Source organism: Oncorhynchus clarkii, chromosome 8, assembly GCF_045791955.1.
Source record: "Oncorhynchus clarkii lewisi isolate Uvic-CL-2024 chromosome 8, UVic_Ocla_1.0, whole genome shotgun sequence".
In the NCBI taxonomy this organism is placed as follows: Eukaryota; Metazoa; Chordata; class Actinopteri; order Salmoniformes; family Salmonidae; genus Oncorhynchus; species Oncorhynchus clarkii.
Window position 1 is genome coordinate 36476151 of NC_092154.1, and position 72089 is coordinate 36548239.

General features: G+C 42.5%; 3 protein-coding genes across 5 annotated transcripts in view; all 3 read right to left on the reverse strand.

Moving 5' to 3' along the window:
• The window catches only part of LOC139415658 (ena/VASP-like protein), a 65138-nt gene extending 64474 nt beyond the window's left edge, over window positions 1-664 (reverse strand). The window contains exon 1 of one of the 2 annotated variants that reach the window (XM_071163776.1): window positions 255-664. In XM_071163776.1, coding sequence (XP_071019877.1) covers window positions 255-259 — 5 coding nt within the window. In that variant the 5' untranslated portion in view covers window positions 260-664. The remainder of the gene's footprint in view (window positions 1-254) is intronic. The other variant, XM_071163777.1, reaches the window with a different exon arrangement.
• A 1612-nt stretch (window positions 665-2276) lies between these two features.
• On the reverse strand, window positions 2277-9213 carry LOC139415352 (echinoderm microtubule-associated protein-like 1). 2 transcript variants are annotated; one of them, XM_071163430.1, is made up of 7 exons: window positions 9011-9213; window positions 5691-5876; window positions 3978-4119; window positions 3686-3805; window positions 3308-3336; window positions 3051-3077; window positions 2277-2609 (listed from the first exon to the last, which is right to left on the reverse strand). In XM_071163430.1, the coding sequence occupies exons 1-7, from the start codon at window positions 9147-9149 to the stop codon at window positions 2317-2319; spliced, it is 936 nt and encodes a 311-aa protein (XP_071019531.1). In that variant the 5' UTR covers window positions 9150-9213; the 3' UTR covers window positions 2277-2316. The 2 variants fall into 2 exon arrangements, with proteins under 2 accessions (XP_071019531.1, XP_071019529.1); XM_071163428.1 differs by having other exon boundaries at window positions 3978-4122.
• A 15464-nt stretch (window positions 9214-24677) lies between these two features.
• LOC139415353 (bromo adjacent homology domain-containing 1 protein-like) lies at window positions 24678-57256 on the reverse strand. The gene is made up of 7 exons (XM_071163431.1): window positions 57168-57256; window positions 52534-54306; window positions 37998-38356; window positions 35206-35365; window positions 30533-30612; window positions 30272-30363; window positions 24678-28419 (listed from the first exon to the last, which is right to left on the reverse strand). Exons 2-7 carry the CDS (start codon window positions 54284-54286, stop codon window positions 28230-28232), a joined length of 2634 nt encoding a protein of 877 aa, XP_071019532.1. The 5' UTR covers window positions 54287-54306; window positions 57168-57256; the 3' UTR covers window positions 24678-28229.
• Window positions 57257-72089: the final 14833 nt, after the last annotated feature.

The window sequence follows — 72089 nt, forward strand, 5'->3', positions numbered from 1 at the left end:
CCTAAAAACGCACATTTTATAATAAAAACCGGGGTATAATAACGGCATACATGTTGCCTCGACAGCACGAATAAAACGGTATACTATTAATTGGGTATTTTCGTCTTATCCGACAACAGGCTTTCCCTTGAAATCCAATAAAATGCGTCCTCGAATCTCATCCAGCCGTGCAGCCGCAGCCTGTGTGAGTCGTTCATTGTGCGTTAATAACGCGAACCGTCTGAATCAAAAAGCAAGCGCATGCTTTTGCTTACCTCATCTTCCTCTCCTCTCCACCGTAGTGATAAATGAAGAACGACCTGTAGCCTATTGTCGTTTTCCCTTCCCGGACGATTCTCTCAGTCCAGAATATAGGCGATGCGAATGTTCTACGATTTATTATCTAGCTATTAATAATAGCCTAGGCGCCGATTGTACGAAGCCTGCCGCGGATGTGCAGCGCAAGCAGATGCTGGAAAGGCGACAGCGTGGGGAAAATGCTACACACGGATGCCACAGTTTTTAGTCTCTTTTATTTAAAGCGAATCTCTCTCTAGTCCCTTTCGAGGTGGTGCCGGTGATGTCGGTGCCATCGTTCAGATCGCCACGGAGAGCTGTCCTGACGAGAGACTGGTCGGTCTGGCTGACAGCGGCTTCTGAGGTGCCATCTTCCCTTCCTCCAGCACTGGGAGCGTGGACGCGCGGGAGGGATAGGGAGAGAGAGTGAGTGTGTATATGGGAGGGATAGGGGTAGAGAGAGAGAGAGTGTGTATATGGGAGGGATAGGGGTAGAGAGAGAGAGAGAGAGAGTGTATATGGGGGGGATAGGGGTAGAGAGAGAGAGTGTATACACATATCCCATGTACACACTCTCTCTCTATCCCTTCCTCCTGCGTGTCCACGCTCCCAGTACATGTATATATGTATATATATATATATGTATAGTCACTATATATATATATTTATATATATATATATATTTATATATATATATATATATGTATAGTCACTATATATATATATATATATATATATATATATATGTATATATATATATATATATGTATAGTCACTATATATATATATATATATATATATGTATATATATATATATGTTTCAGCTACTGTAAGTTAAAAATAAAAAAAATCCTCTCCAAACCAATGATATGCAATGGCCGGGTCCAAAATATCTTGCGGGTTCTATTTTGAAGTGTGACCACTAAGTCTGTGACCATGCCAACACCACCAGGTAATATTGTACCAGGTCTTAATGAAATAGTAGGCCTCCATGATGATAGGAATTGGATCTCCCTGTCATATCCATCCCGTTTGAGCCCATGTCAGTCGTCTACACGACAGGTGTGATGGCCAGCTGTTTGCCTGTTCCTCTCTGACAGGTAGGCCTAAACAGATGGGGTTGTAAGGTTAAACACAAGTCGAGTCCTTTAGTCGTGTGGGTGATGCGGTTTTGGGGCCAGGACACCTGACACCTGTATGCAGGCAAAGTGCGGGGCCAAGGACAACATCAGTGGGACGATGACTGACTCAACTACTGTAAACTAGCCTACCTAATTTAATGTTTTCACTGAGTGTTTGGTCGCATAAATCTAGCATTCTGATCCTCGTGTATGCCTAGGCTTACAGTTTCTGCGAGTTGGACGTATATCCACAAGAGGGTGCTGCTCACACACACACACACACACACACACACACACACACACACACACACACACACACACACACACACACACACACACACACACACACACACACACACACACACACACACTACAACTCAAAACACCATGGAAATATCTTGGAAATATCTTGTAATAATACTGTTCATTGTTATGACATTATTACATTGATATTATTACATAGACAGTAGTCGAAGTAGGTGATGACTGAAATGTTTAATGGCTGTCAACAGAGACAAGACAAATACACTCATAAACCAAATAAGAGAATTCACTCATACATCCCCAAAGTCAGGGAGATGATTCATATTTTACTGAAATAAAACTACAAAGCACACACACAAAATGGAGACATTAAAACAGAAAGGATCAGGAGAAAAAAAACACAGGCTTTCAGTTGACAGACAGAAATATGTAAGAAATTAAACAGGGGAAAAAGATAAGAGGACTATGGTCACGGATGGTGCTAGGAAAAGCAACAAAACAAACAAACTCACTATTCCCTTTACTGCTGGTGAAACTAAACACCTCAAAACCAAAACGGTGTAAGTATCAGTCAATCTCAAACATTACTGAAGACAACCTCTACTTCTAAATGGTTAGGAGCAACCTCTACCTCCTCCTACCCTACCCTATTGCCTTAGTAACAGATTTGGAAGTACTGGCTTGGTGATTTGAGGGGGCTTTTGTAATTGGACATTTCCATGGAAGAATACATATTCTGATTGGTGCTTTTCTGCAGGGGGAGGGTGAAGGCGGGGGGTGTTTTGCATGTCTCGGGCTTAGTTCGGTCTGAGGTGGGGGGGCCTCCTTTGGTCTGAGGAGGGGTGGGGGTTCTGGTGGGTCTAGAGTTGGGGACCGTGGGGGCTGATTTGGCCGCTTCAGAAGACCCAGTCCTTCTTGTTAGGGGGTTCAGATAGATCTGCATAGTCACTAAGTGAAGAGGTGAAATGAGGGGTAAGGGTGACGGCCAAGGGTGAGAGTAGGGGACAAAATGAAGTTTTGAAGTGTTGGGGTGCGAGGGGAAAGGGTAGAGATGACAGCAAGAGAAGGGAGGATGTGTGTGGAGGAGGGGGAATGGGAGGGGATGAGAAGTCATGGTGAGACATGGTGAGAAAATGAGAGAGAAGGATAAAACAAGTGTTCAAATACAGTGCTGACTCGTACATTAGAAACCAGAAGATGTATTTGCCACAGATAAGATTTGATTTCATAAAACTTGACAAACTTGACAGACGTTGTCTTTTCTAGAGATAGATAATGCATGGGATCAGGAACAGGCGGTGGAGTATGCAGGCATAGTATACAGAGCTAGACTAACATACCCTGTAGACGGTTAAGAGTGTTATTCCAGGAGGTTGGACTGAGGCCTACCTTTACAGTGCGTCACCTGCCTCAACCCTACGGACGAAACACAGAATCAGGTCAGTCTATCTGGGAGGTATAGCATCCACTCGAACCACGGCACTCATACCATTTACCAATGGCATGTTACAGTAGGATCAATCTAACCAACAGCTGTTTCCCATTAATCTGGCCATTCCTCTCCCCAAGGTCCTGTTGTACAGCTCAGTGCTGCCCTCTGCCTGTGGGAAGAGCACACTACAGTAGAAATTCAATCATTTTCTTACCGACACTGGCTGCAGGCTCCTTGGTTTTGCTGCCAGGAGAGAATGAGAAAGGAGAAGTTAGGCTCCATCATACAAGCAGGGAAAGTATTGTCAATCTCACGCTCTAGTCTAGAACAAGGATGGACAACTCTTGTCCACGAGGGCCACAGTACTGCTGCTTTTAGTTGTTATACCAGGTTACCCTAACACAGATATACGCCAGTATCCGATTTTTTTTTAAAAGCATGGAAACCAGCAGACCTTCAAGGAACAGAGTTGTAACTCCTGCTCTGGTGATCTATTTGAGAAAACGTAAGAGACGTATAGACTAGAACAGTACATTCAGAGCACATTTAAACAGCTCTTCCCTGTTAGGCCTACTGCCACAGACGTACCTACCTTTCAGCTTTCTTACTGCCGGGGACTGTGGACCCTGGGGGGCCAGGTCGGGGGCCAGGCCGAGCCGTTTTAGAGATACATGGACTCTCCTTCACACTGCCTACCGGACTCTTCACACCACTGAGGGAGAACCCGGAAGGGGGGGGGGGGGAACGTTGGAAAGAGTGAGAAAACCGAAAGTGTATGATCAATTTGTTGAAATGTATCTAGTGCTAGAGTTAGAGTAGAGGGATAGTAATCGTACTGTACCTCTCTGTGTTTGCAGGTGATGGTTAGTGATTGTGTACTGTACCTCTTGGCTGATGCTGGTGGTAAGGGGCTGTAGTTCCGTGCGGTGGATGTTGAGGGCAGTGTGGAGGTTGTGTAACTCTTCTTCAAAGAGGCAGGGCTGTTCATTGATGGTCTGGACGGCAGGGCCAGAGACACAGGCCTAGCTGCTGTTGCATAGGGGAAATATGGGTGAGGAGGGAATAAGTGTATGTTTTTATGTGGGTGTGTGTGTGTGTGTGTGTCCTCTGACTTCAGAATGGCCCGAGTTGCTCCCCTCCTCAAGAAACCAACACTCGACTCCTCTGACGTCAAAAGCGCTAGACCTGTATCCTTTCTTTCTTTTCTTTCTAAAAAAACTTGAGCGTGCTGTCTCTTATCAACTTTCTCGTTATCTCTCTCAGAACAATCTTCTTGACCCTAACCAGTCAGGCTTCAAGACGGGTCACTCAACCAAGACTGCTCTTGTCTGTGTCACAGACACTCTCCTCACTGCCAAAGCCGACTCTCTCTCCTCTCTACTCATCCTCCTAGATCTATCCGCTGCCTTCGACACCGTGAACCATCAGATCCTCCAGGGCTGGGCGTCTAAGGCTATGCACACTCAGGCAAGACACTCCTACCAGGTGACGTGGAGAGGATCTGTATCTGCACCATGTACTCTCACTACTGGTGTCCCCCAGGGCTCGGTTCTAGGCCCTCTCCTCTTCTCTCTATACACCAAGTCACTCGGCTCCGTCGTATCCTCACATGGTCTCTCCTATCATTGCTATGCGAATGACACTCAATTACTTTTCTCATTCCTCCCTTATGAAACCCAGGTGGCGACACGCATCTCTGCGTGCCTGGCAGATATCTCAACTTGGATGGCGACCCACCACCTCAACAAGACGGAACTGCTCTTCCTCTTGGGGGAGGCCTGCCCGCTCAAAGACCAATCCATAACGGTTGACAACTCCACAGTGTTATCCTCCCAGAGTGCAAAGAACCTTGGCGTGACCCTGGACAACACCCTGTCGTTCTCTTAAAACATCAAAGCAGTGATCCACTCCTGGAGGTTCATACTCTACAACATCCCTAGAGTACGACCCTACCTCACACAGGAAGTGGCGCAAGTCCTAATCCAGGCACTTGTCCTCTCCCGTCTGGACTACTGCAGCTCACTGTTGGCTGGGCTCCCCGCTTGTGCCATCAAACCCCTGCAACTTATCCAGAACGCTGAAGCCCGCCTGGTTTTCAACCTTCTCTAGTTCTCTCATGTCACCCCGCTCCTCCACTGGCTTCCAGTCGAAGCTTGCATCCACTACAAGACCATGATGCTTGCTTGCGGAGCAGCAAGAGGAGCTGCCCCTCCCTTACCATCAGGCTATGCTCAAACCCTACATCCCAACCTAAGCACTACTATGGGAGGGCAGCTCCCGCTCAGCCCAGTCCAAGCTCTTCTCTATCCTGGTACCCCAATGGTGGAACCAGCTTTCCCCTGAAGCAGACAGCAGTCCCTGCCCATCTTCCAAAAACATCTGAACCCTCCCCCCCAAACCCTTTCCAGGTCTGACTTGGTGTTAGCTATGTTATTAAGTAAAAATGTACTTTCTATGACTGATATAAGGTTGTCCCACCTAGCTATCTTGAGATGAATTGTAAGTCACTCTGGATCAGAGCGTCTGCTAAGTAACTAAAATGTAAGCGTAAATGTGTGTGTGTGTGTGTGTGTGTGTGTGTGCTTGTGTTTGTGTACCTTTCCCAGCAGGCCCTTTCTTGGTGTTGGCGGCCTGGTGTTCCTCTGAGATGTTGAGTCTCTTGAGGACGTCGGCCAGGGCCATCTTCAGCAGCTGGATCTCATCCTCCTGCATCTGCATCCGCTGCTCCAGGTACGTCAGGCGGTCCGCCACGTCCACGCCACTCGCAGCTGAGCTACGGTCATCTGGGGAGCACAACCATCGATTGAGTTAGCCCACTGAGCTAAAGCCACTGCTCCAGGTACGTCAGATGGTCCACTATGTCCATCCCGCCTGCCACCAGGTTAAGGTAGCAACATAGGTCATTGTAATCCTTTGAGCTAAAGCCATTTGTACCTAGCCAGCGCCACCACAGCCACTGGCCATTGGGCATTGAAAGACCATGTTAGCAGCCACCCAAGAGTTTCTGATGGTTCCAGGTGAGCGATACAGACTCATCAAAGTGAAGTCTTCACACTTCAGACATATCGCTCACAAAAAAAATGAAATGCTGTAGACATAGAAGCTGATACAAACAACACACACGCCACAGACAATAGACAGGCATCTGCATCCCGTCTGACAGATTCCACTCGCATAAAAACCAAGAGACCATTTTCTATAAGCGACGTCAATAGGAAGAACAATCCTAAGAAATGGTACCATTTCGTAAATGGGCGTAAAATCATTTTTAAACGAAAGAGATCGAAAACTTGAACCATATGAGAGTAAGACCACGCAGAGATTAAATTGAATACATTCGCTAATACAAAGACCAAGACAATAGACACCATCTGTGTGGTTTTAGTAGACGTAATCCCAATGAGAAAGATGGTAATAAATGACTGGTGGAATAGTAAACAAACAAACAGAACAGAAAGCTGTCGTGTACCATTGGAAACTCTGTGGGGTGAGGAGTTGTCATAAAGATTCTTCATACTGGTTGACCCTTCCTCCGCTCCAGACCTCCTCCTCCTCCTCCTCTCTTTCACTGTCTGACAGACGATATCTTCTTCCTCCATCCGAGTGACGGTCGTCTCTCTCTCTATCTCTTTCTTTATCTGTGTGTTCCGCTGGCTAGTGTCTGCTAGGATCTCATCTCCATTGCTCCATCCACTGTTCCAGTTTCGTCACACACACAGTAGAACCCACACGGAGCTCTCCTCTTTCCTCTCTTCCTCTCCTCTTCTGTCCTCTCCCGTCAGCCTCGCACCAAGATGATAACAAGTACAGCAGAGATCTCTTCTCTTCCTTGCCTCTCTACCTCTCTAACTGCATCACATCCAGATCAGAAAGAGTAGAATCCCAGTCCAGATGGAGTCCATGGTGAGGTTATGAAATGTTGATATTATCTATCTCTCCTTTATCACCCTTCCCCTCTCTCTCTCTCTGGGTGGTGTCTGCCAATGTAGGGCACGCTGATGTTTACAACATCGCTTAAAGCCTTGATCTGAGATTGTGTGTGTGTGTGTGTGTGTGTGTGTGTGTGTGTGTGTGTGTGTGTGTGTGTGTGTGTAGGGGTTAGGGTTTGATCATGCTTATACACTCTTGCTATCCTCTCAAATTCAGCCTGAACGGTAGGGTTTGGAGTGTGTGTATGTTTTGTGTGTGTGTGTGTATGTGTGCGTTATGCAGTAGCACAATGATAATCCCCCAGACTGAGCCTCTTTGGTATGAGTGACCCCACCCCCACCCCCACCCCGATAAACTTTGTCAGAGAAAAAGAGAGATGGACAGAAAGAAAGATGGAGAGAGAGATAGAGGGCGTGATAGATGGAGAGTTAGACAGAATGAGAGAGAAGCAAAAGAGCGATATAAAGCAAGGAGCGAGAGAGAATCATCTTTAATGCTCCTCTCCTCTCTTCTCACCCTAGTGCAGGTTGCATGTCCTTGTGTTGTTCTCCTGTAAGCAGCTTGTCCAGTTCATAGATCAAATCAAATGTTATTGGTCACACACACGTGATTAGCAGATGTTATTGCGGGTGCAGCGAAATGCTTGTGCTTCTAGCTCCGACTATATACATATGGACAAGCGATGTCAGAGCGGAACGGACTAAGGTCCAGGTCTTTCCAGGTCTTCTATTTACAGGAGTACATGTCACTCGGACTATTGGTAAAGGTGAGACACAACCGGTGCTGACACACCAGTGACTGACACACCGTGCCAGTACACAGGAGATCTCACAGGGGGCACCAAGTGCATCTAAAGCAGTCTTCCTTAAATAGGGGGTCAAGAAGACCACAGATTGTAGTAGCTACTATAATTATTTATCCACAGTAGCTATTATATGTCTATAGTACCTTCAGCTTGGGCACGCTATCTGACAGACGTACTAAACCGTGCCTCGATTTGACCATGTGAAGACGAATTTTTAAGGCTGGTTACAGGTCATCATAGTAGAAGAAAAAAAAAACTGGCCATCCCAGAAGTCTAACGGAGAGATACAAGCGATCACCAACACCTTATTTAAGCAGGCTCCTAAATGAAAATAGTTTTTTAGATTTGTGCATTTTTAGCACTTTAAATTTGTTGTATTTATTCAACATTTTTTATTTTAACCGTAAAGTCCGTCAGTGTTTTTAATGAGAACTGTGAAGAGACCGGAAATTATACTGAAAGACCAATAAACTAAACTAATAAACGAAACAAATGGTCAGGAGGTAAGCCTCTCTATGTAGCCATACTGTATGCGTCCAGGTAAAGGCTGCTACATGTGTCTCTGTGACTTAGTGTTTCTGTTCCTGTCTTTGGCTGTGACATCAAGCCTGTGCCACCTCCAGAGTCCCCATATGGGACCGGGATTAGAATAGCCCATAATCCCAGACCTGGAAAAGGGAATTAGTAGAACACAGCTCAATCTCTGCTGCTGCTGCATAGCCTACCCACACACGCGTGCACACACGCTCACACGCAGGTTATACACACACATGCTAATGGCATTATGTAGACTCACGCTACACAACGTGGCAACAACCCTAAAACAAACATTTTGAAAACATAACTAAACCCGAGGCCTGTAGCAGAGATGGTGATGGAGGGAAGTCATCTGGGATTCTCTTCTCCCAGATGGTGTGGTTTGTGAATGGCAGAATGATCAGATGTCTATTCATATAACAAGTTCACAAACCTGCTGCATACCCACACATACGCCTCCTGTTATTAATCCACTGACACCAATACCCCCAAGTGAGCGAAGCTTTGCCAAAATATAATTATACAATTTTAACAAATTCAAAGACCCCACCCCCTCAAGAACCTGTCCTTCTGTTACTTTACCTATGCAAATTCTACCCCACCTCTTCATTCCCCACACCTTTAGCCCTCCCACACCTACAGTACCTATCATGAAGTCTGTGTCTGGAGCCAGCAGGGAGTCGTGGTGGTAGGTCTCCCTGAAAGAGGGCCTCCTCAGTCCCGTCTCCTCCATCCCCAACCCCTGGTCCACCAACTCCTCCATGGAACTGTCTTCCATCGACATCCCAGACGCCAGGCCTACCCGCCTCTGTGTGTGTGTGTGTGGGGTTCCTACGAAAGGCTGAGGGTTACTCATTTTCCTCCTCCTCCTCCTGCTCCTCCTCCACTGAGCTCATCAGTGACCTTCCCTAAACCGCTAACCCTCACTCCGCTCCTTTCCTTCCTCCCTCTCTCCATAGAGGAGTGTAGATGGGGCGTAGAGAGAGATGGGGGGGGGGTGATGATATCATTATGGAGAGATTAAAGGCCTTGGTAAGCCATCTCAAGCCCTCAGCCACGGATAACAGGACAGGGGAGGGAGGGAAGGAGGGAGGAAGAAGATGGGAAGGAAGGTACAAGAGTGGATTACAGGAAGGGAGAGAGAGGAGGGGAAAGGTGAGAGGGCACCTGGTCTCAGACAGGTTAACTGCAGCCTCCACCTAAGATGGGGGCAGGGGCTGCATTTGTGTCTCTATCTGGGTGTAAACAACACATTCTTAGAGCTACAGTGAGAATGGCTCACACACACTCTTCATGTTCCTCACCAAAGATGCATGGGATTTGTATTGGTAGTAAACTGCCTAAACCAGAGCGCTTGCATCAGATTGCCAGCTGGTCTGGCTGCTGCAGCAACAGAAGATTAGGAAGGAAAACTTGATCAATTAAAAGCATGGACAATAAACTGGCCATGGTAATTATAATTATGAGGATGGCAGCTCCAGATTAAGGTTGCCCAATGATCAAGGATCGGCTCCACCTAGGGTTGCAAAAATCCAGTAACTCTCCCAAGATTCCCAGGTTTTCCAGAAATCCTGGTTGGAGGATTCCAGATTTCTGCCTATTCCGGGAATCTTCCAGCCGGGATTTCGGGAAAACTGGGGAATTTTGGGAAAGTTACCAGATTTTTGCAACACGAGCTCCAACCCTCTCCAATCTTACCATTAATTATTACGGAAGGAAACACTCAAACTGACTTTAGATGAGTGTTTAGGGATAACTCTATCCTACTATTCCAATGATGCAGGAATGGAAGAGTTCAACAACAGACGAAAGGGTATGAGGTACACGAAGGGCCTCAACAATAAGAACTACAGTAAGCTTCTTCCTTTCTGTCTGTTTTGCACTTACTATATTGCAAGCAGATGCTCTGCCAACCCAAGTGTTCTGCACTGTACATTATTACTAAATGTTTGCACTGCTCACTGCTGATGTAGGGTAGCTAAACTTGTTGTTCACTGCCTGTGGTTAGTTTGAGCTAGCATTGCCTTATGGAGTGGCATCACCTTCCTTAAAGACCTGGAGGTGCCGCTGGTAACTGTCCCTCTCGCCCATAGAAGCCACCTAGCCTTTCCCGGTTTAATACCTACAGTAGTGGTGGGAGTGTGTATTGCTGGTGCCTCGGGCAGCTTACAGTACTGATGGGAGTGTGTATTCGGCCTACAGTACTGATGGGAGTGTGTATTGCTGGTGCCTCGGGCAGCTTACAGTACTGATGGGAGTGTGTATTCGGCCTACAGTACTAATGGGAGTGTGTATTCGGCCTACAGTACTGATGGGAGTGTGTATTCGGCCTACAGTACTGATGGGAGTGTGTATTCCGCCTACAGTACTGATGGGAGTGTGTGTTCCGCCTACAGTACTGATGGGAGTGTGTATTCCGCCTACAGTATTGATGGGAGTGTGTATTGCTGGTGCCTCGGGCAGCTTACAGTACTGATGGGAGTGTGTATTCGGCCTACAGTACTGATGGGAGTGTGTATTCGGCCTACAGTACTGATGGGAGTGTGTATTGCTGGTGCCTCGGGCAGCTTACAGTACTGATGGGAGTGTGTATTCGGCCTACAGTACTGATGGGAGTGTGTATTGTACTGATGGGCGTGTGTATTCGGCCTACAGTACTGATGGGAGTGTGCATTCGACCTACAGTACTGATGTGAGTGTGTATTCGGCCTACAGTACTGATGGGAGTGTGTATTCGGCCTACAGTACTGATGGGCGTGTGTATTCGGCCTACAGTACTGATGGGCGTGTGTATTCTACAGTACTGATGGGAGTGTGTATTCGGCCTACAGTACTGATGGGCGTGTGTATTCGGCCTACAGTACTGATGGGAGTGTGCATTCGTACAGTGTATTGTATTCGGCCTACAGTACTGATGGGAGTGTGTATTCGGCCTACAGTACTGATGGGCGTGTGTATTCGGCCTACGGCCTACAGTACTGATGGGAGTGTGTATTGCTGGTGCCTCGGGCAGCTTACAGTACTGATGGGAGTGTGTATTCGGCCTACAGTACTGATGGGAGTGTGTATTCGGCCTACAGTACTTATGGGAGTGTGTATTCGGCCTACAGTACTGATGGGAGTGTGTATTCGGCCTACAGTACTGATGGGCGTGTGTATTCGGCCTACAGTACCGATGGGAGTGTGTATTCGGCCTACAGTACTGATGGGAGTGTGTATTCGGCCTATAGTACTGATGGGAGTGTGTATTCGGCCTACAGTACTGATGGGAGTGTGTATTGCTGGTGCCTCGGGCAGCTTACAGTACTGATGGGCGTGTGTATTCGGCCTACAGTACTGATGGGCGTGTGTATTCGGCCTACAGTACTGATGGGCGTGTGTATTCGGCCTACAGTACTGATGGGCGTGTGTATTCGGCCTACAGTACTGATGGGAGTGTGCATTCGACCTACAGTACTGATGTGAGTGTGTATTCGGCCTACAGTACTGATGTGAGTGTGTATTCGGCCTACAGTACTGATGTGAGTGTGTATTCGGCCTACAGTACTGATGGGAGTGTGTATTCGGCCTACAGTACTGATGGGAGTGTGTATTCGGCCTACAGTACTGATGGGCGTGTGTATTCGGCCTACAGTACTGATGGGAGTGTGTATTCGGCCTACAGTACTGATGGGAGTGTGTATTCGGCCTACAGTACTGATGGGAGTGTGTATTCGGCCTACAGTACTGATGGGCGTGTGTATTCGGCCTACAGTACTGATGGGAGTGTGTATTCGGCCTACAGTACTGATGGGCGTGTGTATTCGGCCTACAGTACTGATGGGAGTGTGTATTCGGCCTACAGTACTGATGGGCGTGTGTATTCGGCCTACAGTACTGATGGGAGTGTGTATTCGGCCTACAGTACTGATGGGAGTGTGTATTCGGCCTACAGTACTGATGGGAGTGTGTATTCGGCCTACAGTACTGATGGGAGTGTGTATTCGGCCTACAGTACTGATGGGCGTGAGGATTGCCAGGGACAGATTAAGGGCTGTTTTTTTTATTGTACAATATTAGGAGGCAATACAGTTGAAGTCGGAAGTTTACATACACTTAGGTTGGAGTCATTAAAACACGTTTTTCAACCACTCCAAAAATGTCTTGTTAACAAACTATAGTTTTGGCAAGTCTGTTAGGACATCTACTTTGGCTGTTGAGAGAATGCCAAGAGTGTGCAAAACTGTCATCAAGGCAAAAGATGGCTACTTTGAAGAATCTCAAATATAAAATATGTTGATTTGTTTTACTACATGGTTCCATATGTGCTATTTCATAGTTTTGATGTCATCGCTATTATTCTACAATGTAGAAAATAGTAAAAATAAAGAAAAAACCCTTGAATGAGTAGGTGTGTCCAAACTTTTGACTGTTAAACACGTGTATATATATATATATACACACGTATATATAATACAGTTGAAGTCGGAAGTTTATATACATCTTAGCCAACTACATTTAAACTCAGTTTTTCTCAAATCGTGACATTCAATCCTAGTAAAAGTTCCCTGTCTTAGGTCAATTAGGATCACCACTTTATTTTAAGATTGTGAAATGTCAGAATAATAGTAGAGTGATTTATTTCAGCATTTATTTCTTTCATCACATTCCCAGTGGGTCAGAAGTTTACATACACTCAATTAGTATTTGGTAGCATTGCCTTTAAATTGTTTAACTTGGGTCAAACGTTTCGGGTAGCCTTCCACAAGCTTCCCACAATAAGTTGGGTGGATTTTGGCCCATTCCTCCTGACAGAGTTGGTGTAACTGAGTCAGGTTTGTTGGCCTCCTTGCTCACACACGCTTTTTCAGTTCTGCCCACAAAGTTTTTATAGGATTGAGGTCAGGGCTTTGTGATGGCCACTCCAATACCTTGACTTTGTTGTCCTTAAGCCATCTTGCCACAACTTTGGAAGTATGCTTGGGGTCATTGTCCATTTGGAAGACCCATTTGCGACCAAGCTTTAACTGACTGACTGATGTCTTGAGAAGTTGCTTCAATTATATCCACATAATTTTCCATCCTCGTTATGCCATCCATTTTGTGAAGTGCACTAGTCCCTCCTGCAGCAAAGCACCCCCACAACATGATGCTGCCACCCCGTGCTTCACGGTTGGGAAGGTGCTATTCGGCTTGCAAGCCTCCCCCTTTTTCCTCCGAACATAACAATGGTCATTATGGCCAAACAGTTACAGTGCCTTGCGAAAGTATTCGGCCCCCTTGAACTTTGCGACCTTTTGCCACATTTCAGGCTTCAAACAAAAAGATATAAAACTGTATTTTTTTGTGAAGAATCAACAACAAGTGGGACACAATCATGAAGTGGAACGACATTTATTGGATATTTCAAACTTTTTTAACAAATCAAAAACTGAAAAATTGGGCGTGCAAAATTATTCAGCCTTTTACTTTCAGTGCAGCAAACTCAGCAAAAAGTTCAGTGAGGATCTCTGAATGATCCAATGTTGACCTAAATGACTAATGATGATAAATACAATCCACCTGTGTGTAATCAAGTCTCCGTATAAATGCACCTGCACTGTGATAGTCTCAGAGGTCCGTTAAAAGCGCAGAGAGCATCATGAAGAACAAGGAACACACCAGGCAGGTCCGAGATACTGTTGTGAAGAAGTTTAAAGCCGGATTTGGATACAAAAAGATTTCCCAAGCTTTAAACATCCCAAGGAGCACTGTGCAAGCGATAATATTGAAATGGAAGGAGCATCAGACCACTGCAAATCTACCAAGACCTGGCCGTCCCTCTAAACTTTCAGCTCATACAAGGAGAAGACTGATCAGAGATGCAGCCAAGAGGCCCATGATCACTCTGGATGAACTGCAGAGATCTACAGCTGAGGTGGGAGACTCTGTCCATAGGACAACAATCAGTCGTATATTGCACAAATCTGGCCTTTATGGAAGAGTGGCAAGAAGAGAGTCATTTCTTAAAGATATCCATAAAAAGTGTTGTTTAAAGTTTGCCACAAGCCACCTGGGAGACACACCAAACATCATGTGGAAGAAGGTGCTCTGGTCAGATGAAACCAAAATGTAACCTTTTGGCAACAATGCAAAACGTTATGTTTGGCGTAAAAGCAACACAGCTCATCACACTGAACACACCATCCCCACTGTCAAACATGGTGGTGGCAGCATCATGGTTTGGGCCTTCTTTTCTTCAGCAGGGACAGGGAAGATGGTTAAAATTGATGGGAAGATGGATGGAGCCAAATACAGGACCATTCTGGAAGAAAACCTGATTGAGTCTGCAAAAGACCTGAGACTGGGACGGAGATTTGTCTTCCAACAAGACAATGATCCAAAACATAAAGCAAAATCTACAATGGAATGGTTCAAAAATAAACATATCCAGGTGTTAGAATGGCCAAGTCAAAGTCCAGACCTGAATCCAATCGAGAATCTGTGGAAAGAACTGAAAACTGCTGTTCACAAATGCTCTCCATCCAACCTCACTGAGCTCGAGCTGTTTTGCAATAAGGAATGGGAAAAAATTTCAGTCTCTTGATGTGCAAAACTGATAGAGACATACCCCAAGTGACTTACAGCTGTAATCGCAGCAAAAGGTGGCGCTACAAAGTATTAACTTAAGGGGGCTGAATAATTTTGCACGCCCAATTTTTCAGTTTTTGATTTGTTAAAAAAGTTTGAAATATCCAATAAATGTCGTTCCACTTCATGATTGTGTCCCACTTGTTGTTGATTCTTCACAAAAAAAATACAGTTTTATATCTTTATGTTTGAAGCCTGAAATGTGGCAAAAGGTCGCAAAGTTCAAGGGGGCCGAATACTTTCGCAAGGCACTGTATATTTTTGTCCCCATGTGCAGTTACAAACCATAGTCTGGCTTTTTTTTATGGTGGTTTTGGAGCAGTGGCTTCTTCCTTGCTGAGCGGCCTTTCTGGTTATGTTGATATAGGACTCGTTTTACTGTGGGTATAGATACTTTTGTACCTGTTTCCTCCAGCATCTTCACATGGCCCTTTGCTGTTGTTCTGGGATTGATTTGCACTTTTCACACCAAAGTACGTTCATCTCTAGGACAGAACGCGTCTCCTTCCTGAGCGGTATGACGGCTGCATGGTCCCATGGTGTTTATACTTGCGTACTATTGTTTGTACAGATGAACGTGGTACCTTCAGGCTTTTGGAAATTACTCCCATGGATGAACCAGACTTGTGGAGGTCTACAATTTTTTCTTGGCTGATTTCTTTTGATTTTCCCATGATGTCAAGCAAAGAGGGGGGCTGCATCTTGGGTCCCCCACGGGCCTGAGACCAGTGGCTTCAGCCCCGGTAAGCCTCTGCATTAACCTGGCCCTGAGGATTGCAGGCGCTCCAGGAGTACAGTACTGATCACAATTTGGCTAATTGGCTGCTGTCCCATTTCACAGACACCAGTGCAAAAATAATGGGCCAGTGTTTCAGAAATACCCGTGAAGATTTCTAGTCCCAGTCCGTCCTTGCTGCTAGACATGCTCCGGAACTTTGGTGACTACAAAGTATATATTTGTTTAAACCTCCCACTTTGGGCTGTATGTGTCAATGGGTAGGCTGCATACACGCATAAATCAGCAGAATTACTGTCTTATCTCTATTAGCCATGAAATCCCTAGTTTCAAAGCAAGTGTTTTTCTGGAAGCTGTGATGTGCCATTTCCTTTACATTTTCCCCCACGTAGGCCAGCCCCCTATTTCAATTTTATTTCTAGCCAATGAGCTTTAGCCACTCGTCATTTGAGCGACAGCAGGCACGATGCACACACAGCAAACCGAGAGAGCAATGACGTAGCGCACATATCTGCACCAATTCTCGGGGACCACTTTTGGCTCACGAGCGCTACTTTTAAGAACTACTAGCTAAAAAGTAAACAAAAGTACCAAAGACTCTTTTTAATGTTTGAAGTGTAAAAACAAAATGGGAAAGCCTGCTGGAGTTGTTGAGTTGTCGGATGGAGGATCACATCGTTGATGTGGTGTGCTGTGCAAGCGTCTGGCCACTCAGAGCACTGGACATTCCTAATGCCATGAGCTGGGATAAGCAACGTACAAAGACGGGCCGAGGAAAGAGAGAAGGCCAAAGCCTGTGTCCTGAACCTGTAGTATAACTACTGACACCTTGTTGGTTGCAACCAACATAATAGTATGCCATGAGCCAAGATGACAGGTTAGTAATTTGAACGCAAAACTGACAATGAACACACACCAGAATCCGATTAAAAGACAGACCACCATTTTTCTTTTCTCACAAAGGACTTCAATCTTTATAAATAGTCTGTCAATGGTACATTAAATCAGCAGGGATGCTAGAATTCTTCCCAAGAATCCAAGAGATTTTCAGAGAGCATGACAAAGTGACACGATTATCTGATACACACATTCCTCTCTCTACTCCAAAAATATCTAGACTTTTAGATCCCCCATTGTTAAATATATCAAAATATATGCCGACATTTAGCAGTAATACAGAAGAACACAAAAAGCAGAGTTTCCGGCATTTGTTTCGATTGGTTGGAGAAAGAACACATCCTGGGTCAGCGAGAAGTGGAATGGTGGATATCGGAGGTCAGGAATGTCTGACCCATGTCACCATGGAAACGATACGTACACTTGACATATCATGACTATGCCCCAATAGCCCAAACACAATATACCATCTCCTTTCCAATAGGCTTATAAATGTTTGACAAAGAGAGACATATGACAAGACACCTATCCTATATAATTTCCCCCTCATCAGTGACCTAAACAAAAGGAGATGAGGAAAGGAAACGTTAAAGAGCTTTGTGACGTAGTCAGGGTGTGCTATTCTGAAGTTGTCAGTAGGACACCAGATCTGCCTATGTGGCCCTCTAGGGGCCCAGTACTGTAATTACACATCTTGGAGTAAAGCCATGGTGGGTCAAGACTGTATCTCAACCCTCTCATCTGAATCTCCCCATATGAAAACAATGTGACTGTTCCCTAGGTCAGGACACCTGGTGTAGAGTGACTCAGTCCTCTAACTGGACAGATCAATGAGGCGAGGGTTACCTGTTAAAATGGCAACCTCCCAGACGTCAAACCCTAAGGTCAGCCAGGACGGCTACAGGTAGACGTTTCACTCGCTCAACCACAGATCTAGGATCAGCTTAAGAGTCATCCTACACTCTCAATCATAACCTTAAGGGGGATGAGGAGATACAGTATCTGATCCTGGATCAATGGTTAGAGTGTAACTTCTACCTTGCCTAACTTTGTGTCAGGATCTGGTTTGGCCTTTTTCACCCCTGAGGCCAAGTTCCATCTCTAGATAGAAAGTAGCTCTGGTGCCAATCTGTTTCTGTGGTTGCCAACCTGGCCTTGCCACTAGCATTTTTACAGAAACAGCAGTGTACACTGCTAACTACAACCTCTGTGTAGTAATCTCCATTCAATAATTTCATCTTGAAAACTCAGAAATTACTAATATAAAGAAACAATCGTTTTTCTTCAATTAATGAAATATATTTTCCAAATAAGTTCAATTGAAATCTTTATATATTGTATTGTTCACCCCATTCAAATATGGCTTTTTATTTTTTTATATTTTTTTATATAATCATCAGCCGGGTCGTTCCATAAAGGGGGGCCTTTTGCGTCCCTTTGATATTTTAAATTGATATGATGCACAAACATCGAATCTTAAGTCTATTATATTAAATGCAGTGCCCTTAATTTAGACCTCAAGGAGAATTAAATAAATCCACATTTTTTTCCATATGAATATCAACCCTGTCACTTCTTGGACGATTTCAACCCACTTTAATCCAAACATTTCTCCAATTTTCACCATCATTGTAAAGCTCTAGATATGTTTGTTGCTTTGACAAAAGTCATTTCTGAAGATGATTGATTTAAATGTGAGTAGTGATTCATTTACATCAGTCCCGCATTTTAAGGTAAAACCCTGTTACGTGCATTGAACTCTTGTTTTTAATATGGTGAAACTATTCCTTTTGCAATATTATTATTAAACACTAAACATCTAATAGTCAAATCATAGTGTAAAAGCAGGTGAGGCGGTTCTAGTTGTTTTGGGCTATTTTGTGAGCATAACACATCGACCCTGTTACCCATAGATAGACAGGCTAGAAACTCCCCTTTTTCACACCCCCAGCTGTCATTCCCCCTGTCACGAGGGAATCGATGGCTGATTTAAGATGGCTGATTCAAGCCTGTTACGGTCAACCCTGTTACTTTATTTGGCACTTAATAGGCACTTACTATAGTCATTTTTGAGATTTTTTTCAGATGGCAAACATGTTTTGATTTAAATGAACATGTCCTCTTTATGACATAATGTTAAAATGATGCGAAATCAAACGTTTTGTTTTTACCAAGATAGATTTCTCAAAAGGCACCGAATTGTTGGAACGACCCAGCTACAGGTCTAGCAAAAATACTACTACAGCACTGTGCAATGGCTGTCGCACATGTACAGAGGATCAGGGGCCACAAGGTCAGGATTCAGATATGTACACTTAATATTTCATACAACTCTATTTAGCTGGTATTTATCTAATATTCATTTAGCTGGTATTTATCTAGTATTCGGAAGGAAATTAAGTGGAACCTTCTGTAACCAAATTATACATTATAAATGAATCCTAAGAAACTAAAATGTAATTATTAGGTAACTAACTACTATTCTACCATGCAAATTCAAAGTAAATACCAGGTAAATACTGGACTGTAAAATAACGTGTAACGAATCTCTCTCAGATATCTTGTTCCAACACTTATATTCAGAAATGAATCAAAACGTAACCTAACCCTTCCCATTTTTGTTCTTATTTCTGTTCTTACTGGTTTTTGGTCAAATTTCAACTTCCGACTTGTGATTCAAATCCAAAACTAATCTAAAATAAATAAAAAAAATTCTCCTTCCGCGATTTACACATACATTTGTCAAAAATAGTCCCTCTGAAAAATATATTGCATATGCCATTTTAAGAAAATGACATAAAATATTTTCGATAAGGAGAAATTGTAAAGTAGGAGAATATATATAACTTTTTTTTTTTTTTCACCAATAGGAAGAAAATGCCTATTGATCTTTTTTCAATTTAAACTTTATATATGATTTTTCATATACAAGCTTTGTTTAGTCGCTATTTTGGGGTATGATTCATACTGTTAGAATGGAGAAAGTTTAAGATGGCTTTTGGGTATTATTCAAAACTTTGCAGATTAGGACAGCAATAGAACAGAAAGCAATCCAAGGTGCTCTTTCCTATTAAAAAGTACCAACTCAGTCAGACACTGCCGTTTGTCTAAGACTAAACGTGACAGACAGACACTTCTGCAGAAGGTTACAAGGCAATGTTGAATGATTGTGGTAAAAAAAAAAAAAACGTAAAAAAACAACATCTCAATAACGTGTATCAAAAAGACAATTTGTCAGAGATTCCAACCCAAAACCTCTGAGACATCACATTACATCATTCCACACAGCGAGTTACACCAATATGCCAACTCATACCTGAACCACCTGGACAGTGTGGATAAATACCAATATTCCCATTGTGGTCCCACGATCTACAGGAATGATTTATCAGCGTACACATTATTTCATTAGATTGATATGACAGGTAACATATAGACCAGGGCCAACCGTCCTCCTGGAAAGCTACTGGGAATGCAGGATTCTACTAATCAGCTGTTAGAGCAGGGCTGGAGCGAAAGCCTGCATACACAGTAGCTCGCTAAGAGTAAGGTAGTCCACCCCTGAAGTGACACATAGATAGTATGCTGGCGGATGTCTCTAATTGTAAAACACATGAAGTAGTTATGCATTGATAAAGTTGCCATGACACAGCCTTAGTTTCCATTCTCTACCAAGCACACAGACAGTAATAATACACAGTATTGTCTCCCGTTATAATATATTTGTAGCTGAACATAAATCAGAACACAATCATAGATAGACGTTCTAATTAAGGAATGGATTAGTGCAATCTAACAAGGGAGGGAAGGAGACGAGAGGAGGGAGGAGAAGACTAGGAGGAGGAGGAAAGGGGTGGTGGGTGGTGCCCTGCTTTAACATCCTTTGGTTTATCTTGGAGAGGGCAGAGCTTCGAAGGGTGGAAAAGGACAGGGAATAGAATTAGAATGAGTAGAATGGAAAAAACATTCCACTACATGTGGATCAGCGGCCATATTGGATGTCCCATGTTGGGATGTTGAATGGATGTTGAATGAATTGATGCTTATCACTTGGAATCCATGAGAATTTTCAGTGTTCTACACAAACAACAATGGCAAGTTGTGTTTTGTCGCACATATTGGCTGGGCCAGGTGAAATCCATGTGGATTTTGTCTGTGGATTTTGACTTTGTCCATTCTACTCATCCAATTTCTATGGGGTGAGACGAGCTGCCTTAAGCCCTACCTTCAAGTCACAAGGCAAGTTATGGGGAACAATAGTGGCGTTCAGGAGGGCACAGTATTACAGAAAGTTAAGATGTATAATAAGCAATGGTGTCTGCAATACCTTAGAATTCCATTTTAACATTTTGGAAAATGTCACCCTTTTGAACACTCCAGAGAGGTGGGCACTGACATCCTCAACAATCCTCCTTTTGATAGACCAATGCAGAGCCGGAGAGGTAGGGGGGATCTCAAATGACCCTATTCTCCATATAGTGCACGGTCTTTGACCAAAGCCCTATACAGTTCTCTACTAAGTAGTGCACTACATGGGAAACAGGGAATGATTTGAGAAGGTTAGTGTGTTGTGTTCTGTTCTCACAAAGCAAGAGAGAGAATGGTGAGTATTCCACTTCAGTGTTTCCCTTAGCGTGGGGGGCGGGGGGGGGGCTGGCTTGGTAGTAGGCGTGTCCAATGGTGTGGATTCCGACCAAACATTTTAGAGCCCTTCCTCTTTGGCTGCATAAATGCTTTTTTAAAAACACATTTCCTGCAATTCTACAGATTTTGGCATGCGGCCGAGAGAAAATGTTACAGTTTTAAAGCTAGTAAAGTAGTGTTTCCTGTGTTCTTAAGCCAGGGGTAGGCAACTAGACTTTGCAACGGGACATTTTTGTCCAAGCAGATGGTCGGGGAGCCGGAATATATTTATAATAATTTGTACACTGTACAATTTGTACACTGCAAATTGGCCTTGATTACATTGAGACGTCTCTTTTTATTGGTGGGAATACTAGGGAAAATATTTACTAAATTAAAGTACTTTTTTGCTGAATTCCTGGTGATTTTGAAGTCCTTTTTGATCAAAAACTTTAAAATATGCAGAGCCTATAGCTGACCCCTGTCTTATGCTATCTGAGTGACTTAAACATTATAACAAAATCAATGGGGCACCATGACATTTTTTAAATTTTCCCTGACTGTCTATATTTTATTCGGTTGGTTGTTAGTTTAATAAAATGTATATATATATATATATATATGGCTCCATTATCTATTCTACATACTTTTGATCTAGTTTTAGTCGTTTACGGTTTACACAGAAAACGTTTTACCATCCCAATTTTTATATTTACAGTGCCAGTCAAAAATTTGGACACACACGACCAGCTCTAGGAAGAAATTCTGAAATGTTTTGCTACCCTCTGTGCCTCGATACAATCCTGTCTCGGAGCTCTACGGACAAGTCTTTCGACCTCATGGTTTGGATTTTGCTCTGACATGCAATGTCAACTGTGGGACCTTATATAGACAGGTGTGTGCCTTTCCAAATCATGTCCCATCAATTGAATTTACCACAGGTGGACTCCAAGTTGTAGAAACATCTCAGGGATGATCAATGGATAAAGGATTCACCTGAGCTTATGTAAATCAGGTATTTCTTTTTTTGATGGTTTTAAATGAGCAAAAATGTCTAAAAACCTGTTTTCACTTTGTCATTATGGGGTATTGTGTGTAGATTGATGAGGATTTGTATTTATTTAATCCATTTTAGAATAAGGCTGTAACTGAACAAAATGTGGCAAAAGGGAAGAGGCCTGAATACTTTCCGAATGCACTGTATGCCTTGATGGCAGCTTTGCACACTCTTGGTATTCTCTCAACCAGCTTCACCTGGAATGCTTTTTCAACAGTCTTGAAGGGGTTCTCACATAGCTGAAAACTTCGGGATGCTGGACTTCTAGACAGAGTTCCTCTGTCCAGCGTTCTTTTGCCCATCTTAATATTTTATTTTTATTGGGCAGTCTGAGATATGGCTTTTTCTTTGCAACTTTGCCTAGAAGGCCAGCATCCCAGAGTCGCCTCTTCACTGTTGACATTGAGACTGGTGTTTTGTGGGTACTATTTAATGAAGCTTCCAGTTGAGGACTTGTGAGGCGTCTGTTTCTCAAACTAGACACCCTAATGTACTTGTCCTCTTGCTAAGTTGTGCACCGGGGCCTCCCACTCCTCTTTCTATTATATTCAGTTTTCAGCTGTGCTAACATAATTGCAAAAGGGTTTTCTAATGATCAACTAGCCTTTTAAAATGATACACTTAGATTAGCTAACACATGCCATTGGAACAGAGTGATGGTTGCTGATAATGGGCCTCTGTACGCCTATGTAGATATTCCATTAAAAAATCAGCTCTTTCCAGCTACAATAGCCATTTACAACATGAACAATGTCTACACTGTATTTCTGATCAATTTGATGTTATTTTAAATGGACAAAAAATGTGCTTTTCTTTAAAAAAACAAGGACATTTCTAAGTGATCCCAAACTTTTGAACGGTAGTTTGTGTGTGTGTGTGTGTGTGTGTATATATATATATATGCACAGTGTAGGGATGCACAATATATCGGTAAGCATATCGGAATCGGATGATATTAGCTAAAAATGCCAACATCGGCTCGATGTCTAGTTTATTGCTGAAGTGCAAAACCGATGTCAAAGCTGACGTGCATACCATTTTAACATAGGAAGATGACGTGCATACCATTATAACATAGGAAGATGATGTGCATACCATTATAACATAGGAATATGATGTGCATACCATTATAACATAGGAAGATGACGTGCATACCATTATAACATAGGAAGATGACGTGCATACCATTATAACATAGGAAGATGACGTAATGACGCCACGAAAAATACAGCTCTACACAGAACAAAAGCAGAAAAATACTAAGTGCACACTTCCAACAACTAAACAAGTTCAAGTCGAGTAGTCATTTGAAAGAGTAAGAACATTTCAGCAAGGCAACTCCAAGGTGAAACCCATTAACACCAAGATAATGGAATTCATTGCCCTTGACAATCAACCGTTCACTGTTGTGGATGATGTTGGCTTTCGCCAACTGATCGAGCACCTCGAGCCCCAGTACACACTACCAAGAATGCACTGTGTTGCCCTACCGGAGTTACACAGTATTTTTGAAACGCACATCCCTGAGCTACTTGCTATGGGCATCACTGCTATTAGCTTCACGACTAAAATTTGGACCAGCGATGTCAGCCCCATGAGCATGCTAAGTCTGACAGCACAGTGGGTTGATGAGGATTTCGTACTGAGGAAAGCCGTATTGTATGCTGAAGAATATGCTGGTTCTCATACCGGTGCTGCCATTTCAATGGCATTTGAGAAAATGTTTGAAACTTGGAAACATGAACACACTCCTAGCTCCATTCGAACAACTGACTCGAGAAATAAGCTCTTCAACTGTGCTTGCAGAAGATGTGATACCCTCTGTCATGGCATTGAAACACCTGCTCAACAAAACTGCCGACAGACCGTGGGGTAAAAACTTGCGAAAGTACTCTACAAAAGGCTGTGAACAAGTGATTCGGTGGCATTCTCTCTGAGCCTCTTTACTGTGTCTCCACCATGCTCGATGCTAGGGTACAAGGACCACTACTTCTTTAACAGGCATTCTCTCTGAGCCTCTTTACTGTGTCTCCACCATGCTCGATGCTAGGTACAAGGACCACTACTTCTTTAACAGGCATTCTCTCTGAGCCTCTTTACTGTGTCTCCACCATGCTCAATGCTAGGTACAAGGACCACTACTTCTTTAACAGGCATTCTCTCTGAGCCTCTTTACTGTGTCGCCACCATGCTCGATGTTAGGTACAAGGACCACTACTTCTTTAACAGGCATTCTCTCTGAGCCTCTTTACTGTGTCTCCACCATGCTCAATGCTAGGTACAAGGACCACTACTTCTTTAACAGGCATTCTCTCTGAGCCTCTTTACTGTGTCTCCACCATGCTCAATGCTAGGTACAAGGACCACTACTTCTTTAACAGGCATTCTCTCTGAGCCTCTTTACTGTGTCTCCACCATGCTCAAAGCTAGGTACAAGGACCACTACTTCTTTAACAGGCATTCTCTCTGAGCCTCTTTACTGTGTCGCCACCATGCTCAATGCTAGGTACAAGGACCACTACTTCTTTAACAGGCATTCTCTCTGAGCCTCTTTACTGTGTCGCCACTACTTTGTTGCAGACAAGAAACTGTTTACGTGAAATGTTACAGACACAGCTGGACAAGATGGAAACAGACACAGTGACAGTCGCACCGAGGACGAGAGGCCACGGACAGACAGAGCTAAAAACTTCACTGCTTGACATGTATGATGAAATCCTGGTCAAGACTGAACAAATGAACAATGAAACAGCACAGCAAGTAAGTGAAATAACTAGGTTTTGATTATGTTTTACTGGTAGTGGGGACATACAGTGCCTTGCGAAAGTATTCACCCCCTTCACACTTTTCCTAGTTTGTTTTCTTACAACCTGGAATTAAAATAGATTTTTGGGAGGTTTGTATCATTTGATTTACACAACATGCCTACCACTTTGAAGATGTTGTGAAACAAACCAGAAATAAGGCAAAAAAACAGAAAACTTTAGTGTACATAACTATTCACCCCCCCCTTTCTGAAGTTACAGCTGCAAGTATTTTGGGGTACGTCTCTATAAGCTTGGCACATCTAGCCACTGGGATTTTTGCACATTCTTCAAGGCAAAACTGCTCCAGCTCCTTCAAGTAGGATGGGTTCCTGCTGGTGTACAGCAATCTTTAAGACATACCACAGATTCTCAATTGGATTGAGGTCTGGGCTTTGACTAGGTCATTCCAAGACATTTAAATGTTTTCCCTTAAACCACTCAAGTGTTGCTTTAGCAGTATGCTTAGGGCCATTGTCCTGCTGGAAGGTGAATCTCCATCCCAGTCTCAAATCTCTGGAAGCCTGAAACAGGTTTCCCTCAAGAATTTCCCTGTATTTAGCGCCATCCATCATTCCTTCAATTCTGACCAGTTTCCCAGTCCCTGCCGATGAAAAACATCCCCACAGCATGATGCTGCTACCACCATGCTTCACTGTGGGGATGGTGTTCTCAGGGTGATGAGAGGTGTTGGGTTTGCGCCAGACATTTTCCTTTATGGGCAAAAAGCTCAATATTAGTCTCATCTGACCAGAGTACCTTCTTCCATATGTTTGGGGAGTCTCCCACACGCCATTTGGTGAACACCAAACATGTTTGCTTATGTTTTTCTTTAAGCAATGGCTTTTTTTCTGGCCACTCTTCCATAAACCCCAGCTCTGTGGAGTGTACGGCTTGAAGTGGTCCTATGGACAGATACTACAATCTCTGCTGTGCAGCTTTGCAGCTCCTTCAGGGTTATCTTTGGTCTCTTTGTTGCCTCTCTGATTAATGCCCCCCTTGCCTGGTCTGTGAGTTTTGGTGGGCGGCCCTCTCTTGGCAGGTTTGTTGTGGTGCCATATTCTTTACATTTTTTAATAAGGGATTTAATGGTGCTCCGTGGGATGTTCAAAGTTTCAGTTTTTTATATCCAAAACCCTGGTCTGTACTTCTCCACAACTTTGTTCCTGACCTGTTTGCAGAGCTCCTTGGTCTTCACGGTGCCGCTTGCTCGGTGGTGCCCCTTGCTTAGTGGTCTTTCAGAACAGGTGTATATATATATTGAGATCATGTGACAGATCATGTGACACTTAGATTGCACACAGGTGGATTTTATTTAACTAATTATGTGACTTCTGAAGGTAATTGGTCGCACCAGATCTTATTTAGTGGCTTCATAGCAAAGAGGGTGAAAACATATGCATGTACCACTTTTACATTCTTTATTTTTTGAAAGAAGTTTCATTTCACCAATTTGGACTATTTTATGTATGTCCATTACATGAAATCCAAATAAAAATCTATTTAAATTACAGGTTGTAATGCAACAAAATAGGAAAAACTCCTAGGGGGGATGAATAGTTTTGCAAGACACTGTACGTAAATGCCAACAAAAACTTGTGTGTGTGTGTTTCAACTATTTAACTGTACTAGAATACTTAAAAGGCCGCTAAAATGTTAAATATCGGTATCGTTTTTTTGGCAAGGAAAATATTATGGTTATTGGAATCGGGCAAAAATGTCATAACGGTGCATCCCTAATACAGTGCATTCAGAAAGTATTCAGGCCCCTTCCCTTTTTCCAAATTTTGTTACTTTACAGCCTTATTCTAAAATTGATTAAATCATTTTTAATCACACCTCCTCCATGCTTGGGAGGAGGGAACCACACATAAGGAGATCCTCTGTTCACATACTCTGCGTCCTTGAGTAGTGGTTTCTTTGCAGAAATTCGACCATGAAGGTCTTTCAAAGTTCTTGAAGTTTTCCAGATCGACTGACCTTCATGTCTTAAAGTAATGATGGATTGTCATTTCTCTTTGCTTATTTGAGCTGTTCTTGCCATAATATTGACTTGGTCTTTTACCAAATAGGGCTATCTTTTGCATATCACCCCTACCTTGTCACAACACAACTGATTGGCTCAAACGCATTAAGGAAAGAAATTCCACAAATTAACTTTTAACAAGGCACACCTGTTAATTGAAATGCATTCCAGGTGACTATCTCATGAAGCTGGTTGACAGAATGCCAAGAGTGTGCAAAGCTGTCATCAAGGCAAAGGGTGGCTACTTTGAAGAATCTAAAATATATTTTGATTTGTTAAACACTTTTTTGGTTACTACATGATTCCATGTGCTATTTCATTGTTTTGATGCCTTCAGTATTATTCTACAATGTAGAAAATAGTACAAATAAAGAAAAACCCTTGAATGAGTAGGTGTGTCCAAACCTTTGACTGGCACTTTATATACTTTCTTGGCGGCCACGATTTACCACAGGGGAAATATAGGGGAAACACTGCGATCCTTTGTGAACCTGCACCTGTGGTTTCACTGCAGCCCAGACTGAACACACACCCACCCACTACGTCACTCTCTGACACACGGCAGGGATATAAAACCTCAGTGTGTGTGTGCCCTCACGATCACAGCTGCCTCAGAGATAAACAGAAATGAAGAAGAACGTTGTCATTATGTCAGGCTCTAACATCAAAACAATGACGTGATAAGCCCAGTCTCACTCTGCTATAACAGCTCGTCTTCTTGTTAGGTCACCAACACGGGTGTTGATGCACATGGTATAGCTGGACATGGTAACCAGGACCATTAACTCTTTAAGTGATGTGGAGGAACAGATCTCTGTGAAAGAATCCACCTCTCCCTTCTCCAAGCCGGGTATAGTTCTCCAGTTGAGGGAGCCAAAAGTTCAGCTCCCTAGCTACAGTTGTAAAGGGGGCTAAGGTACCCACTCACATATCAGTGGTCCCCCTCCGATACTTGATCCTTCAGCCTCCCTCCAGCTGACCCGAGTGCCTATCAGGGGTCAAGGGTCAAACACTTCAGGGGTTCCCCCTCTCATCCTTCAGCCCCATGTGTAGGAGTGTGTTTGCTCCACTAGGGGTGTGTGTGGGTGTGTTTGCGTGTCCTCTGCTGCCCCCTACTGCAGGTTCTTGAGGATGCGTCCGTAGCGGAAGTCGTAGACGTGGCGGCAGAGGTACACTAGTTCAGGGTTGATGTTGGCAGGAACCTGGCGGTGGTCAGGGGGGTTGAAGTCCGAGGTGCAGGGGACCACTCTGGCAGTGCCAGGGGGCGCACCCTCTTCACGCCGCTTCACCAAGGCACAAAATCTATAAATGGAAAATGAAAGTGAGTTTTAAATGCACATTTTCTTCTCTTTCTTTCTTTACTTTATACCTCAAGTCAATTGACCATGCTACAGTGAGGTGTCTCTCCCTTAGAGCACTTCTAATGTCAGTGATGTGTAATATTACCATGCTACAGTGAGGTGTCTCTCCCTTAGAGCACTTCTAATGTCAGTGATGTGTAATATTACCATGCTACAGTGAGGTGTCTCTCCCTTAGAGCACTTCTAATGTCAGTGATGTGTAATATTACCATGCTACAGTGAGGTGTCTCTCCCTTAGAGCACTTCTAATGTCAGTGATGTGTAATATTACCATGCTACAGTGAGGTGTCTCTCCCTTAGAGCACTTCTAATGTCAGTGATGTGTAATATTACCATGCTACAGTGAGGTGTCTCTCCCTTAGAGCACTTCTAATGTCAGTGATGTGTAATATTACCATGCTACAGTGAGGTGTCTCTCCCTTAGAGCACTTCTAATGTCAGTGATGTGTAATATTACCATGCTACAGTGAGGTGTCTCTCCATGCTACAGTGAGGTGTCTCTCCCTTAGAGCACTTCTAATGTCTTAGAGCACTTCTAATGTCAGTGATGTGTAATATTACCATGCTACAGTGAGGTGTCTCTCCCTTAATTCTAATGTCAGTGATGTGTAATATTACCATGCTACAGTGAGGTGTCTCTCCCTTAGAGCACTTCTAATGTCAGTGATGTGTAATATTACCATGCTACAGTGAGGTGTCTCTCCCTTAGAGCACTTCTAATGTCAGTGATGTGTAATATTACCATGCTACAGTGAGGTGTCTCTCCCTTAGAGCACTTCTAATGTCAGTGATGTGTAATATTACCATGCTACAGTGAGGTGTCTCTCCCTTAGAGCACTTCTAATGTCAGTGATGTGTAATATTACCATGCTACAGTGAGGTGTCTCTCCCTTAGAGCACTTCTAATGTCAGTGATGTGTAATATTACCATGCTACAGTGAGGTGTCTCTCCCTTAGAGCACTTCTAATGTCAGTGATGTGTAATATTACCATGCTACAGTGAGGTGTCTCTCCCTTAGAGCACTTCTAATGTCAGTGATGTGTAATATTACCATGCTACAGTGAGGTGTCTCTCTCCCTTAGAGCACTTCTAATGTCAGTGATGTGTAATATTACCATGCTACAGTGAGGTGTCTCTCCCTTAGAGCACTTCTAATGTCAGTGATGTGTAATATTACCATGCTACAGTGAGGTGTCTCTCCCTTAGAGCACTTCTAATGTCAGTGATGTGTAATATTACCATGCTACAGTGAGGTGTCTCTCCCTTAGAGCACTTCTAATGTCAGTGATGTGTAATATTACCATGCTACAGTGAGGTGTCTCTCCCTTAGAGCACTTCTAATGTCAGTGATGTGTAATATTACCATGCTACAGTGAGGTGTCTCTCCCTTAGAGCACTTCTAATGTCAGTGATGTGTAATATTACCATGCTACAGTGAGGTGTCTCTCCCTTAGAGCACTTCTAATGTCAGTGATGTGTAATATTACCATACTACAGTGAGGTGTCTCTCCCTTAGAGCACTTCTAATGTCAGTGATGTGTAATATTACCATGCTACAGTGAGGTGTCTCTCCCTTAGAGCACTTCTAATGTCAGTGATGTGTAATATTACCATGCTACAGTGAGGTGTCTCTCCCTTAGAGCACTTCTAATGTCAGTGATGTGTAATATTACTCGCTAAAGAATGCCTACAGTGTTTCACCTACAGTGTGTGTGTGTGTGTGTGTGTGTGTGTGTGTGTGTGTGTGTGTGTGTGTGTGTGTGTGTGTGTGTGTGTGTGTGTGGTTTCTTACCTACAGTATTGTGCTAGTGGGAGAACATAGCATCTGTCTTCGATGCAGGCCACACTGTTCTCGTCTTGATGCCGAGAGGCAAAAATCTCTTTCTGAATGGTGAGAAACAGACATACAATTATCAATCGCCACACAATCAAAGGTAATGAGATGAGATGGAAGAGAGGAAGCCACTTCAGACAACTGAGATGAAGGAAAAGAAGAGATGAGGAGAGGCCTCTTTAGACTACTGAGATTGAGCCATAGTTGAGTTGTCCTCACCTCACAGTGCATACTGGAGTCTTGGCCTCCCTGTGTGTGTTCAGGTCGATAGTACCAGAACAGGCTCATCATCAGCTCTCCTGAGGAGGGGAGACACACACACACGGTCAACACACACAGGCGAGCAAACACACACACACACAGACACAACCACAGAGGAACAAAGGTAGAGCTTTGCCAACCAACAGCACACACACAAAAAATACGACCAGTCTCTCACCAGACAGATATAAGCAGCATTTCAGACAAACAATGGTCCTCGAATAACACCACAGCCAGCAGACACAAACAACCATTCACAGCCTACAACAACCACACACACCCCAGCTAGCACATTTGGTTCCTTGGAAGTTGTGGGAACATATGTTTTTGGTTTCACATTGGTTGTGGGAACAAATTCATACGTTTCCTGAATGGTAAAACTGAACGTTTTTTTTTAACATTCTAAGAACAGAATAGAACACTTCGCCTGTTCTGGGAATATTTCATTTTAGATTGCAGGGAGGTTCCCAGAAACTTTTACTCTGGTTCCTTGAAAGTTTTCCTGGGAGGTTTTATTATAGGTTATATGGAGGTTTTTGAACGACTTCTTTAAAACTTTCAGTGAATGTTTCAATAAGACTTTCAATAACACTGACAGCTTATTTTGGGTAAAGATTTTGAATGCCAAGCAGATAGGACACATGGGAATTAATTTCCTTAGGCATTTATCATGCAAACACATGTTTTATTGTGCCAAGGCCTCAGTGAGATTTGAACCTATAATCTTCTGTTCCCTATCCATGGAATTAGTCCACTGCACCACCAGGATGAAGCTAGCACGCCATGTTTTTTTTTACACACATACAAAGCTGGTCATTACAGTCTATTCAAACAGACCCAATGGCAAAGGAAACAAGCACTCATTAAGATCAAATGTGGTAAATTAGTGGGCACGGCCAACACACCTGAGAAAACTTAACAAGATAGAGGACAGAGAGTTTTGTTGATACTGAGAACGGAATGTATGTTTTTAGATAACATTCTTAGAACATATTCACAACATTACTAAAGTTTTCTTGTTGTTTTTATGGACAGTTTTCTTAATTTTCTTGGAACAATTTGAGAACATGACCTTAAATACAACCAAGAGGAAACCTGTAGGAAATGTTATGCTGAAGTACTGAAATTCCCACAGAAGAACATTGTTTCTTAACATTTTATCTGAACTATTTGAGAACATTCCTAATGTCAAACCAGTTGGAGAATGTTTGTAGAACATTACCAAAATTGAAATTAAATGTAACCATGTTTGTACTTTTAGGAAACGTTCTGTTAAAGTAATGAAATACCAATACATACTTTTTTTTTGGGGGGGGGCTAAGTTCCTTAAATGTGCTGAGAATCTTCCAAAGCCAAGCAACTATCCTGCACCATTCCCAGAAAGTTGCAGGAAGGTTATATGCAAAATAAACATAGGACAACCACGCTCTCACCAACCTCTAAGAAACATGGTTCTCAGAATGTTGTGCTAGTTGGGACTAGGGTTGAAAAGGGTTGGAAACTTTCCGGTAAATTTCCTGAATTTTTCCGAAATTTTTACATGGAAAGTTAAGCCCGGGAATTTAGCTTAAATTCATCAGAAAAGTTAACTTATAACAGTGAACCTTTTTTTTTGTGGGATACACATAAGGCAATTCTAGGTCTTGTGGCATATTTTGGTTAAACTTTCCCCAATTCAATAGAATTGCAACCCCCTGCATGCACAGTGATTTTTTTCCATCACATGTGCAGTGCACTCTTCCATCACATGTGCAGTGCACTCTTCCATCACATGCACAGTGATTTTTTCCCATCACATGTGCAGTGCACTCTTCCATCACATGCACAGTGATTTTTTTCCATCACATGTGCAGTGCACTCTTCCATCACATGTGCAGTGATTTCATCCATCACATGTGCAGTGCACTCTTCCATCACATGTGCAGTGATTTCATCCATCACATGTGCAGTGCACTCTTCCATCACATGTGCAGTGCACTCTTCCATCACATGTGCAGTGATTTCATCCATCACATGTGCAGTGCACTCTTCCATCACATGTGCAGTGCACTCTTCCATCACATGTACAGTGATTTCATCCATCACATGTGCAGTGCACTCTTCCATCACATGTACAGTGATTTCATCCATCACATGTGCAGTGCACTCTTCCATCACATGTACAGTGATTTCATCCATCACATGTGCAGTGCACTCTTCCATCACATGTACAGCTGATTCTCAAGATATTGCACACTAATGAGATGCTATTGAGTTCAACACTACTACACTGTCTGAGCCAAGGACTACAAGCTGTCTAGTAAGTTTTGATTACAATACTGGGTGGGGTGAATATATTTTATATGACATACATGATTCTTTGTTAACTAGTAAATAGTAGCCTACAGCAAAGTGTGTTTAATATGTATCTTACAAAGCAGTTGTTTAATCTAACTGCTTAACTATTTATCTGTACATGGAATTGTATATATTTGTTTTTTACTCATTTAAAAAAAATCTTAACAGGAAAATGCCACGGGCACTATCTGATGTGTGGAGACGTTTCACTGCAGCTAATGTAGAAGGAAAAGCTGTGTACATTTGCAAATACTGTGCTAAATCATATGTGAAGAATGCAACAAAGATGCAGAATCATCTGGCCGATTGAGAAATGCCAATGAATGTCTTGCTCGAGCTGTGTATGCAACTGGTTCACCTCTGATGCTCACAAGCCATGTGTATTGGAAGAGATTTCTGAATGTTCATCTCCCAGCATACACCCCTCCAACCAGACATGCTTTATCTACTCATTTGCTGGATGCAGAGTTCAACAGATTTCAAGTGAAGGTCAAGCAAATCATAGAGAAAGCAGACTGTATTGCAATCATCTCTGATGGGTGGTCGAATGTTCGTGGGCAAGGAATAATTAACTACAACATCTCCACCCCTCAACCAGTATTCTACAAGAGCACAGACACAAGAGACAACAGACACACCGGTCTCTACATTGCCGATGAGCTGAAGGCAGTCAATGACCTTGGACCACAGAATGTATTTGCACTGGTGACAGACAATGCTGCGAACATGAAGGCTCCTTGGTCTAAAGTGGAGGAGTCCTACGTCACATCACCCATTGGCTGTGCTGCTCATGCATTAAATCTGCTCCTCAAGGACATCATGGCACTGAAAACAATGGATACACTCTACAAGAGAGCCAAGGAAATGGTTAGATATGTGAAGGATTATCAAGTTATAGCAGCAATCTACCTCACCAAGCAAAGTGAGAAGAATAAGAGCACCACATTGAAGCTGCCCAGCAACGCCCGTTGGGGTGGTGTTGTCATCATGTTTGACAGTCTCCTGGAGGGGAAGGAGTCTCTCCAAGAAATGGCCATATCAGTCTGCTGATATGGATAGCCCTATCAAGAGGATCCTCCTGGATGATGTATTTTGGGAGAGAGTGGTAAGCAGCCTGAAACCTATAGCAGTAGCCATTGCATGGATTGAAGGAGACCATGCCATCCTGTCTGATGTTCAGACACTGCTTGCAGATAAATGTAAGAGAATAAATCCGTACGGCTCTGCCCACTTCACTGTTGGTCCAAGCAGAGGAAACTGCAGTTTTGAAATACATCAAAAAGTGTGAAGACTTCTGCCTGAAGCACATACATGTTGGACCCCAAGTATAATGGAAAGAGCATCCTGTCTGGTGCAGAGATCAACAAGGCCTATGGTGTCATCACTACCGTGTCTCGCCACCTTGGTTTGGATGAGGGAAAGGTTCTTGGCAGTCTAGCGAAGTACACTTCCAAACAAGGGCTTTGGGATGGAGATGTAAGATGGCAGTCGTGCCAACATATCTCATCGGCCACCTAGTGGAAGGGACTTTGTTGCCTCCATCATCCTCCAAATCCCACCAACATCAGCCGCCTCAGAGTGCAACTGGTCCTTGTTTGGGAACACACACACCAAAGCACGTAACAGGCTGACCAATACAAGGGTTTGGAAAATGGCCAGCTGGGCAAATTTGAGGCTTTTTGGGCCTGACAACAAGCCATCCTCAACAAGGTTGGAAAGTGACCGTGAAGATGAGGCCTCAGAGTCTGAGGTTCAAGTGGTGGACATTGAGGTCGTCCAGGGAGAAGACATAGAAGCCTGAGAGGAAGACAACCAAAGCTTTAGTTTCTAGACTATCATTTCACAGATTTATGTTGAAAACATTTTTGGAAGATGCGATGGATCATTGGGGATCATTCAATATTCCCTTTCTTTTGTTGTTCAGTGAAATCATCCCATGTGAAGAGTCAACTAATTTAATTAAAGTTCAATTTGTAACTAAATCGGAAGGATTTCATAATTTGCAATTATGTCTACTTATGATGAGGTAAAAGGTTTATGCTTCTGTCTCAATATGATATGGTAAATATATCCAATGCAAAAAAACATCTACATTTAAATGGTATTAATATTAATTTGCATATACTTCTGTTAATTCCCATATGTCCGTTAATTCCCATATATTCCCGTTAATTACCACGGAAAGTTTCCACCTCTGAATATTCCCCAAAATGTGTAACCCTAGCTGGGACACACACACAGCCAACTATTATACCCCAACAACAGGTTAGGACATCCTGCTATTTCTCTCTCACCAGATTTGGGATCCTCCCAGAGCGCCGATATCTTGGCGACGTAGGGCAGGGACTTCTTCCGGGGACCGGAGCGCAGTAGCACTGTGTCTCTGACACGTATTACTTCACTGTCTCTCTGTACTCCTTCATAACACTGCCGCAAAGCCGTCTCATCCTCCCCCTGAGACACACACAAGTACCACAAACACACCGTCAAAACACGACACACTTATCTTTATTCTCCAGCTACTGGCTACATCAGAAGTTTTCTGTCAGAGAAATGGACCCGGCATACTCAACAGCATTTAAGAAATATATTACCTTCAACAGTGTTATCTTGTGATCAAGCCATCAATGTTTTGTGATTATCGGCTTCCTAAGAATGTTACCTAACAATTTAGCAATTAGCAGGTTTGACATTTCAGTGGAAATACTACGACTATCAGCGGTTTAGCAAAAAAAGATGTCCCGTATTATCGGAATACGATCCCCAGTTATTGGCCACCTTACTATTTTGCTCAATTACAAGATGTATCCATTTAATTTTGTTCAAAAAAGAGACACCAATCTCATATCCGAAGTGTTTACTAGATAGTTGACTAGTTGCCTTCTGTGGCCCCCCAAAAAATTACTTGCCTGAAATTCGTTAGCTATATTTCAGAGGCAAAAAGTTGGATATTAAATTATGTGTGGTCTGTCACGGAGTCTAATTTTACAATATACAGCGTGTCCTACAAAATGTGTATAGCTAGTAAGAAGGGTGTCTTTACCGTTATTTTCCAGTCCATTTAAATGTTGAGCTCGAGGTGATTTAATCCTCTAACCGCTAGCGAGTGTCTGAAGTTAGGCGGTCTCCGATGTTGGGGGAAATTTAGCTAGGAAGCTTGAGTTTTTACTCACCAAAGTAACAACTTAGTGTGGTCAAAGACTTAGTAACTTAGTTGTAGTCATGATCTTGTAAACTATATCTACAAACAACTTATTTCTGGATATTCTCTAAACTACCCACAATGCACTATTTCTCAATGTCATATGGACCTTTGGCAGTGATTACAGCCTTGAGTCTTCTTGGGTATGATGCTACAAGCTTGGCACACCTGTATTTGTGGAGTTTCGCCCATTCTTCTCAGCAGATCCTCTCAAGCGCTGTCAGGTTGGATGGGAGCGTCGCTGCACAGCTATTTTCAGGTCTCTCCAGAGATGTTCGATCTGGTTCAAGTCCGGGCTCTGGCTGGGCCTCTAAAGGACACTCATAGACTTGTTCCAAAGCCACTCCTGCATTGTCTTGGCTGTGTGCTTAGGGTTGTTGTCCTGTTGGAAAATGAACCTTCGCCTCAGTCTGAGGTTCTGAGCATTCTGGAGCAGGTTTTCATCAAGGATCTCTATGTGCTTTGCTCTGTTCATCTTTCCCTCGATCCTGACTAGTCTCCCAGTCCCTGCCGCTGAAAAACATCCCCACAGCATGATGCTGCCATCCCCATGCTTCACCGTAGGAATGGTGCCAGGTTTCCTCCGGACACGACGCTTGGCATTCAGGCCAAAAAGTTCAATATTGGTTTCATCAGACCAAAGAATCTCGTTTCTCATGGTCTGAGAGTCCTTTAGGTGCCTCTTGGCAATTTCCAAGTGGGCTGTCATGAGCCTTTTACTGAGGAGTGGCTTCCGTCTGGCCACTCTACAATAAAGGCCTGGTTGGTGGAGTGCTGCAGAGATGGTTGTCCTTCTGGAAGGTTCTCCCATCTCCACAAAGGAACTCTAGAGCTCTGTCACGGTGAAACCATCGGTTTCCCCTACCTGACCAAGGCCCTTCTCCCCCGATTGCTCAGTTGGGCTGGGCGGCTAGCTCTAGGAAGTCTTGGTGGTTCCAAACTTCTTCCATTTAAGAATGATGGAGGCCACTGTGTTCTTGGGGACCTTCAATGCTGCAGCCATTCTTTGGTACCCTTCCCCAGATCTGTGCCTCGACACAATCCTGTCTCTGAGCTCTACGGACAATTCCTTTGACCTCATGGCTTGGTTTTTGCTCTGACATTCACTGTCAACTGTGGGACCTTATATAGACAGGTGTGTGCCTTTCCAAATCATGTCCAATCAATTTTTAATACATTATGGGCTATTGTGTGTAGATTGAAGAGGATTTTTCCCTAATCCATTTTAGAATAAGGCTGTAACGTATCAAAATGTGGAAAAAGAGAAGGCGTCTGAATATTTTCCAAATACACTGTATCTATGAAAAGCTGAGACTCTCACGAACATGTTTTGCTCAGAAGCTACACATGAGTCGTTACAAGGTAAGGAGTTTTTCAACATAGAAGATAGAAAATCCCAGGACATGGTGTCTATAATACTGTAATAAGCTCACATAGCTACTGTCACAAATGCCAAACTCCACACAGTTGTCACTGAGTAGTAGGATATTCATTACCCAGTGAGCAAATCATTTATGTACTCACAGCATTCATTTTAAAGTCATTTTTTGCTTTTTGCCTTTTCTGTTGTTGTTGTAACCTCTTGTCAATGAAACTCATGAATACAGCTGTCAAATTGTTTTGTGTTATACTTGTAGCCCTGGTTGTCCTGAAAATAGAATGGTAAAACACTTCATTGTGAGGCTAAATATAAGGTCTGGACATGCAGACAAATGAAAGTTAGAAAATGAAATGCTGATTTTTGCTGGGGTCTCTTGGACTGATAGGGTTAACAACAATAAGCCAATTGAAAGCTATGGAATGGTCAGGTTGCCATGGTAGTATGAGGGAAGAAAATTATCAGTATCTCAACACATACACACACAAACTCTTGATCCAACCCACCGCAATGAACACTTCTTTCTCCGTGGGCACTCCTACAGGCAGCCACCCATTGGTGGCCCGTCGGTGGCTGACCCTCTTCTGCTTGGCGGGGGACAGGCAGGTTGTCGGGGCTGGCTGTTTCTGCGACAGCCTGGTTCTCCCCATGGAGAGATAACCGTTAGGTGGCTTGGTGCTCTGAGGGCACTCCCTGGCCAGCTTCAGTCTAGCATGGGGCACTCTGCGGTCAGACAGGGGGGTGAGGATATGGGGCTTGGCCTGGGTTGAGGAGGGGGTGGTGTGGAGGGGGCAACCCGAGAATGGGAGGGAGGGGGAGACCAGGAGGGAGGGGCTGTGGTCGCCTTTGGGGGAAGAGTAACACTCTGGAAAGAGAAAGAGAGAGAGAAAGGGAGGAAGAGAAGCCCTGCTGAAAAAAACAGCATAGACCAGCATAAATTTGAAGCTGGTCCGACCAGCATGGTCTAACTGGTTCTACTGGCCGACCAGCATGGTCTAGCTGGTTATTCTGGCGGATCAGTCTTCATTGTGTTTTCGCTGGTGACCAGCAAAAGCTAAAGCAAAACCAGCATCAAGTCACATTATGCGGGACTGAAAAGTGAGGTTTAACTCCTTTTGGAATCCAGCCAGAGTGGATTCCCACAATCTACATTCAGAATGACTGCCAGAGGTAGAAAAGTGTGCAAATGAGACTACCTAAACCATCTAAACTGGGACAACCATTTTAGGAACAAGTGCAATAAGTCAAACTAACAGATTGGACTAGTTGAGAAATAAGTACAGTACCAGTCAAAATTTTGGACACACCTATTTATTTAAGGGTTTTTCTTTCTTTTTTAAAACTATTTTCTACATTGTAGAATAAAGTGAAGACATCAAAACAATGAAATAACACATATGGAATCATGAAGTAATCAAAAAAGTGTTAAACATTTAGATTTTAGATTCTTCAAAGTAGCCACCCTTTGCCTTGATTACAGCTTTGTACACTCTTGGCATTCTCTCAACCAGATTCACATGGAATGCTTTTCCAACAGTCTTGAAGGAGTTCCCATATATGCTGAGCACTTGCTGGCTACTTTTCCTTCACTCTGCGGTCCAACTCATCCCAAACCATCTCAATTGGGTCGATTTCGGGGGATTGTGGAGGCAAGGTCATCTGATGCAGCATTCCATCACTCTCCTTATTGGTCAAATAGCCTCTACACAGCCTGGAGGTGTGTTGGGTCATTGTCCTGTTGGAAAACAAATGATAGTCCCACTAAGCGCAAACCAGATGGGATGGCAAATCGCTGCAGAATGCTGTGGTAGCCATGCTGCTTAAGTGTGCCTTGAATTCTAAATAAATCACTGAGTGTCACCAGCAAAGCACCCCCACACCGTCACACCTCCTCCTTCATGCTTCACGGTGGGAACCACACATACGGAGATCATCCGTTCACCTACTCTGCGTCTCACAAAGACACAGCGGTTGGATCAAAAAATCTCATATTTGGACTCATCAGACCAAAAGACGAATTTCTACCGGTCTAAATGTTCATTGCTCATGTTTCTTGGCCCAAGCAAGTCTCTTCTTCTTATTGTTGTCCTTTAGTAGTGGTTTCTTTGCAGCAATTCGATCATGAAGGTCTGATTCACACAGTGTTCTCTGAACAGTTGACGTTGAGATGTGTGTCTTTCTCTGTGAAGCATTTATTTGGGCTGCAAATTCTGAGGCTGGTAACTAATGAACTCCTCCTCTGCAGCAGAGGTAATTCTGGTTCTTCATTTACTGTGGCGGTCCTCATGAGAGCCAGTTTCATCATAGCGCTTGACGGTTTTCGCGACTGCACTTGAAGAAACTTTCTTGAAAAGTTCTTGAAATTTTCCGCATTGACTGACCTTCATATCTTAAAGTAATGATGGACTGTCATTTCTCTTTGCTTATTTGAGGTGTTCTTGCCATAATATGGACTTGGTCTTTTACCAAATAGGGCTATCTTCTGTATACCACCCCTACCTTTTCACAACACAATTGATTGGCTCAAAAGCATTAAGGAAATAAATTCCACAGATTAACTTTTAACAAGGCACACCTGTTAATTGAAATGTATTCCAGGTGACTACCTCATGAAGCTGGTTGAGAGAATGCCAAGAGTTTGCAAAGCTGTCGTCAAGCAAAGGGTGGCTATTTGAAGATTCTCAAATCTAAAATATATTATGATATGTTTAATATATTTTGATATGGTTACTACATGATTTCATATGTGTTATTTAATAGAAAAGAGTACAAATAAAGAAAAACCCTTGAATGAGTAGGTGTGTCCAAACTTTTGACTGTTACTGTATGTTATTTATCTTTGTGTAGCATAAGATAAATCAACTGATTAATGAATCAATCAATGTACATGCAAAACCACAGATACTGAAACAAACAATTCTGAAAAGCAAACTGCAATAGAGCATGCTGGGAAATATGATAATGATGGGTGTGGTTTTGCATACCAGCAAAATTCTAATAACTTGGGAGTCAACCTCACTTTGTACTGAACGTCTCGGTTGCCAGCGACCTGAATTTCCTGCTTCACCACTGGATCTGTGGGTATGATGAAGATTGTTAAATGATTGGAACCAATAGACATTCTATCACTTGTCCCTGTAGGGGAACCCTTTTGAGTGCCACGTAAAACCCTTTGATTTTTAGAACGCTCTCACAAGAAACACTTGTGGGTTCTTTGTTTTGTCCCTGTAGGGGAACCCATTTAGATTCTACGTACAGTGCCTTCAGAAAGTAGGCCTATTTACACCCCTTGACTTTTTCCAGATTTTGTTGTGTTACAGCTTGAATTAAAAATGTTTTTAATTGAGATTTTGGGTCACTGGCCTACACACAATACCCCATAATGTCAAGTGGATTTTTTATATTTTTTTATATATATATATTTTTAAATAAATTAATAAAAAATGAAAAGCTGAAATGTTTTTAATTTATTTGTTTTATTTGTATTTCACCTTTATTTAACCAGGTAGGCCAGTTGAGTACAAGTTCCCATTTACAACTGGGACCTGGCCAAGATAAAGCAAAGCAGTGTGACAAAAACAACAACACAGTGTTACACATAAACAAACGTACAGTCAATAACACAATAGAAAAAGTATATGTACAGTGTGTGCAAATGCAGAAGAAGAGTAGAGAGGTAGGCAATACATAGGCCATAGAGGCAAAATAATTAACATTTAGCATTAACACTGGAGTGATAGATGTGCAGATGATGATGTGCAAGTAGAGATACTGGGGTGCAAAAGAGCAAGAAGATAAATAACAATATGGGGATGGGGTAGTTGGGTGTGCTATTTACAGATTGGCTGTGTACAGGTACAGTGATCGGTAAGCTGCTCTGACAACTGATGCTTAAAGTTAGAGAGGGATAAGTATTCAACCCCTTTGTTATGGCAAGCCTAAATAACTTTGAGTAAAAATGTGCTTAACAAGTCACATAATAAGTTGCATGGACTCAGTTGAGCAGTGAATTTCTAACACAGATTCAACCCCAAAGAAGAGCATCTATTGGAAGATGGGTAAACATAGAACAAGCAGACACTGAATATCTATTTGAGTATGGTGAAGTTATTAATTACACTTTGGATGGTGTATCAATACACCCAGTCACTACAAAGATACAGGCGTCCTTCCTAACTAAGTTGACGGAGAGGAAGAAAACTGCTCATGGATTTCACCATGAGGCCAATGGTGACTTTAAAACAGTTACAGAGTTTAATGGCTGTGATAGGAGAAAACTGAGGATGGATCAACAACATTTTAGTTACTCCACAATACTAAACTAAATTACAGAGTGAAAGGCACTAAAGTAAAACTGCAAAAAATGTGACAAAGAAATTCACTTCATGTCCTGAATACAAAGCGTTATGTTTGGGGCAAATCCAACACAACACGTCACAGTGTGCCAATCTTCATATTTTCAATTACAGTGGTGGCTGCATCGTGTTATGGGTATGCTTGTCATCTGCAAGGACTATGGAGGTTTTTTTAGGATAAAAAGAACCGGAATAGAGATAAGCACAGGCAAAATCCTAAAGGAGAAACTGGTTCAGACTGAATTCCAACAGACACTGTGAGACAAATTCACCTTTCAGCAGGACAATAACCTAAAACACAAGGCCAAATCTACACTGGAGTTGCTTACCAAGACAACATTGAATGTTCCTGAGTGGCATAGTTACAGTTTTTACTTAAATTGGCTTGAAACTCTATGGCAAGACTTGAAAATGGCTTTCTAGCAATGACCAACAACAAACTTAACAGAGCTTGAAAAATATTTAAAAGAATGTGCAAATATTGTACATTCCAGGTGGGCAAAGCTCTCAGAGACTTACCCAGAAAGGCTCACAGCTGTAATCGCTGCCAATGGTGCTTCTATAAAGTATAGACTCAGGGGTGTGAATACTTACAGATGAAGTTCCTGGAAGCCTGTGTTTCAGACATAAGGAAGTGGATGGTGGCAAATTTTCTATTTTTAAACTTGGACAAAATAGAGATGCTTGTTCTAGGTCCCAAGAAACAAAGAGATCTTCTGTTGAATCTAACAATTAATCTTGATGGTTGTACAGTCATCTCAAATAAAACTGTGAAGGACCTCGGCGTTACTCTGGACCCTGATCTCTCTTTTGAAGAACATATCAAGACTGTTTCAAGGACAGCTTTTTTCCATCTACGTAACATTGTAAAAATCAGAAACTGTCCAAAAAAATCTGAATCTGTCCAAAAATGATGCAGAAAAATGTATCCATGCTTTTGTCACTTCTACTGCAATGCTTTACAGTACTTTCCGGCTACTCAGATAAAGCACTAAATAAACTTCAGTTAGTGCTAAACACGGCTGCTAGAATCTTGACTAGAACCAAAAAAATAGATCATATTATTCCAGTGCTAGCCTCTCTACACTGGCTTCCTGTTAAGGCGAGGGCTGATTTCAAGGATTTACCTATCTTTCCGATTAGGTCCTGCAATACATACCTACACGTACACTACGGTCACAAGACGCAGGCCTCCTTACTGTCCCTAGAATTTCTAAGCAAACAGCTGGAGGCAGGGCTTTCTCCTTTCGAGCTCCATTTTTATGGTATGGTCTGCTTATCCATGTGAGAGAAACAGACTCGGTCGCTGGCTTACTGGTGCTCTTCCATGCCGTTCCTAGGAGGGGTGTGTCAATTGAGTGGGTTGAGTCACTGACGGGATCTTGCTGTCCGGGTTGGCCCTCCCCCCTTAGGTTGTGCCGTGGCGGAGATCTTTGTGGACTATACTCGGGCCTTGTCTCAGGGTGGTAAATTGGTGGTTGAAGATATCCCTCTAGTGGTGTGGGGGCTGTGCTTTGGCAAAGTGGGTGGGGTTATATCTTGCCTGGTTGGCCCTGTCCGGGGGTATCGTCGGACGGGGCCACAGTGTCTCCCGACCCCTCCTGTCTCAGCCTCCAGTATTTATGCTGCAGTATTTTACGTGTCGGGGGGCTAGGGTCAGTCTGTTATATCTTTTGATTTCCCATGATGTCAAGCAAAGAGGCACTGAGTTTGAAGGTAGGCCTTGAAATACATCCAAAGGTACACCTCCAATTGACTAAAATGATGTCAATTAGCCTAACAGAAGCTCCTAAAGCCATGACATCATTTTCTGGAATTTTCTAAGCTGTTTAAAGGCACAGTCAACTTAGTATTTTGTAAACTTCTGACCCACTGGAATTGTGATACAGTGAATTATAAGTGAAATAATCTGTCTGTAAACAATTGCTGGAAGAATTACTTGTGTCATGCACAAAGAAGATGTCCTAACCGATTTGCCAAAACTATAGTTTGTAAACAAGGCATTTGTGGAGTGTTGGAAAACAAGTTTTAATGACTCCAACCTAAGTGCATGTATTTCTGTATTTAATTTTTTTATGAATTTGCAAATAATAATAATAATTATTATTATATTATTATGTTATTATGGGGTATTCTGTGTAGATGGGTGAGAAAAATATCAATTTAATCCATTTTGAATTCAACTGTAACACAACAAAATGTGGAATAAGTCGATGGGTATGAATACTGAAGGCACTGTAGACCCTGTCATGAAGAAGCCTCTGGTTACAGAGTTCAGTCATTTGTCCCTATGGGGTACCATTTTGGGAGTCACATTATAACCCTTTGATTTGTCACTGTAGGGCAGGGATCGTCAACTAGATTCAGCTGCACGACGATTTTTTTCTTTAGCAGATGATCGGGGGGCCTAGACATAATTACAAATAATTTGTAGACTGCAAGAAGTCCAAACAGATATATGCCTAAAACATAATTATTTCAAACCTTGCTTATATTTGTATATGGTCACGTGTCTTTCTATCACGCGTGCGAATACCTGGGAACAGATTTCCTAAAGTAAAATCCCTTGGAGCTGATTTCCTGGTGTTGTTACAATCTTTCATAGCCAACAATGAAAACTCAAAATATAGACATTTGTTTTTTTTCTCAGAAAACTTGGGGGCCAAATAAAACCACCCGCAGGCCGAATTCGGCCCATGGGCCGCCAGTTGGGGTACTCTGCTGTAGGGGAACCCTCTTCAGTTCCATGTTGAACCGTCTCATGAAGAACCCTCTGGTTCCAATGTAGAAGCAATGAAAATTATACTTATAGGATACTAAAGATGTACTTATGGCACACTCTGTAAAAAATGACCTGTAATTTTACAGAACTTTTCCCGGGTACGGGGTTACAGTAAAAATACAGTACTTTACAATTCAATTAAGGTGTGATTGTGCTGGTGAGGGCTCATTTGCATATTTAAGAGGCATTGTCTGAAATATTTGGTATTTGAGCCAACCGTTTGTGGAAGTGTTGTACCTGTTTAAGTGGTTTTATCATCATATTGATTAAGGTTGAGCGCTTAATTTGTCCACTCAGTTCTACAATCTTTGTAAGCGCTTGTGATGATCAAGAAGTGCACTGTTAACTTCTTTGGGGTAGGGGGAGGTATTTTGACGTCAGGATGAAAAGCGTGCCCAAAGTAAACTGCCTGCTACTCAGGCCCAGAAGCTAGGATATGCATATAATTGGTAGATTTGGATAGAAAACATTCTAAAGTTTCTAAAACTGTTAAAATAATGTCTGTGAGTATAACAGAACTGAAATGGCAGGTGAAACCCCGATGACAAACCATCCCAAAAACATTTTTTTTTCATCCTACCACTGATTTCAATGGCTGGCATTTTTATAATAGGGCGAAATCGTGCCCGATTGCAGTTCCTAGGGCTTCCACTAGATGTCAACAGTCTTTAGAAAGAGTTTCAGGCTGGTTTTTGGAAAAATTAGGGAGAAGTCATTTTTCTAAGGGCTCCCATTTTGGCTGTAGTGTTTCCATGAGCATTGCCGAGCTAGCGCGTTCTTTTTGTTTATCTCCGGTAAAGACAATAACGATTCTCCGTCTTAAATTGTATTGTTTATTTGCGTATTAGGGTACCTAAGGATTGATTATAAAAGTTGATTGACTTGTTTGGATAAGTTTATTGGTAACGTTTGGGACTAATTTTGTATGCATTTTCACCGATGGAAACCGAGCGGATTAATGACTGAAGCCAGCTAAACTGAGTTTTTATGAATATAAAGAAGACATCTATCGAACAAAAGGAAATTTTTTTATGTAACTGAGGCCTTTTGGAGTGCCAACAGAAGAAGATCTTCGAAGGTAAGGCATATATTATATCGCTATTTCTGACTTTCGTGTTGCAACTCCCTGGTTGAAAATTATTTGTTATGCATTTGTGGGCTGGACGCTGTCCTCAGATAATCGCATGGTTTGCTTTCGTAGTAAAGCCTTTTTGAAATCTGACACCTTGGCTGGATTAACAACAAGTTAAGCTTTATTTAATGTTTATAGTAAGTTAAGAAGTTGCAGTTTCCAGTAACTTAATGGCAGTTGGCCATCGGGAAGTTCATGTTTTTGCAGAAAGTTGTTATTGTAAAATTTACAGTAACTTACTGTGGCTGATCTCTGTCACGCTCACTGATCTGATGGTGTGGAAGGAAGATCAGTTTGCTGCCAACCAAGATTTTGAGGCCAGGTGAGGCTGGGTCCCAAGTGTGCTCACCATAAATAATGCTTAGTAGTTGTCACCAAATGTTATAAGCTTTCTTTTAATAAGAAAAGTTCAGTGAGCTACTGGCAGCTAGTTGCAAGTAAATGACTGTGCATTTTACAATAACTTACTGACATCTGGTTGCCAGTTAAGCGGCCAAGAAGTTACTGGCTGTTCGTTGCCTATGAGTTACTAGCAGTTACTGGCTATTAAGTTAATGTGAATTTTACAATAACTTAGATAATGCAAAATTCACTGCAACGTCCAGGCAACTAACGTCCATTAAGTTACTGTGACAATGTCAGCTCTTTAATGTCACATGCTCTTACAAAGTTTGCAGAACTAACCGTGTTAAAAAGAGGCGGCCAACCTTTGACAACATAACCATCAACCACTTAAACTGGTACCACCCTTCCACTGACGGTTGCCACAAATACACATATGTTAGACCCAGGGTTTTCTGTTAGCCGGCATTAGCTGGCTTTTGTCCGATAATAAAATGAAAAGCTGACAAAATAAAACATTTGCTGGCCAAAATGACCGTGAGAAAAAAAAATCCCATTGCAAAATAATGCTTTTTATTAATTGATGGAAATACATTTGACAGTCATGCTTATCGGTCTATGGGATAATTTGCATAATAGTGGAATTAAATTGGTGTGCGTGTATTTTCGTTAGTCATAATGTAGCCTATCTTATTTATTCAACACAACTATCACACACGCACAGCAAACACAGCCTATTTTGAGTGTGATCTCTCCTGCAGCTTCTAAATCATGTCATTTTATAACCCCAATCATTGCGTAACAATTCTAAATGCAAACGCGTGTTAAAAAAAAGTTTTGGTGCACTTTCAAAAAGAGCTATGCCTACAACAAAAAAAAATTCTCAGCCGGTAGCCTAACATGCTGACCAGACCGGACACGTCGCTTGCACGAGTGTAGCAAAATAAATGTAGAAGTCCATGTTATTCAATTATTGAGCCAACGAGCGTCTGTGTTGCCAAGGGCTAAAATAGAACTCCTTACTATTTCTGATGCAGATCTCGCTGTAAGTCCTGCCTCTCCTATCTCCTCATTGGTTATACCCACGTGGGTGATTGAAATACGAACTGTTTTGCCGGTTGCTGTAGTAATACTTTGAAAGTGTAGATGCCGATCACCATATAAGATCAAAGATGAAAAAGCCTGGAAGGAGGAGAGATGACTAGAAACGATTCAGTTGGCCGTTTTATGTGTGGATTAATTGTCGGAATAGAGGACCTTGTGCATTTCAGGTAAAATAACAACTCAATGTTTATATCCCAGGACAAATTAGCTAGCAACAGCAAGCTAGCTAAATAGGACAAATTAGCTAGCAAGTGCAAGCTAACTAGCTAAATTGCCATACATGTTTAATGCTTTTCGACCTGTCCCCAAATTAATGTCATTGGTTCAGAGTTTGTTTTGATATTTTAACATGCGTGTCATGATCACGCTTAGTGTAGGGGACAAAATAGATTTATGCACGATAGTGCACAATAGCGCACGATGGCGCAAGAGCGCAGCGGGTTTGGGTACCGTGTAATTGAAGCGTGCCTCCCATTCACCATTCAAGTGCTGGCAGGCTATCAGCGCGTCACCACCACTTTACAATGTGAGTTGGAGTCAGTATGCATTTTGAAAACATAGGCCTACTTAATTGTTTGAAACCTATAAAAATGCTTTACTTCATATTATGAGGCATGTCTTACCTTGCTTTAAAGTAGCCTATAAGCAAATCCGACCATGGAAACGTGGAGGCAATGATTTTATAAAGACTTCATTGGCGGCGCAAGAGTTTCAAGTTTGGAGAACCTTACAATTCATCCTACAATTTCTACCGATCTGCCAGTTATGATTTTCATATGCGCATTTTCGTGAAACAGTTTAAGGCGAAATAATAAAATTTGCTGCAGGAGGGACTGGTGCACTTCACAAAATAGATGGCATCATGAGGAACAAAAGTATGTGGATATATTGAAGCAACATCTCAAGACATCAGTCAGGAAGTTAAAGCTTGGTCGCAAATGACAATGACCCCAAGCATACTTCCAAAGTTGTGGCAAAATGGCTTAAGGACAACAAAGTCAAGGTATTGGAGTGGCCATCACAAAGCCCTGACCTCAATCCCATAAAAACTTTGTGGGCAGAATTAAAAAGTGTGTGCGAGCAAGGAGGCCTACAAACCTGACTCAGTTACACCAGCTCTGTCAGGAGGAATGGGACAAAATACACCCAACATATTGTGGGAAGCTTGTGGAAGGCTACCCAAAACGTCTGACCCAAATTAAACAATTTAAAGGCAATGCTACCAAATACTAATTGAGTGTATGTAAACTTCTGACCCACTGGGAATGTGATGAAAGAAATCAAATCTGAAATAAAACACTCTCTACTATTATTCTGACATTTCACATTCTTAAAATAAAAACGTCTGCCTCCCTTTCTATATGTCTTGATTAGAGGTCAACTGATTATGATTTTTCAACGCTGATACCGATACCGATTAATAGTGGACCAAAAAAAGCCGATGCCGATTAATCAGACAATTTTTATATATATTTGTAATAATGACAATTACAACAATCCTGAATGAACAATGAACCCTTTTATTTTAACTTAATATAATACATAAATACAATCAATTTAGTCTCAAAGAAATAATGAAACATGTTCAATTTGGTTAAAATAATAAAAAAACACAGTGTTGGAGAAGTAAAATTGCAATATGTGCCATGTAAAAAAGCTAACGTTTAAGTTCCTTGCTCAGAACATGAGAACATATGAAAGCTGGTGGTTCAATTTTCCCAGTTCTTCAATATTCCCAGTTAAGAAGTTTAAGGTTGTAGTTATTATAGGAATTATGACGCGTAGACTATTTCTCTCTATACAATTTGTATTTCATATACCTTTGACTATTGGATGTTCTTACAGGCACTTTAGTATTGCCAGCCTAATCTCGGGAGTTGATAGGCTTGAAGTCATAAACAGCGCTGTGCTTCAAGCATTGCTAAGAGCTGCTCACATACACAGTATAGTGCTGTTTGAATTAATCAATGCTTACGAGCCTGCTGCTGCCTACCACCACTCAGTCAGACTGCTCTATCAAATATCAAATATCAATTCATAGACTTAATTATAATAAACACACAGAAATACGAGCCTTTGGTCATTCATATGGTAAAATCCGGAAACTAGCATTTCGAAAACAAAACGTTGATTCTTTCAGTGAAATACGAAACCATTACGTATTTTGTCGAACGGGTGGCAACCCTAAGTCTAAATATTGCTGTTACATTGCACAACCTTCAATGTTATGTCATAATTATGTAAAATTCTGGCAAATTAATTTTGGTCTTTGTAGGAAGAAACACAGTTCGCAACAAAACAAATATACTTCTGTGTATTGATTTTAAGAAAGGCATTGATGTTTATGGTTAGGTACATTTGTGCAACGAATGTGCTTTTTTCGCCAATGCTCTTTTGTTAAATAATCACCCATTTGGAAAAGCTGAAGTAGGCTATGATTCAATGATAAATTAACAGGCACTATATTGATTATATGCAACGCAGGACAAGCTAGTTAACCTAGTAATATCATCAACCATGTGTAGTTTACTGCCCCCCCCAGTCCCAAAGACGTTTTGAGTAGCTTGGATGAATAAGGTGCCCAGAGTAAACTGCCTGCAACTCAGGCCCAGTTGCTAATATATGCATATTATTAGTAGATTTGGATAGGAAATACTGATGTTTCTAAAACTGTTTGAATGATGTATGTGAGTATAACAGAACTCATATGGCAGGCAAAAACCTGAGAAGAAATCCAACCAGGAAGTGGGAAATCTGAAGTTTGTAGTTTTTCAAGTCATTGCCTATCAAATATACAGTGTCTATGGGGTAATATTGCACTTCCTAAGGCTTCCACTAGATGTCAACAGTCTTTGGAACCTTGTTTGATGCTTCTACTGTGAAGGAGGGGGGAAAGGGAGCTGAATGAGTCAGAAGTCTGCCAGAGTGGCATGAGCTGATCATGCGCGCTCACGTGAGAGGTAGCTGCGTTCCATCGCATTTCTACAGACAAAGGAATTCTCTGTTTGGAACATTATTGAAGATTTATGTTAAAAACACCCTAAAGATTGATTCTATACTTCGTTTGACATGTTTCTACGAACTGTAATATGACTTTTCGTTTGAACTTTCACCTGGACTTGCCCGCCCGTCGTGAATTTGGATTGGGTACTAAACGCGCAAACAAAAAGGAGGTATTTGGACATAAATTATGACTTTATTGAACAAATCAAACATTTATTGTGGAACTGGGATTCCTGGGAGTGCATTCTGATAAAGATCATCAAAGGTAAGTGAATATTTTAATATCATGAATATCATGTTACACAATAGATGTATGTTTTGTTCGATAATGTGCATATTTATATCCAAAAGTCTCAGTTTACATTGGCTCGTTACATGCAGTAATGTTTTGATTCCAAAACATCCGGGGATTTTGCAGAAATACTCATAATAAACATTGATAAAAGATGCAAGTGTTATTCACAGAATTAAAGATAGATTTATCCTCTATGCAACCGCTGTGTCAGATTTCAAAAAAACTTTACGGAAAAAGCATAATCTGAGAACGGCACTCAGTACCCAATTCAGCCAAAGAAAACTCCGCCATTTTGGGGTCAACATTAGTTAGAAAAAACGCTATAAATATTCACTTACCTTTGATGATCTTCATCAGAAGGCACTCCCAGGAATCCCAGTTCGACAATAAATGACTGATTTGTTCCATAAAGTTCCATAAAGCCCATCATTTAGCCACTTGTTGTAAGCGTGTTCAGCCCAGTAATCCATCTTCATGAGGAGCGAGCACTTCCTCCAGACAAAAACTTGAATAGGCACTGTTTTGAAAATCGATTTCTCACTTCCTGTTTGGATTTCTTCTCAGGTTTTTGTCTGCCATATGAGTTCTGTTATACTCACAGACATCATTCAAACAGTTTTAGAAACTTCAGAGTGTTTTCTATCCAATACTAATAATAATATGTATATATTAGCATCTGGGACAGAGTAGAAGACAGTTCAGTTTGGGCACGCTATTCATCCAAAAGTGAAAATGCTGCCCAAAATGCTATCCCAAAAAATATAAGTTTAATGCTAGCTAGCAACTTAACTTGGCTCATTGCAGCCATAAGGTCCTTTTGATGCTGCACTCGCGTAACAGGTGGTCAGCCTTCCACGCAATTTCCTCATAGATTGCAATGTAATCGGCCATAATCGGCATGAAAAAAGGCTGATTACTGATTGTTATGAAAACTTGAAATCGGCCCTAATTAATCGGCCATGCCGATTAATCGGCCGACCTCTAGTCTTGATATACTATTTTTATCAATTACTCATTACATATGTTTACTACTGGTGACATATGTAACGGGGAAGTGATCAAAATAAACAATCAAAAGGCAAACAATTCACACAATGAAACAATTAATGTGCAAAAATTGGCAACTCAATAATCAGCTAGGCCTATTGCCATATGCTCTGTCCAAACTGCGAGCTTCCCAAATAGGCATAGGTCTACAAGCTTGTAATTTGAAACAATCCGCAGCTTTATAAAACATCAAATGGTTCTCATTTCCTCTGTAGCTAAGTCATGCTTTATTTGATTTATTTCTGTATAGTGAAATTATTTATTTAAATTTACTTCCCTAGCATATTCGCCGGGCCGACTGAAATACTTCCTCATATGCCACTCTCCTGTTCTATTGGTTTTTATATCAACTTTCTTTTGCTGTCCATAAACAAAGACAATCTTAGTATATTAGCAACCCATCCTAGTTGTTGCATCATTAGATTCCACCTCATTCTACGTTTCTAACTGATATTTTAATATCTGTTACATATGGAACCGCTCTCATCAGGTGCACTGTTCAACATTTTGGCAAATGTTTGAAAATGATGTTTTATTGGCTGCTTCATTACAGGAGTTGCATGTTCTGTTAAGATGAATTACCATAATCTAAATCTGATTTCTTTCATTCTGAGAACCGTGGGTGGATGCCCTGGGTAACATAAGGGTCCGGTAAATTTTTCAAATGGCCGGTAAATTAAAATCTTCCCGGTCAGGTTGTCCACCGCCACATTTTACTAACGGAAACTCTGATTAGACCACGCTCCCCAAATATTCTAATTTACTGGTCCCCAGCAAAAACACAACGAAGGCTGATCAATAGCGAAAACACAGCAAAGGCTGGTCCCCAGCAAAAACACAATGAAGGCTGGGCCCCAGCGAAAGCACAACAAAGGCTGGTCACCGGCGAAAACACAACGAAGGCTGGTCTTTGCTGAAACATTTATATCAGCATATAGGGCCAGTAGACATATGTAGACATAGGACAATGTCGTCCTCTTACCTGTCTTGATGCCGTGTGTAAACCCGGAACAGCCTGTGGAGAAAGAGCACCCCCTGTTGTTGACCGGCTGCATGGCTCTGTAGGTGTAGCCGCTGACATGGCAGGCCTTGCTGTAGTAGGGCGAGCCCACTGAGCCACAGAAAGAAGGGTGGGCCAGTGTCGAGGCATGGGACACCGGAGGACGCAGCAGCTTGGACCCAGACACCATCCCGGGACACATTGTCGAGGGGCCAAAGTTCAGAGGTCGCGAGCTGAGGGTGGTCGACGGAGCTCCGGGGTGTGCGATGTGGACGTAGTAGCTGGAGAAGCAGGCGGGGTCGGCGGTGCAGAGGCAAGGGTGGGGGCTGAGGGTCAGGGCTGCATGGGAATGGGGGTGGGCCACGGAGGGCGATGTTACCAGGCACTCCCGCTTTATAGGGGTCATTGCAGCGTTTAAAGGTTGTTCTTCTGAGTCAGCATAGGCCTTCTGACCCAGGAACAATGCTAGGCGGTGGCAGTACTCCACAGAACCCTCTGGGGGGCAGCAGTAGTACGGTCTCAGCTCTGCCTCAACCTGCTCCTCTTTGACGACAGGCTTCAGCGGGTAGGCTAGCATGCTGCGCGACTGGTAGCCTGGTTTGGTTAGCCGGTGGGTGCAACCTCCAGACTCCCACTCCACTTTGGGCTCAAAGTTGGACTTCTTGCAGCCTCCCTGTTCTGGAATCAACTTCCTTCCCTTCTGCTTAGGCTGGCGGCCACACTGTTTAAGATTCAGTCGCGGTTGCTTCTGCTTCACATCAACTGATGCGGCGCTCGTGGTCTTGCAGTCGGTCGTCGTAGTCGATGTTGGTTTCACTCGCTGTTTGCTAGTTGCGGAGGTGCTCGTTAACTTAAGCAGCGCGGCAGCGTTGAGTCCGGCTAGCCGTCGAGGAGCAGGGGTGTGTAACATCTGCAGAGTCATCATCGCAGTCTCTTTCTTCTCTCCTTTATCTGGATTGGTCCGTTTCTTGGAGACTTTCTTGGCCTTTTTGGAGCGTCGGCACAGTTCAGGCTTGTGCAATATGGAGGCCTTGCTGCTGCTGGCTCTTTGAGCTTTAGGACCTCCGGCCACCCCGCCACTAGCTGGATCTGTCCCCAGGGTTGACTCATCGCTGGAGGGCTCCTCCTGCTTTCTCCTGGCCTGTTTTCCAGCTGGCTGGGTCTCGTTGGGTCTCTCCAACAGCAGACTGTTCACCGCCTCAGCGTTGAGAGAAGCTAGCCGTCGCTTACGCGGCTCTGGCAACGGTGACTCCTGCACAACACTGGTGGTTTTGGATATCATTTTGGGAATCATCTTCTTCGCCAGGAGTTTCCCCTTGGCTTCGCCTTTTTCTTTGCCCAGTTTCTTGATCCGGGATTCAGGTTTGACAGGCGGTTGGGTAGGCGAATCATTCCCCCTCTCATTGGTGTCCTCCTGCTCCTGGATGTCCTCCTCCAACCGCGTGAGTAAAACGTGACAGCTAAGTCCCTCTTCCTCCGAAGACCCTCCCCTTCCTCGTAAGGGATATGATTTCCTGCCCCGCCTCCTATTTCGTTCCGGCGCCTTCTCCCGCATCTCTTTAACCCCTCCCCTTCCTCGCTTGGTCCTACACTTCTTCAAGGTCCTGCCGAATCGCAGCGTGCGCTCAAGCCAGGCCCCGCCCATGGTCTCACCATGTGGCCTATGGGGGCAGTGTTCCCGCCTCCCTGTGCTGCGGCTCTGGCTGAGGGAACCTTTGTTCCGGGCGTGGATCATCACATGCTGCACCACTGGGCCTGGGGAGGAGAGACAAATTGTTAATGTCACTCCTATAAACAGGATAATACTGCCTTGGTGATATTCATTAGCCACCAAGCGGAAGAAAACGGACTGAAACAGGGAGGGATTACCTGAAGTTGTCCAATAAGAAACACTTCTTTCTTTTCTTATTTCTCATCGTTTTTGTTTTGCTACAGTGAATACAACACTAGTATCTTTTCAATCCCTAGCCTATCACGTAATCCCTTCCACGTATATACGTACATACCCCTTCAGGTTTCACTAATACAATTTTGGTCTCTAGTCCCTTATCCTAAACCTTCTACCAATCTGAAAAGACTGGACAGATGAAAACACTATAGAAGCTCCACTTATGGAGCAAAGAGTCTTGGAGGGCTAGATGGAACATCATTATATTGCTTACTCATACTCTCCTATCCATTTCTTACAGTTCCGTAAACACTGAAGTGGTAGGGGCCCCTAGGGAAAGAGCTTAGGGTCCGAAATAAAAACCAGGCCAACACGAGCCGCATACCACAGAATACCGCATACCATCTTATCCATATTCACAACAAACAAAAATCCCCGGAGAGAGAACTGTGTATTCAAACTTGCCAAAAAAATCCAGTCTACCATCTTATCCATTAGGGATACCTACCTACCTTAATTCAGTGAGAAACATACGTCTTAATCAATAGTTTGGTAGAATCAGGATAATTTTTTGTCCCAGAAAAACACTCTAAAAGTGATGAATGTGCCTTATGAAGAATCCAAACAGCCAATACAAGAGATATGATTCTCAACATCCAACAGTAGGCCTATTGATGGTTATTGGCGCTGCCCTACATGTTCGGGATTTTGTATTAAAGCTGAAAAAAGCTACTCATTATGTCCACATTATGAACAATAAAATGAAATACGCGACTAAATATTGCGTTATCCATTTCATTTATCCGCAGGCCGCCAGTTACCAATCCCCTGTGCTAAACAATAAAAATAAGGAACACAAAAAAAAATGCAGCAAAACTGAAGTGCATGCCAACGCAAACAAAACAAATGCAAAATAGTCAAACACAGGATTCCTTCCTTATGAGATCGTGTGAGAGGTCAGGAATTCCATCTGCACAGGGACAATGTTCTGACACCTTTCGGCATTCTAAACGGACAATCTAATTTTTCAGACATTCTAATCCACCAGACATTCTATACTGAACCAATAAATTAAACACAACATGTAAAGTGTTGGTCCAATTTTTCATGAGCTGAAATAAAAGTTCCCAGAAATGTTCCATATGCACAAAAAGCTTCTCTCTCTCAAATTTTGTGCACAAATTTGTTTACCTCCCTGTTAGTGAGCATTTCTCTTTTACCAAGATAATCCATCCACCTGACAGGTGTGGCATATCAAGAAGCTGATTAAACAGCATGATCATTACACAGGTGCGAGTTGTGCTGTGGACAATAAAAGGCCAATCTAAAATGTGAACTTTTGTCACACAACAAAATGTCACAGATGTCTAAAGTTTTGAGGGAGCGTGTAATTTGCATGCTGACGGCAGGAATCATTAACAGAGCTGATCATTTAATGTTAATTTCTCGAGCATAAGCCGCCGCCACCAATGTCGTTTTAGAGAATTTGGCAGTACATACAACCGGCCTCACAACCTTTTGTGTGGAAAAACGATTCCTGATTACCTGGGCCTGGCTCCCCAGAGGGTGAACTTGGGACCCAAGTGGGTGGGCTTATGCCATCCCAGGCCCACTCATGGCTGCGCCCCTGCCCAGTCGTGTGAAATCCATAGATTAGGGCCCAATGAATTTATTTGAATTGACCGATTTCCTTCTATGAACTGTAACTCAGTAAAAACTTTGAAATTGTTGTATGTTGTGTTTCTATTTTTGTTCAGTGTATTTCAGCAAACATTCTACATACAGCAATCATTCTAAATCAGCAGAAACCAATTAGACAACATGACATAATGTTTGTATTAAATAATTGTTACATGAATGTAGAGCCCAATGCCACGCTTCATTCAGCAAACAAGTTACAAAACAACCATGTCCTGTGTAGCCTAGTCTACAGGCTATTACAGACACCTAATAAACGTATCTAGCTACTGTATCTTGCCTACCATGTCTCTGTGCAAGCTACTCCACGTTTAGACAAATGCAGATAAACACTTATTTCAATGACCAGGCATTAACCTATGTAATTACACCTTAACACTGTATGAAATATGGGGGCAATGAGGGACAAACAACTTGCCCAAAATACCCCGTACAGGGTAAGGTGTTTTGAACTGATGCGGGGTATTTTGAACACTTTCTATGCCCGAATTAAAAATATAAAACACGAGGCGTCGGCTTGTTTTTGTCGTTAAATGGTCTTCAGGTAGCCTACAGTCCATCTAAATCGATTCAAAACACTGAATGTAACACCGGAGCTTCGCTCTGGTAACCCATTTAACTTGATCAAACATACCAAACGTCCGATAGTCTACTTGAGGACATCGGGGCCGACATACAGTAGACAGGCTGCGCCTCGCTCGCTTGAAGTCTGTGAGTAGCCTGCCATCCGAAGTAACTGCTTTATCTATGGGGCTATGGGCGACCCGAACACACATCGCGGCCAAAATAAGACTGTCACAATCACATATTCCATGCCATTTATGAAAATAATATCGAAATAATTCGATTTTCTAACACTATTTAGTATGAAACCCATGGATATCGCATGCTAGCAAGCTACAGCTATCGATTCGGCAAGGCAGAAGCGAAAATAGGTTCTGCACTCCTTTTTGGACGGGCTCGGAACGCAACTTCAACACCCGGCACTCGAAAACCGTTACGGAAGAAATATTTAGAGATATTAACTTACACACTCCGTCATACTGTGCCTGGAGATGCGTCGAAATAGTTATGGACTGGTGTGATGGCTGAACTGATCTCCGTACTGGGGGAGAGCAGGAGAGTAGAGAAAGCGAGAGAGAGAGAGGACGGTGGCTGCCTGAGCGATGTGCTTTGCTCTTCCTGGTTCGGCTTCACCGATTTGCAGAAAACTTAATCTTAACCATTTGCTATGCAGACAAGCCTCGCTGACATCCAGTCTTCCAATGGCGAAAACGCCAGGCTGTTTATTTCAAGAATACAACCTAAATATTTGTCGAATTTGCGTCCCCTTGCGAAGTGGCTCGAATTACTTGGTTCAACTCGATTAATGCACGGGCTATGGAGCGATGTTGCCCCCCTCAACGCCAGCCTCACCCTGTCATTATGTCGTGACCAGACCAGACCCAACCCAGACCACATCCAGTAAACCCACAATCTGTGTTTTCACACATCGCCTGGTGTGTACAGATATCACAACAACATTGTAATGTACACACAGGAATGTAAAGCATGCGGGGAAACAACACCAGTTCATTCCCATTCCCTGTGGTTGAATAATTACAGTTCATTCCCATTCCCCGTGGTTGAATAAAATGATCATTATTTTCAGATCACAGTCCATAATGTTATTAGCCTAATATTTATTTTTTTGCGCGCCCCAAAAGTTCTAATTGGATATGGAAATAATTCTCATTTCAGTCAATCTATAGGCTAGGGTCCAAATGATTGTCCCTATTGGCCAGGCCAGGCTGCTTCATGTGCATTACCGCTAATAGGCCTGTTTTATCAGTTTTATTTTTATTTATTGCTTTATTACATGATATTTTGCTTTATTATGCCTAAAAGCACACACGACCCAGTCCTGTTGCAGAGGAATTAGCATAATCCAGCACAACAATAATATGCGGGCCTCCACACCACGTGTGATAACGGGCATATTACAACACATTTTAAAGACCCAAACACTGAGCACACTCGGGGTTTTGTGCAGGTGTCAGGTGATTGCAATAATGCTTAGGCAGCGATTCTCAATAGTCCTGAGTGGCTTCATTCCTCTCCTTGTCTCCTTTCCTTCAACTGCACAGAAATGAACTGGACAGCTTAAATCAAATCCTCAGGGTATCCACCGTTGCTTTTCCTTGCTATGTGCTTTCGGATCTGCGCAGATGAAGGAGGTGAGGAAGCTCCTTTAGACTATCGAAATTAAGGAGAGAAGACAAGGAGAGGAAGCTGTTGTAGACTATTCAGATGGACCCTATACTGTTTGACCCACCTACGCCTTGCATGAAGGTGAACATTTGTGATTTCATGGCCAAGACATCTGACCAACCGTCGCTATTTCTGATGTTGCCTATGTTTCCAGAATATCCCCATTGAACCCAAGGTATTTTCATATATATATATATATATATATATATATATAGAGATGAATATATGTACCTACACGTTCAACATTTCAGTCATAAATCTGGTTGAGGAACAGGACGTGAACAGGACGTTAAGGGACAATATCAGACGACTTGAAGCCTTCAACTAAGACAACTGACATTTCTTCTTGTTTGACAATAGACAGAGCCATCTTCACTCCTTGAATAATGTCAAATCAAATATATTGTCTGTGTACACAGTCTAGCAGATGTTATAGGGGGTGCAGCGAAATCCTTAGGATATATGTTACTATAGCGTCTAACAATGCTGTAAAAAGTCAAACAAGTACATAAATATTCAAAAAATAAAATAAAAATCAAGAAATGTCGGGACGAATCCAAATAAACGTTCGGAGCAAATAATTTAAGAAATAGCACACGTTTTTATTACTGCAAGTCAACGCCATCTCAGACAATCCATTTAAGACATTTGTAACCTCTATAAACCTACCTAAATTAAACTTTTCACCGTATGACACAGCAACCATACAGTGGAGAGGAGCAACGTGCAAGTGTTTCGTAATAACAAGTTAATAAGCAGTTTACACAGCTAATCATGACTGACAGTTTTCCATATTTAATTTATGACATCATTATGCAGGCCTCTATGACTGCGGGTACAAGCAGTAGTCAACTCCTGAAAAGTGCAGTGCACTTCAGATAGGCTAAGTGCATTACCGTTTTTCTCAGGGATGTAGGCCTAACGATTCACCGCATCAGTCCCAGATTCAAATGTTTAAGATAGATAGAAGAGTATCGGTCGTCGGACCTCAAATCGATCCAAATGTAGCATGCATCGGTCCGAAAATATATTCTAAAGTTACGAATCACATTTGTATTTTTTTGTTGCTCATATAACACTCTTTCTACCTTCTGAAAATAACTCTTATTTTGTGACAACTGATACGTCCTCTCCTTCAGTGTCGAACTGCATGTAATTGTATTGACACGTCTCTGATCTACAACTCATTTTGCATGCCGAACAACCCAGTGCAATATCAGTAGCGTCGTCAAGCTATGCACTGTGCCCAGTTTCCTGGACCTTTCAGCAATCAAGCGCTAAAATGGCTTCCATGATATTAAGCTTTATTAGGCGATTGACAACCTATGCAAATTGCTAGGTTATTGTTATCTAAGCCCTGTTAAAAATGTATTTTACCGGAATAAAAGTAAGCTACAGGAGAACTCATCTGACTATACCTGCTGAATGGGGCTTACAATATAATTTATTTGGAGTGTTCAAGTTCACCATCAGCAATACATTTCGTAGTGTGCTTAAACAATCAGTGTATTTGGTACTTTTTTTTTGTTGATAATTTCACAAGGAGGACAGCAATCACTTTTGCGAGGCACACTGCGTGGCAGAAGCCAGAGAAGAAAAGATCACTCTATAAAAACTTCCAAATGGTCAAAAACAATCGATTGGTGAAACGCAAAAGCTGTGCTATATTCTCATTTGCTATATCATATAAATGATAAATAAATGATGATACACCTGAATTCTAACCACACACTCTCTCTTGGGAACTGGCCTATTTTTTTTTTTTTTTTTTACCTTTATTTAACCAGGCAAGTCAGTTAAGAACAAATTCTTATTTTTCAATGACGGCCTGGGAACAGTGGGTTAACTGCCTGTTCAGGGGCAGAACGACGTCAGCTCGGGGGTTTGAACTCGCAACCTTCCGGTTACTAGTCCAACGCTCTAACCACTAGGCTACCCTGCCGCCCCAATATGGATATGGATAGGGCTAAATTGAAATGTTTCTTTACAGAAGAAATATGAATGGTAGCAATTGAAAGGGAACAGTTTGGAGATTATGGAAAAATGATCAGACCAAAAGGTGAGGGACACAACAGTTCACCTGACACAAGACTGAATCCAAATGTACACAGTTTATTTTATGTGCATTTCACATGTACTGTACTTTTCGCCGCATTTGTTGATAACGAAATCTGAAAATACTCAACACATTATTAAGTAACATGATAAGAATATTTCTGGAAAATGTGGGGGAGGTACAACATAAGACAAAAAAAATGACAAGACTTTGAGTGAGAGGACTAACTGGTGTCTCCAAGTGGCCACACACCTCTCCAAAGGGTGCACAGTTCCTATGTCATTTCAATGCATTTTTATGACTCGAAGAAGAGTCTTACATTTTTTTTATTTTTATAGTTGATCTCTCCTAGCTGTGCCTTTGAGAAACTAGAGCAAGCACACTTGTAGTTTTGGTTGGAACACAGCCCTGCATCCCCGCCATCACACAATTACTGTTGTTTACGCAATCCAAAGAAGGTCCATTATAAACCAAAATCTGGGTTAGGAGGGCATAATTTGAAAGCTTGTTCTATTGCCAACACGACTAGCTAAATTATACAATACGATATCAAAGTGGCAGGCTTTCTCAATGCAATTCAGAAAAACAGATCGTAATTTGGGTGCTCATAGAAAAGGAGTCATAAGTGCATTCAGGTGCGTGTGCTGCGGCAAATTTGATTCACAATAGAAAACCATAGGCTCATTCTGTTCAGAACAACCCAGGGTATGAAGCCATGTCATCTTGTAACTGTACATTAAACAGTGATCATAAACGTTGGCACTGTATATGACATGTATTTTATACTATGGAAATGTGAAGTACACATTTGACTCACGGGTGTTTGGCTTGCTTGTATGACTTCAATGTGGTATTTATTACAATCCTCAATGTCTCATCTTTCAAAATACAGTCCTCTTAGTTTACAGCATTTCCCTCACTCAAATGTTTATTTTTTTTGCTGAAGTTGCAAAATTAGTGGGAGGGATGGGGACAATTTCTTGTCGTGCGAGGTGCTCAAGTTCAGAGCAGCTGTCAGTCAAAATCCATACAGCGCTGTGAAGTGGAGAACCTGAGCTCTGAAGTCATGTATAGCATGTTACTGTACAGCCACTGCGTTCCAATTTAGGCGTTTATCAGTGTCCACATCTGCCATTTTCAAACCGTTTATGAGTGTAAAGTGTTAAAAATACAGATGCAAGTTGGAACCAAATAAGGTGCTTGGGAGTGATACCATAGGGAAACTACTTTAGGTTCCATAGAACCATACAAAAAAAATCTAAAATACGAAATGTTTCGGCCCTCCAGCACCGGAATTGAATACCCTTGCAACAGGGTTTTATCTGAATATTTCCCAGGGTTATTTTTTAATTTTTAATTTGTTTACCTTTATTTAACCAGGCAAGTCAGTTAAGAACAAATTCTTATTTTCAATGACGGCCTAGTGCAGGTTTAGTACCATGGTACTCAATGCAATCACAATACTTGATACCAAGGCAACAAAAAATAAGGCATATTAGCCAAAGTCACAGAATGGCACTTCATCCAGACAGATCAACTCAGATACTGCCCTGTTCAATCATTGGGCATCTTTTGAGTTCAATATCATTACATTTGCATTTTTTATATACCATTTTTTCCAAAGACAGCCATGTATGCATGAATTAACCAATTACACATTTTTTTTTTTTTACCAATCTAACAACATAAAAGATAATAATTTACCATTCAAATAATCTCTATTGGTAAACTGGGTAAATCAATATGTAGCCTAGGCCTATCCGCAATACAGGTGAATGGTGCGTGCATGCAGAGTTATTGTTTTGTCTGATTTCATGGGGCTACAATCTGTTTCCCTTTCATTTGGGACTTATTGTATTGTACTGATCAACTACATTTGAACATAAGTACCTTATTTTATAAAAATGTGCATGGTCTCTTTAAAGAACTGCACTTGCTGATTTTGCCCCCCCAAAATTGCGTTGCTCCTCAAGAAATGCTGCCGGCCATGACAGAGGACAAACATGGGTTGGGTTGGCTTAGGGGTGCGGCTTGATGTGGATGTTTCTTGGGTGTGTCCTTGACACTCCCATCTGTCAGAATCTTACATGCAGCCATTCCCCCCCCACTCAATCACACCTCCTGCAGGTTGAGTTCAATAACTACATGCAGATGCATTTCACTACAGCTGGCCATGCTTTCCACCTGGCTACCCCTACCCCGTTCAACTGCCCGGCATCCTCTACAGCAACCCGCCCAAGCCCCCACCATTTCTCCTTCACCCATATCCAGATAGCTGATGTTCTGAAAGAGCTGCAAAATCTGGACACCTACAAAATCAGCCGGGCTAGACAATCTGGACCCCCTCTTTGTAAAATTATCTGCCGAAATTGTTGCAACCCCTATTACTAGCCTGTTCAACCGCTCTTTCGTATCGTTTGAGATTCCCAAAGATTGGAAAGCTGCCACGGTCATCCCCCTCTTCAAAGGGGGTGACACTCTAGACCCAAACTGCTACAGACCTATATCTATCCTACCCTGCATTTCTAAGATCTTCGAAAGCCAAGTTAACAAACAGATTACTGACCATTTTGAATCACATCGTACCTTTCTACACTATGCAATCTGGTTTCCGAGCTGGTCATGAGTGCACCTCAGCCACGCTCAAGGTCCTTAACGATATCATAACCGCCATCGATAAGAGACATTACTGTGCAGCTGTATTCATCGACCTGGCCAAGGCTTTCGACTCTGTCAATCACCACATTCTTTTTGGCAGACTCAACAGCCTTGGTTTCTCAAATGATTGTCTCGCCTGGTTCACCAACTACTTCTCTGATAGAGCTCAGTGTGTCAAATCGGAGGGCCTGTTGTCCGGGCCTCTGGCAGTCTCTATGGGGGTGCCACAAGGTTCAATTCTCGGGCCGACTCTCTTCTCTGTATACATCAATGATGTTGCTCTTGCTGCTGGTGATTCTCTGATCCACCTCTACGCAGACGACACCATTCTGTATACTTCTGGCCCTTCTTTGGACACTGTGTTAACTAACCTCCAGACGAGCTTCAATGCCATACAACTCTCCTTCCGTGGCCTCCAACTGCTCTTAAACGCAAATAAAACTAAATGCATGCTATTCAACCGATCATTGTCCGCACCTGCCCGCCCATCCAGCATCACTACTCTGGACGGCTCTGACTTAGAATACGTGGATAACTACAAATACCTAGGTGTTTGGCTAGACTGTAAACTCTCCTTCCAGACTCACATTAAGCATCTCCAATCAAAAATTAAATCTAGAAGAATCGGCTTCCTATTTCGCAACAAAGCTTCCTTCACTCATGCTGCCAAACATACCCAAGTAAAACTGACCATCCTACCGATCCTTGACTGTGGCGATGTCATCTATAAAATAGCCTCCAGCACTCTACTCAGCAAACTGGATGTAGTCTATCACATTGCCATCCGTTGCCACCAAAGCCCCATACACTACTCACCACTGCGACCTATTGGCTGGCCCTCGCTTCATACTTGTCGCCAAACCCACTGGCTACAGGTTATCTACAAGTCTCTGCTAGGTAAAGCCCGCCCTATCTCAGCTCGCTGGTCACCATAGCAGCACCCACTCGTAGCACGCGCTCCAGAAGGTATATCTCACTGGTCACCCCCAAAGCCAATTCCTCCTTTGGTCGCCTTTCCTTCCAGTTCTCTGCTGCCACTGACTGGAACTAACTGAGAAAAAAAAAAATCACTGAAGCTGGAGATTCCCCAACTCCCTCACAAGCTTTAATCCCCAGCTGTCAGAGCAGCTCACAGATCACTGCACCTGTTCATAGCCCATCTGACTGTATGTTTTGTTCATTCCATGTGTAACTCTGTGTTGTTGTATGTGTCGAACTGCTTTGCTTTATCTTGGCCAGGTCGCAGTTGCAAATGAGAACTTGTTCTCAACTAGCCTACCTGGTTAAATAAAGGTGAATAAAATACATGTAAAAAATGTATGGTGCAGTGCCAGAGGACGTTTTGAATAGGTCAGTAGCCTACAGAGTATGAGAAGCATTCGTGACGTAGATATTCTAAACTAAGCGTTTGGACAAATTTCAAAAGTAGTAGCAGGACCATGTAGAAGAAACAACCCTTTCCATAATACCATACAAGCAGTGTTCTGCTAATATAACAATGTTAACATTTAATCTTTCATTATCATTCCCAGTTGATACGGATACTGTGCCCATCAGCATTTCGTCGGGTGGTAATAGGGCTACCTTGTCAAACATGTCAGAGTGGTCATACCTTCCTGTGTGGTGTCCCGTATACCACAGGAGTTCCCTGGTCCTGGCGCAGAATACACAGGGCTTCTCCCTCCCTCCTAACTAATACCAATCAATTCAATAATAGAAAAAGACAATACAAGTAAAAGTTGTGTCTAGTAAAACTGTAATGCCAAGTCTCTCTCCATTCAAGGCCTCTCCCCATTCAGACACATCAGTATCAAGCTCGTCTGTCAGTCATCACATCATCTTGCAATTCTCCTTGTGCTGGCTCCATAAAATGTTTCTGTGAACACATTTTTAAAAATTTAACTATGCAAGTCAGTCAGTTCAGAACAAATCATTTTTTACAATGACGGCCTACCAAAAGGCGTCCTGCGGGGACGGGGGCCCGGGATTAAAAATATATAAATAAATAAAATATAAATATAGGACAAAACACACATCACAACACTAAATAATGAGAGACCTAAGACAACAACATAGCAAGGCAGCAACACATGACAACACAGCATGGTCGCAAGCAACACAACATAACAACATGGTAGCAGCACAAAACATGGTACAAACATTATTGGGCACAGTCAACAGCACAAAGGTCAAGAAGGGAGTGACAACAATACATCACACAAAGCAGCCACAACTGTCAGTAAGAGTGTCCACATAATCACTGCTATATTACCAATGGCAGTTAGGATAGGTAATATCTGACACACAAACAGGTACTTTGTAGGTACAAACAGGTACTATGTAGGTACAAACAGGTACTCATTTTGTTCACCCCGTTGACGACCGTTGGTGAGCAGGCAAGAGGCGAGTTCTTTGCCAGAGCCCCAGAGCCTCAAAGCTGTTGCCAATGACAGGTGAAGGTTGCTGGCCGGATACTTGCCAACATGTGGCTGATTGTTCAATTCATAGGAATGCTCACAGGGAGGGTATGTCTGCATGATGCTGATCAGGGCCCCCTTGTTGGTGTTCTTTATGCTGCATGTTCGGCTGCAAACTACAGCAGGCAATCTTATGGGGTAGTTTTGACTGGGAGGGACTGTGACAGGGTGATATAATACACAAGCCAAGTAGTAAATAGCATTTTATTCTAAAGAAAGGTCAAGCCGGGTATTTTTTAATACAACTTCACACAACACCTGTCATTGTTGATGATGCTGTATGTGTCATCAGGGCAGTAACTCAGATCACTATCAGAGGCCTCATGATGCCATGTCCTTTTCATAGGAGTCCAGGGACTCTAGCAACAACCGATTAGGTGTGACAAGGGTACTTGAGTCGCATGACACACTTTTATTCAGAGGTCTTGCCTGACAAGCTGTGAAAATAGCAAGTAAACAATGAAATAAATTATTTTGGAGGTTGCGTAACCATTACTAAGAATAGTAAAGCCCCCTTTACTGGCTCAAATAGCTGTCCAATCTCCCTGTTACCAACCCTTCGCAAAGTTTTTGAAGAAATTGTGTTTGACCAGATATGTTATTTTACAGTAAACAAATAGACAACAGACGTCCAGCAAGCTTATAGGGAAAGACATTCAACAAGCACAGAATTTACACAAACTACTGATGATTGGCTGAGAGAAATTGATGACAAAAATATTATGGGGGCTGTTTTGTTCGACTTCAGTGTGGCTTTTGACATTATCAATCATAGTCTGCTGCTGTAAAAACATGTGTTATGGCTTTACATCCCATGCTATATTCTGGATAAAGAGCTACTTTATCCAGAATATAGCATGGGATGTAAAGCCATAACTTTACTTACTTTTAAGCTTCGTTGATGGACTGTATTTCTGCCCAATGACCACTGATCTTCTTGAAATCTAGCTGGGTAGATAGCCAATGAGCTGAGGTAAACGCCAGTATGTAATGGTTTTGGGTTTGAGCACCATTCCTTGTTTGATATCGCATGCGTAACAAACTCCATTCTCGCCTTGACGATCAGAGTTGCTGTGAGGCTTGTTACGCGCAGCTGTATTTTCAACGATTTCATTGAAGATATCATGGCGAATAAATCAGGAAAAGAGAAGTCAGTCTAAAGTGAAAGTGAAAAAGTGAAAGTGAGACAGATTTTTTGTTTGAGGAATCTGAGTGTTATGATTCAAAACAGGAACTGAGTTTCTGCAAGGACAGGACGTACTTCTGGACGGGTAAGTCCTAATGCCGTTTTGTGAAATATAAATATATATATTTATGCCAAAAATTTTATTTTACATTTTTTAAATTTGCAATGACATGTGTGGTTTGTTTGGAGGTGTGTGATATATATATATATATATTCCATGTCAGATTATATTTTCAATTTTTTTATTCAAATGGAATGGAGTAGAACAGCAAACACACACATGGCCACTGCGCCTGCTACTCCTCTTCATTTCCATATGAAATAGCCATTGGGTGCTGTGGGCGAGTGCAGGCCCACAACAATGGCCGGAGTTGAATGGAACAGCACTTCACCTTAGTGACTGTTCGCTCTGCTCTATACAATACATATCTGTTTATTTTATGTGATGACAAAAGGCTCATACAATACCAATATTTTTTTAATGTTTTCTTTCACAGCGACTCCGACTGGGAGCCCCCGGTGCCAAGCTGCCCGCTCTACCTCTGCCCCCAGTGGTGTTCATATGCCACAGTTCATTACTGCAGGCATGACTGTGCCTGAGGGCCAAAAGGGCACAGCATGGAGGCGTCGTTGTGTTCTGTGTCACATGAACTGCACCACTTGTTCAGTTTGCCTCTGCTTTACATCAGAAAGAGACTGCTATGGGACATAGTAAAAAAAATATTGTGATGAGGACTTCCAAAGGGTTTACTGTTTTTTTAAATATTTTTTTTCTAATATTTTTTTAAACATTTTTTTTTGTTGTGTGTGTGTTAGAATTGCTTTTTGATATGTTGTATATACAATGCTCAAAAATAAAGGGAACACTTAAACAACACAATGTAACTCCAAGTCAATCACACTTCTGTGAAATAAACGGTCCACTTAGGAAGCAACACTGATTGACAATACATTTCACATGGTGTTGTGCAAATGGAATAGACAACAGGTGGAAATTATAGGCAATTAGCAAGACACCCCCAATAAAGGAGTGGTTCTATAGGGGGTGACCACAGACCACTTCTCAGTTCATATGCTTCCTGGCTGATGTTTTGGTCACTTTTGAATGCTGGCGGTGATTTCACTCTAGTGGTAGCATGAGACAGAGTCTACAACCCACACAAGTGGCTCAGGTAGTGCAGCTCATCCAGGATGGCACATCAATGCGAGCTGTGGCAAGAAGGTTTGCTGTGTCTGTCAGCGTAGTGTCCAGAGCATGGAGGCGCTACAAGGAGACAGGCCAGTACATCAGGAGACGTAGAGGGCAACAACCCAGCAGCAGGACCGCTACCTCCGCCTTTGTGCAAGGAGGAGCAGGAGGAGCACTGCCAGAGCCCTGCAAAATGACCTCCAGCAGGCCAAAAATGTGCATGTGTCTGCTCAAACGGTCAGAAACAGACTCCACGAGGGTGTAATGAGGGCCAGACGTCCACAGGTGGGGGTTGTGCTTACAGCCCAACACCGTGCAGGACGAATTCGCCACTGGCGCCCTGTGCTCTTCACAGATGAAAGCAGGTTCACACTGAGCACATGACAGACGTGACAGAGTCTGGAGACGCCGTGGAGAACGTTCTGCTGCCTGCAACATCCTCCAGCATGACCGGTTTGGCCGGTTTGGCGCTGCGTCAGTCATGGTGTGGGGTAGCATTTCTTTGGGGGGGCACATGTGCTCGCCAGAGGTAGCCTGACTGCCATTAGGTACCGAGATGAGATCCTCAGGCCCCTTGTGAGACCATATGCTGGTGCGGTTGGCCCTGGGTTCTTCCTAATGCAAGACTAGACCTCATGTGGCTGGAGTGTGTCAGCAGTTCCTGCAAGAGGAAGGCGTTGATGCTATGGACTGGCCCGCCCGTTCCCCAGACCTGAATCCAATTGAGCACATCTGGGACATCATGTCTCGCTCCATCCACCAACGCCACGTTGCACCACAGACTGTCCAGGAGTTGGCAGATGCTTTAGTCCAGGTCTGGGAGGAGATCCCTCAGGAGACCATCCGCCACCTCATCAGGAGCATGCCCAGGCGTTGTAGGGCGGTCATACAGGCACGTGGAGGCCACACACACTACTGAGCCTCATTTTGACTTGTTTTAAGGACATTACATCAAAGTTGGATCAGCCTGTAGTGTGGTTTTCCACTTTAATTTTGAGTGTGACTCCAAATCCATACGTCCATGGGTTGATAAATTAGATTTCCATTGATCATTGTTGTGTGATTTTGTTGTCAGCACATTCAACTATGTAAATAAAAAAGTATTTAATAAGAATATTTCATTCATTCAGATCTAGGATGTGTTACTTTAGTGTTCCCTTTATTTTTTTGAGCAGTGTAGTTATTTGCACTGCTGTATATAGTTATAGGCCATAGTTATAGTCTCCTACATTCAATTAACATTTCCACAAACTTCAGAATGTTTCCATTCAAATGATACCAAGAATATGCATATCCTTGCCTCTGGGGCTGAGCTACAGGCAGTTAGATTAGGGTATGTCTTCAGACAGAAATTGAGAACAAAGGGATGCAGCCATAACAGGTTAAACAGCTTGGAAAATTCCAGAAAATGATGTCATAGCTTTAGAAGCTTCTGATAGGCTAACTAACCTAAATTGAGTCAATTGGAGGTGTACCTGTGGATGTATTTCAAGGCCTACCTTCAAACTCAGTAACTCTATGCTTGACATCTTGGGAAAATCAAAAGAAATTAGGCAAGACCTCCATTTTTTTTAGCCCTCCATAAGTCTGGTTCATCCTTGGGAGCAATTTCCAAACGCCTAAAAGTACCACGTTCATCTGTAAAAACAATAGTACGCAAGTATAAACATCACGGGACCACGCAGCCGTCATACCGCTCAGGAAGGAGAGACGTTCTGTCTCCTAGAAATGAACGTACTTTGGTGATTAAAGTGCAAATCAATCCCAGAACAACAGCAAAGGACCGTGTGAAGATGCTGGAGAAAACAGGTACAAAAGTATCTATATCCACAGTAAAACAAGTCCTATACCGACATAACCTGAAAGGCCGCTCAGCAAGGAAAAAAACCACTGCTCCAAAACCGCCATAAAAAAAGCCAGACTATGGTTTGCAACTGCACATGGGGACAAAATGCATACTTTTTGGAGAAATGTCCTCTGGTCTGATGAAACAAAAATAGAACTGTTTGACATAATGACCATCATTATGTTTGGAGGAAAAAGGGGGAGGCTTGCAAGCCAAAGAATACTATCCCAACCGTGAAGCACGGGGGTGGCAGCTTCATGTTCTGGGGGTGCTATGCTGCAGAAGGGACTGGTGTACTTCACAAAATAAAAGGCATCATGAGGATGGACAATTATGTGGATATATCGAAGCAACATCTCAAGACATCAGTCAGGAAGTTCAAATCAAATCAAATTTTATTTGTCACATACACATGGTTAGCAGATGTTAATGCGAGTGTAGCGAAATGCTTGTGCTTCTAGTTCCGACAATGCAGTAATAACCAACAAGTAATCTAACTAACAATTCCAAAACTACTGTCTTATACACAGTGTAAGGGGATAAATAGTTAAAGCTTGGTCGCAAATGGGTCTTCCAAATGGACAATGACGCCAAGCATACTTCCAAAAGTTGTGGCAAAATGGCTTAAGGACAACAAAGTCAAGGTATTGGAGTGGCCATCACAAAGCCCTGACCTCAATCCTATACTACATTTTTTGGCAGAACTGAAAAAGTGCGTCCCAGCAAGGTGGCCTACAAACCTGAATCAGTTACACCAACTCTGTCAGGAGGAGTGGGACAGAAATCACCCAACTTATTGTGGGAAGCTTGTGGAAAGCTACCCAAAACATTTGACCCAAGTTAAACAATTTAAAGGCAATGCTACCAAATACTAATTGAGTGTATGTCAACTTCTGACCCACTGGGAATGTGATGAAAGGAATAAAAGCTGAAATAAAATCCCTCTACTATTATTCTGACATTTCACATTCTTAAAATAAAGTGGTGATCCTAACTGACCTAAGACAGGGAATTTTTACTAGGATTAAATGTCAGAAATTGTGGAAAAACTGAGTTTAAATGTATTTGGCTAAGGTGTATGTAAACTTCCGACTTCAACTGTATGTGGTAGTAGAGTAGGGGCCCGAGGGCACACAGTGTGTTGTGAAATCGTATTGTAATGTTTTTAATATTGCCTTAGCAGCAGCTAATGGGGGTCATTAAACAAATATAAAATTGCAATCACATTGCTGGACATGTTATGATACCCACCTTTGCACCTTCTGGTAGGTCACCGGCATCCATTCATGACCAGGGGTTCAGTCTTGCACCCAACTGTGAAATTTGTCTAACAGAAAAACAGGGTCAACGATTATCATCATCCCTCAATTATAAACATAGCTCAAGAAATAACAATCTCATTTGGAAGCTAATTATATGCTTTACATATGTTAATTGGATTAGATTCAGGCCAGTGAGGCCGTTACACTATGCAACCAACTGTGACATGTTTTGCTATGGCCCTGGGTTGGTTTGAGTTTGTTGCTGCTAGTTCATACGCTGTTGTAGTCTGACATGAGTTAGTCAGTACCACCATAGCTGCATAAAAAATAAATAAAAAAGTGCCCTAGACATGGGTTGCATCTCGGTGACTAGTGACGGTTTCATCTAAATTACACTAACTCAGAGCGGCATGGAAATACAATGACATTGCTTAAGTAAATAATAAGAGGGAAACAACTTTGCCATATTATTTTGTCAAATGTACTTTATTAGAGAGATGGCAACGTTGCCATTACTGTTACTTGCAAAGTTTGTAAAAACAAAAATTTGTTAGCAATGCTAATGTTAGCTAGCTAAAATGCAGTGGTCCCCTCAATCTTAGTTGGTTTAAAGTTATACTGCATCTGAAGTCAATCTGGCGACATCAAACATAAATCATTTGTAGGAAAACCTTTTTGTCTTCTTATGAAATATTATCTTGTTTCCAAGCCAAATCCGAGGTGTATTGGGGTAGGTTAACGTTAACCAGCTATCTAGTTGGTAGCTAGCTGGCGATGATAATCATTATCACTATCAAAATATACATAACCAGCAGTCTATGGTCTAGGTACTGGTATACTCACTGGGGACCAACGTACTCCAACCTCCTATTCCGCATGATGATGGGGTATTTCGGCAGGGCATCCAAACCATAGTTGTTGGTTGTGCATCCTGCTGGAAGCATGTATTGCATGGGCTTTTCAGTCTTAAAAACAGTCACAATCCTTTGAGCATGTTGGTTGGGGGCGATGAAACAGAGCCCCATTCA

Bases quoted from the DNA above. Each gene is read 5' to 3' on its own strand.
- LOC139415353 (XM_071163431.1), bottom strand. From the start codon at position 54,286: ATGATCCACGCCCGGAACAAAGGTTCCCTCAGCCAGAGCCGCAGCACA. The intron at 30,613-35,205 runs GTGAGAGAGAAA...TCCCCTCCTCAG, and splicing joins CTGGGAGGATCCCAAATCTG to GAGAGCTGATGATGAGCCTG. The intron at 28,420-30,271 runs GTAAGAAACCAC...TTCCATTTATAG, and splicing joins CCACTAGCACAATACTGTAG to ATTTTGTGCCTTGGTGAAGC.
- LOC139415352 (XM_071163428.1), bottom strand. From the start codon at position 9,149: ATGTCGATGGAAGACAGTTCCATGGAGGAGTTGGTGGACCAGGGGTTG. The intron at 3,806-3,977 runs GTACAGTACACA...GTTCTCCCTCAG, and splicing joins CCACCAGCATCAGCCAAGAG to TGGTGTGAAGAGTCCGGTAG. The intron at 3,337-3,685 runs GTAGGTACGTCT...CTCTCCTGGCAG, and splicing joins GGCAGTAAGAAAGCTGAAAG to CAAAACCAAGGAGCCTGCAG.